This window comes from Leucopleurus acutus (genome assembly GCF_964270905.1).
Source record: "Leucopleurus acutus genome assembly, chromosome: 10".
Lineage (NCBI taxonomy): Eukaryota > Metazoa > Chordata > Mammalia > Artiodactyla > Delphinidae > Leucopleurus > Leucopleurus acutus.
This window is the reverse complement of record NC_139153.1, coordinates 60,140,881-60,212,969: the sequence shown is the minus strand read 5'-3', so window position 1 is coordinate 60,212,969 and position 72,089 is coordinate 60,140,881. Positions and strand designations below refer to the sequence as shown.

General features: G+C 35.6%; 1 pseudogene across 1 annotated transcript; it reads left to right on the top strand.

The window, feature by feature from the left end:
• The first annotated feature begins 27,184 nt into the window (after positions 1-27,184).
• On the top strand, positions 27,185-28,629 carry LOC309967032 (6-phosphogluconate dehydrogenase, decarboxylating-like; annotated as a pseudogene). Its single transcript has one exon. The product of its transcript is annotated as a 6-phosphogluconate dehydrogenase, decarboxylating-like (transcript).
• Positions 28,630-72,089: the final 43,460 nt, after the last annotated feature.

Here is a 72,089-nt window from a genome sequence, read left to right as displayed (position 1 = left end):
GCAACAACTTAGCACCTGAGTTGTACATCTGTTCCCATGTAGATGTATCAGAAGTAGCATTTCATTCTGAATTGGTACAATTGCTTGGGGGTAAAATAGCAAAATAAGTAATGTTCAGATATAATTTAGAGAACTTGCTGTGTCATAAGGTAATAGAAATGAAAGACATCTGGTTTTCTATATGTTGTTTGATAAGACATAGCATAGGTTAAAGGAGTAGAGATAATTTAATACAGCTTCTCGTTTTAGATGTTATTTTAGGAGTTTCAGGATTTTTGAGTACAAATATTCTAGTCACACATTGCACTGTAGATAATTGATTCCTGTGCATAAATATACTTTCCCCTGAAATTTCATAAAATATTTATGAAAATTAAAAATAATTGTTTATCATGGTACATTTATACTTGCTTCTTCTTCCTATTTTTGTATGAAGAGAGACTATCTTTTAACATTCAAGAAATAAACCATGTAATTCCTTTTTGTACCATGAAAAAAAAAAAGCAACTTGCTATCTGTACAAAAACAACAGATCCGTAGTTCACAATAGATTCTAGTATAAGTAGAAAACCATTGTGTGATAATATCCAGCTTTACTTTTAGTTGTAGCAATGCAAATTCACACAGTGAGGTACCACTTTCATATGCCCTAACAAATGAGCAAAGTTTTAAGTGTTGATACTCAGTGTTAGAGATGATGTGGTAAAGTGAGCACTTGTATGTTCTGTAAGATTGTAACCTCTTTTTGCAACCTTACTGGATATCATTTTATTAATAAATATTAATTTTAAAGATATTAAATAGATATTAACTTTAAAGAGTCTATGCCATTTAATACACAGTTTATCCTCTTTTAAAATATATATATATATATTTAAATATATTTTTACTTTAGTGAAGAATTGTGAACAACTTGAATATCTCTCCTCATCTGGAGTTACTTTGCTTCATGCATCTGAAACCCATGGTAGCTAGCTGAAGGAATGGGGGAAAGTGATTTGTACAGGCATTCCCAAATAGTTCATGGAATTCAAGAGCAGGAAGTACAACTAGCTTGGTTTTCTGTTAACCCAGACAGAAAACTAAGAAAAAGTCATCTGTATCCAAGACAGTTGTGTTCTTCACATCAATCTCTGGTGCTCCTCTTGTCTTTCCTGGGTTTGAGGGGTGGTAAAGAAAATATTTTTTGTGTTTCTGCAGTTAGGAATTTTTCTGAGCAAATTTTACTGAAACCTGGGACCTGGCTAAAAGAATAAGCTGTGGGAGGTGAGTTAAAACAGTGATAACTCCAGAGAAATTTACATAACTCCAGAGGTATGTATTTCTTTTTTTTTATATTGAAGTATAGTTGACTTACAATGTTGTGTTAATTTCTGCTGTACAGCAAAGTGACTCAGTTGTACATATATATACATTTTAAAATATTCTTTTCCATTATGGTTTACACAGGATAGTGAATATAGTTCTCTGTGCTTTACAGTAGGACCTTGTTGTTTATCCATTTTATATGTTATAGTTTGCATCTGCTAACCCCAACCCCCCTGTCCAACCCTCTCCCACACTCCCTTTCTCTTGGCAACCACAAGTCTGTTTTCTGTGTCTGTGAATCTGTTTCTACTTCATAGATAGGTTCATTTGTGTCATATTTTAGATTCCACATATAAGTGATATGGATGCGACTAGAGATTATCATACTAAGAGAAGTAAGTCAGAATGAGAAACACAAATACCCTATGATATCACTTATTTGTGGAGGTATGTATTTTGATTTCAAGGAGTCAGGTGAGATCGGGGATGTGGAGACATCCCGGATTGTAAAGTTGGACATTGGTTTTTATCTTTCCTGGGTAAATTTATTTGCCTTTCAGAAGGTTGGAGTGGGAACCCAGCATCATTCCCAGGGAACAAAGGCTTTTTTCTCTTTATCTGGAAGGGAGAGGACACTTAGATTCATTAGGTTTTGGCTTTCTTTCCTATACTACAGACCCTACATTTGTGTAGGATAACATCTAGCTTTCACGGCCTTCCCATAAGTGAGTGAGACACAGGGTACTCATAAGATTATCTGTTGTAAAGTAAATAATAATTAAACTGTTCCACGCCAGAACTCTGTGTGTGCATTCAGGATAATATTAATAAATATGGAAACAAAAAACTTAACAGCTTTTTTGATCCATTCTCCAGCTTCTTCTGCAACTTTGCTCAGCAGCACATAAAACTCAACCATGGCTGCTCCCCAGACCCCAAAAAGGCCTAGAACCTATGCTAAGTGTTCAGTTTTCTTGGTCTCTCAACTACAAATTCCTCAGAGACAGATTCCAATGAGAATCTGCCTTACTGCATAAGGAATAAGGGCACAGACTTTTGAGTGGAAAAGAAGGGAAATGACTGGCTCTTTTAGGACACCCTCCAACAGTAGGAAAAGTGATTAAGGTATACCTAATACTGTGTATTATTATGAAGCTACCAAAACTGTGTTTCAAAGAATGTCTAATGAATCTGGAATATGTTCATGATGTGTGTTTATAATTTCGAGGAATACGCTCTTGAGTCTATATTTTTCTTTTCTTGTAATGTGTCTGCTTTTGGTATTAAGGTAATACTAGCCTCAGAAAATGAGTAGGGAAGTGTCCCCTCCACTTCTATTTTTCTGGAAAAGAATGTGCAGAAGTGAAACTATTACTTCCTTAAATATTTGGTGGAATTCACCAGTGAAACCATCTGGGCCTGGAGTTTTACTTGATAAAAGATTTTTAATGAAATATTTAGTATTTTTAATAGAATAAGACAATTCAGATAAACAACAAGATTTTGATGTATAATACAGGGAGCTATATTCAATGTCTTGTGATAAACCATAATGGAAAAGAATATAAAAAAAGTGTCTATATGTGTATAACTGAGTCTCTTTGCTGTACAGCAGAGATTGGCACAGCATTGTAAATCAACTATACTTCAATTAAAAAAAAAGAATAGGATTATTTATGTTATCTATTTCTTCTTGAATGAGTTTTGGTAGTTTTGTCTTTCAAGAAATTGGTACTTAATGAAAGTTTTTAATAGAAAGCAACTTTAAGTATCATTCTTACAAACTTTTAACTTTTACTTTGAAGGTTTATTTTAATCCTAAATTTAATAAAACATGTTAGTAAAATTTTCTTCTGTAAACTCTTTGTGCCTAGACTTCCACAATTCAATATCAGCTGGTATTTTATTATCTCGCAACTGTGACAATGGGATTTTTAAGCTGAGAAATCGTTCTTGCAGTCCCCTCTTCCTTAGTTTATAAAGGTATTGTCTATTATTTCAGTTCCATTCAACCAGGTGGGCCTCCAACATCCTCCCCATGGGAAGGAAAGAAAAGTAAATGACACTCCATGTTGCTTCTATGAGAGTGAAAAACCAACAACCAACTACCATGCCTAAAATTTCTCCTAATTTTGACACAATTTTTTCACTTTACTTTTGGATCACAAATCTTTCTTAGTCTTGCCTTTCAGTCTAGAAGCTTGTTTAAATTAACTGTATGCAATGCTTACTTGATTAGTTAACCAACAGGCTCTAGGGACCGAGTTTGCCTTAGAAACATTTAGCAAATGACATTTATAACCTAGTTAAGCTTTAGTTTGGTAAGAACAATACCCCACCATGCAAACAAGAACACTTTGGTTAGAAAATTTGAACTTCAAAATCAAGGTTTAAAATTATTTCTTCACACTTACTAAGAATTTAACTTTAATCTAAGTCAACTGAATAACTGCAATTTTAAGGAAATTTATGGATTCCCAACCAAATTTCTCCCAGATAATTGACTTCTTTTATTCTATAAGCCATGTTTATCAAAGTATAATTTACATACTGTAAAATTCACCCTTTTAAGTATATAATTCCATGAGTTCTGACAAAGATAATTGGCTTCTCAAATTGCCCTTTCATCTTCCTGTTGCCCCTCCTATTACCATTCTCCTATTACCCTTCCTTAACCCACGTAACTCTAGAGAATATTTGAAATAAATGGATAGATGCTCTTACAAATTTAATAGTATTACAGCTAATATGAAAAAAAATGTTTTCTCGTAGATAAATACAGATGCCAACTGCTTCCTTAAACATGATTATTAGTTCTGAATATGTGTGAAAGAGTCTTTTCTTTTGGATTTGCTGGAAACCACAGCATTTCTTATCAATGTTTACATGATAATCCCTTGTCCTGTTGTATTCAATGTGATTTAGTGACCTGTGAGCTGCCTCAGATGCATGCAGTCTTTATAAACTCTGAATCCCACAGTTCATCTGTCAGTGGGCAATGGGGAGAATAATTTTTTTTCTATTTTCTAATGATAGTGATAGTTTCCTCTTTTATTCTATGACCTTTTCCTTTTCTTTTCAAAGACTTTTAGAATTTCTCCCTGATAATTCTCTGAGGGTCTCTCTCGAATAGTTCTCTAAACTACTCTGTCCCTCAGTAAATTTCTGTTTTATAGTCAAGGTACATATATGACCCCAAAGTGAGGAGAATATCAAAATAAAAAAATATATACTGACATTTGCATTTAAAGGGGGAATTATAAACGTGCCATATTGTGAATACATTGTGCATGCATTGTTCCTCCTATTAAGCTTATCTTAAGCTAAACTTATGGAATTGCTGGATCAAAGGTACTAAAGTTTTTAATACATAACCTCATAATTGTTCTCCTGAAAGACTTCACTGTTAAATTCACATCAGTATATGAGAAAAATATTTCTCAACTTTCTTGTATTTCTTTGCTTTATGTTTGAAATTTCTATGCTTAATACAGCACTGATTTGCAGTAGCTACAGGATAAATATTTGTTAAACCGAGTTGAGCTACAAGTATCTTTGCCAAGGATATGTAATTTAAGGTAGAGATGCTTGTATTAACAAATTAAAAGAATAAACAACTTCAAAATGAAATGGATATTATTTTCCAACTGGTTACTATGCTACCCTATACTATAATGAAACATTTCTTAAGATGAAAATTTAGAATCCCATATTGTGCTGACACAGAGAATATAATTTTGAATAACATGATATCTAAAAAATATCAAAATGATGATTCTCATTTGAGAATAAGAGTCTGGCATCGTTTTATGAAAATAATTGCTCAGACTCTGCCAGTCCACTTTTCTATTTATTATCACAGGTGTCACTTCTCAGTAATTTCTCTTACATTTACTTTGGGGCATTTCTCTAACAACTGATACTATTGTATCATTCAATGTATTCCTATTTCTCATAAACACACAGTCAACAAAAAGCTGTACCCTAACAAAAAAAGAAGATGCCTAACAAAAATCTTAAGGGGACTAGTGAGCATCCTGAGAATTATAAGATTTTATGAGCAGTAAGTAACTAAGGACAAATATATTTGGTTGCATTTGGCAAGTTACCCATCTTGGGTCTGGGCAGCAGGAAGTAGCCTCTTCAGCCTGCTTAACCTTACCTGCTAATTATACCAAGTCAGTGGCTCAACCCTTATTTATAATGATATTTCTGTTAAGAAAGACTCAGATGAAAATCCAAATCCTTAGAGATAGCTAAATTGTTTCTGATAAAATGAGACAGTTTTGTCCAATGAGGAAAATCATTATAGATTTTAAAATTCAACTACAATTTTGACTTTAGTTGCATAATTGCCTGCAGTATGTAAAATGAAAAGTTGATTCAAATATCCTAAAAATTGGGACCCCAAGTGCTTTTGTTTAAATTACTGAGTTTAGTGACAGTTTACTGGATACTTGCTTCAGGGCTTAAGTTGTATACGTATTGAGTATTATAAAGTATAACAACTTTATGTAAAAAATGGTTTAATATGGAAAGAATTGAAAAGGGGCTCTTGGGGAAAAGTTCAGTGTTCCAAACAAAGTGTGTGTGAAGTAACTAAGGTGAAACAGATTTTAAGCTTTTAAAGTCCATTTGCTTTTGTAGATTTAGCCAAAAAGAAGAATAAAGATTTGAGGTAAAAAGCAATAAGACCCTATTTTTATGCTCAAATAATCTTAGGTATGTTCTCTGTTCCACTTGATAACAGAAATCATCTTTGCTTTTGCTTATGCCAGACATCTAACAGGAATTTCCCTTTGGAGTCCCTTAATCTCGCTTTTGTGCATTTTTTTCAGTATATTACTTGTTTGGAACAGTTATCTTTCTTTTTTGTAACCAGGTAACTTCCCTTAGGTGTTTTTATAAGCATAGCTATTCTGTGAGCCTATTGCAGTGACAACCCATCAGGAAAAGGAGTGATGTTAAGTCAACAGTGAATGGTTAAAAAAAAAAAAATCAAGAAACCAGAACCCCTGAGACATAACCTCCTTATCTGAACTATAACTATTAAATTCATTTTATATTTTATTCAGATTCAACCTCCCAAGGCAGGAAGAGTCACACTTGGAGAATGCTTTTCAAAATAAATTGGAAATATGCAAAAAATTGGCTTGTGTGTTTGTTGCTATTCTTAACAATATAAAAAAATTATAAATCATTTCAGTTTTGTTACTAAGAAACATTGGCTGTACATAGAAAATTTGTTTTCATTATTTATATTAACTTAAAAATATAAATTATACAAACACATGAATGGAAAATAAAATAGCATGAAAGAGCTTGTTATGAAAAACAGCAGTTCCTAACTGTATCCATTTCTACCCATCCCACCCAGGCCTGATCCCAGGGGCAAAGCCTCTCAGTGGTTTCCTCTGTTGCAGTTGACTTCTGCCACTCTTTCTTTTCTTACCAACTGTGGACTTTATTGCCAACTTCCACTTTCCAACCCCCCAAATTTTTGCATACTTTGCCTACTATTGCTGTTTTATTTCCTCAGTTGTTTACCTATGCAATCAGTAATATATGTAATATAGATACCATACTTAACCTTGATCTCTTTCCATTAACTAGAGTCAGTATCTCTTGACTCCTCAGTTTGTCAGAGAAGAAAATTAGTGCCCCTGCCTGTTCTTTTCCCTCTCTTTTCCTCCTTCTGTAACCAAGCAGGGCCTTATGGGGCCTTCCTGGGAAAGACTGCCCCCCTCATGTCCTCTGCCTACCTCTTGTTTGTAGAAAAGCTGTAGTCTCCCAGGCCTCCCCTGACTCACAAAAGCCTGGCTCAAGAATTAATGGTTGAAAAGAAGGTGAACATGTAGTAATAAGAAATAGCCAGGAGAACTGATGACAAATTAAAAAGTAAATCACCATATAGCAGAGTCACAGAATCCTTAGCTCCTCTCTGAAGGATATGTCCACATTCCTGAGTTATTATATAAACACTAAAACCCTCACCAGATAGAAGAAGTTAACTGCATAATGACCATGAGCACATAGCCCCCAGATCAGCTGGAGCCTAATATGTATAAGTGCAGGCAGAGATTGGATGGTAGGTCAACAGTGTAGTAAGTGGTGATAATGACCATCCACAGTATTCTCAAGAGTTTTTCACATAAAATAAAATTTGAGTAGCCTCATCCACTGGAGAGCAGACAGCAGAATCAAGAAGAACTACAGTCTTGCAGCCTGTGGAACAAAAACCACATTCACAGAAAGATAGATAAGATCAAAAGGCAGAGGGCTCTGTACCAGAAAGAAGGAAAAAGATAAAACCCCAGAAAAACAACTAAATGAAATGGAAATAGGCAATATTCCAGAAAAAGAAATAAGAATAATGATAGTGAAGATGATCCAGGGCCTCAGAAAAAGAATGGAGGCAAACATCGAGAAGATGCAAGAAATGTTTAACAAAGATCTAGAAGAATTAAACAGCAAACAAACAGAGATGAACAATACAATAACTGAAATTAAAAATACACTAGAAGGAATCAATAGCAGAATTACTGAGGCAGAAAAACGGATAAGTAAAGATAAAATAGTGGAAATAACTACTGCAGAGCAGAATAAAGAAAAAAGAATGAAAAGAATTGAGGACAGTCTCAGAGACCTCTGGGACAACATTAAACTCACCAACATTCGAATTATAGGGGTCCCAGAAGAAGAAGAGAAAAACAAAGGGACTGAGAAAATATTTGAAGAGAATATAGTTGAAAACTTCCCTAATATCAGAAAGGAAATAGTTAATCAAGTCCAGGAAGCACAGAGAGTCCCATACAGGATAAATCCAAGGACAAACACACCAAGACACATATTAATCAAACTATCAAAAATTAAATACAAAGAAAATATATTAAAAGCAGCAAGGGAAAAACAACAAATAACACACAAGGGAATCCCCATAAGGTTAACAGCTGATCTTTCATCAGAAACTCTGCAGGCCAAAAAGAAGTGGCAAGACATATTTAAAGTGATGAAAGGGAAAAACCTATAATGAAGACTACTCTACCCAGCAAGGATCTCATTCACATTTGATAGAGATATTAAAACCTTTACAGACAAGCAAAAGCTAAGAGAATTCAGCACCACCAAACCAGCTTTACAACAAATGCTAAAGGAACTTCTCTAGGGAAGAAACAGAAGAGAAGGAAAAGACCTACAAAAACAACCAAAAATAGTTAAGAAAATGATAATAGGAACATACATATCGATAATTATCTTGAATGTAATAGGTATAAATGCTCCTGCCAAAAGACATAGACTGGCTGAATGGATATAAAAACCAGACCCGTATACATGCTGTCTACAAGAGACCCACTTCAGACCTAGGGACATATACACACTGAAAGTGAGGGGATGGAGAAAGATATTCCATGCAAAAGGAAATCAGAAGAAAGTTGGAGTAGCAATTCTCATATCAGACCAAATAGACTTTAAAGTAAAGACAATTCCAAGAGACAAACAAGGACCCTACATACTGATCAAGGAATCAATCCAGGAAGATATAACAATTGTAAATATTTATGCACCCAAAGTAGGAGCACTTCAATACATAAGGCAAATACTAACAGCAATAAAATCGACAGTAACACAATCATAGTAGGCGATTTTAACGCCCCACTTTCACCAATGGACAGATCATCCAAAATGAAAACAAATAAGGACACACAAGATTTAAATTATACATTAAACAAGTTGGACTGAATTGATATTTATAGGACATTCCATCGAAAAACAACAGAACACATATTCTTCTCAAGTTCTCATGGAACAGTCTTCAGGATAGATCATATCATGGGTTGCAAATCAAGCCTTGGTAAATTAAAAAAAATTGAAATTGTATCAAGTATCTTTTCTGACCACAATGCAATGAGACTAGATATCAATTACTGGAAAAAAATCTGTAAAAAATACAAACACATGGAAGCCAAAAAATACACTACTTAATAACCAAGAGATCACTGAAGAAATGAAAGAGGAAATCAAACATTACCTATAAACAAATGACAAAGAAAACACGATGACCTAAAACCTATGGGATGTGGCAAAGGAAGTTCTAAGAGGGAATTTCATAGCAATACAATCTTACCTTAAGAAACAAGAAACATCTCAAGAAAACAACCTAACCTTACACCTAAAGCAATTAGAGGAAGAAGAACAAAAAAAATCCCCAAAGTTAGTAGAAGGAAAAAAATCATAAAGATGAAATCATAAATAAATGAAAAAAATGAAAGAAATGAGAGCAAAGATCAATAAAACTAAAAGCTGGTTTTTTGAGAAGATAAGTAAAATTGATAAACCATTACCAGACTCATCAAGAAAAAAAGGGAGAAGACTCAAATCCATAGAATTACAGATGAAAAAGGAGAAGTAACAATTGACACTGCAGAAATACAAAGGATCATGAGAGTTAACTACAAGCAACTGTATGCCAATAAAATGGAAAACCTGGAAGAAATGGACACATTCTTAGAAATGCACAACCTTCCGAGACTGAACCAGGAAGAAATAGAAACTATGAAGAGACCAATCACAAGCACTGAAATTGAAACTGTGATTAAATATCTTCCAACAAAGGCCCAGGACCATATGGCTTCACAGGCTAATTCTATCAAACATTTAGAGAAGAGCTAACACCTATCCTTCTCAAACTCTTCCAAAATATAGCAGAGGGAGGAATACTCCCAAACTCATTCTACGAGGCCACCATCACCCTGATGCCAAAACCAGACCAAGATGTCACAAAGAAAGAAAACTACAGGCCAATATCACTGATGAACATAGATGCAAACATCCTCAACAAAAAACTAGCAAACAGAATCCAACAGCACATTAAAAGGATCATACACCATGATCAAGTGGGGTTTATCTCAGGAATGCAAGGATTCTTCAGTATATGCAAATCAATAAACGTGGTACACCATATTAACAAATTGAAGGATAAACACCATATGATCATCTCAATTGATGCAGAGAAACCTTTCAACAAAATTCAACACCTATTTATGATAAAAACCCTCCAGAAAGTAAGCATAGAGGGAAATTTCCTCAACATAATAAAGGCCTTATATGACAAACCAACAGCCAACATCACCCTCAATGGTGAAAAACTGAAACTATTTCCACTAAGATCAGGAACAAGACAAGGTTGCCCACTCTCACCCTTATTATTCAACATAGTCTTGGAAGTTTTAGCCACAGCAATCAGAGAAGAAAAAGAAATAAAAGGAATCCAAATAGGAAATGAAGAAGTAAGCCTGTCCCTGTTTGCAGATGACATGATATTATACATAGGGAATCCTAAGGATAGTACCAGAAAACTACTAGAGCTAATCAATGAATTTGGTAAAGTAGTGGGATATAAAATTAATGCACAGAAATCTCTAGCATTCCTGAACACTAATAATGGAAAATCTGAAAGTGAAATTAAGTAAATACCCCCATTTACGATTGCAACAAAAAGAATAAAATATCTAGGATTAAACCTACCTAAGGAGACAAAAGACCTGTATGCAGAAAAGTATAAGACACTGATGAAAGAAATTAAAGATGATACAAATAGATAGAGAGATATACCATGTACTTGGATTGGAAGGATCAATATTGTGAAAATGACTCTACTACTCAAAGCAATCTACAGATTCAATGCAATCCTTACCAAACTATGACTGATATTTTTCACAGAACTAGAACAAAAAATTTCACACTCTGTATGGAAACACAAAAGACCCTGAATAGCCAAAGCAATCTTGAAAAAGAAAAACAGAGCAGTAGGAATCAGGCTCCCTGACTTCAGACTATACTACAAAGCTACAGTAATCAAGACAGTATGGTACTGGCACAAAAACAGAAATATATATCAATGGAACAGGATAGAAAGCCCAGAGATAAACCCACGCACATACTGTCACCTTATGTTTGATAAAAGAGACAAGAATATACAATGGAAAAAAGACAGTCTCTTCAATAAGTGGTGCTGGGAAAACTGGACAGGTACATGAAAAGTATGAAATTAGAACACTCCCTAACACCATACAGAAAAATAAACTCCAAATGGATTAAAGACCTAAATGTAAGGCCAGACACTATCAAACTCTTAGAGGAAAATATAGGCAGAACACTCTATGGCATAAATCACAGCTAGATCCTTTTTGACCCACTTCTTAGAGAAATGGAAATAAAAACAAAAATAAGCAAATGGAACTTAATGAAACTTAAAAGCTTTTGCACAGCAAGGGAAACCATAAACAAGACAAAAAGACAGCCCTCAGAATGGGAGAAAATATTTGCAAATGAAGCAACTGACAAAGGATTAATCTCCAAAATTTACAAGCAGCTCATACAGCTCAATATCAAAAAAACAAACAACCCAATCCAAAAATGGGCAGAAGACCTAAATAGACATTTCTCCAAAGAAGATATACAGATTGCCAACAAACACATGAAAGAATTCTCAACATCATTAATCATTAAAGAAATGAAAATCAAAACTACAATGAGATATCATCTCACACCGATCAGAATGGCTATCATTAAACAATACAAACAATAAATGCTGCAGAGAGTGTGGAGAAAAGGGAACCCTCTTGCACTGTTGGTGGGAGTATAAATTGATACAGCCACTATGGAGAAGAGCATGGAGGTTCCTTACAAAATTACCATACGACCCAGGAATCCCACTACTGGGCATATACCCTGAGAAAACCATAATTCAAAAAGAGTCATTTACCAAAATATTCATTGTATCTCTATTTACAGTAGCCAGGACATGGGAGCAACCTAAGTGTCCACCAACAGATGAATGGATAAAGATGTGGTACATATATACAATGGAATATTACTCAGCCATAAAAAGAAACAAAATTGAGTTATTTGTAGTGAGGTGGATGGACCTAGAATCTGTCATACAGAGTGAAGTCAGAAAGAGAAAAACAAATACCATATGCTAACACATATATATGGAATCTAAGAAAAAAAATGGTCATGAAGAACCTAGGGGCAAGACGGGCATAAAGACACAGACCTACCAGAGAATGAACTTGAGGATATGGGGAGGGGTAAGGGTAAGCTGTGATAAAGTGAGGGAGTAGCATGGACATATATACACTTCCAAACATAAAATACATAGCTAGTGCGAAACAGCTGCATAGCACAGGGAGATCAGCTCGGTGCTTTGTGACCACCTAGAGCAGTGGGGTAGGGAGTGTGGGAGAGAGGGAGATGCAAGAGGGAAGTGATATAGGAACATAGGTATATGTATAACTGATTCACTTTGTTATAAAGCAGAAACTAACACACCACTGTAAAGCAATTATACTCCAATAAAGATGTTAAAAATAAATAAATAAACGGCAGAGTTAATATTTTAAAAAAAAAGGATGACTAATGAGAATAAATAAATAAATAAATAAATGAAATTTGAGAGATATTAGTAATTAAGCCTCAAGCTTGTGCTTGTAAACTTTACAGGAGTCATATAATATGTACTCGGTGTTTAAAATATCTTCTGCATTTTACTTTATCATATATGTCTAGTCAGAATCAGACTACTTTATTTAAGAGCAAATTACTGGTAGCAGTATATGGCTCTGAAAATTAGTGCAGTAGTGTTTTACTTTTTAGGCCCCTGTAGTTGGAAAAGAATAGTTCATTTGCATTATGAATTTGTTTAATTGATTTTACCATAAAGAATAGAAATAACTGATTACATCTTTTAATACCATTAGCAGTAAATCACTTTAGAAAAGAATATTCAGGATTCATGAGCTATTTTATCTCTGCTGTAATACTTTATTTTCTCATCTCTTGTGTTAGGTTATGGATGAAGCCACCACCCCGAGCTCCTTCCCCCAGTTTCCTCCCACAGGAGCCCCCTCTCCTGGAGTCTCTTGCCCTTCTTTCTCTGAAAACTCAAACTTTATTTACTTTATCCTGAAACAATATCTTCTTTTTCATATTCTCAAAATACTTTATCTGTACCTCTCTTGCAGCACCTACCACTTTACATCATGTAAATATTCTTGGTGGTAAAGGTCACACTCTACACTTAGGTCCAGATGCCCTGGACTTGGCCAGTCTGAGGGCCTCCTCTGAGGCTCAGGGAAGTTCTTACCAGCCTGTGAAGCAAATCTAAAGCTTGAATTGTTAATACAAGTAAATCAGGGGCTTCTTTATCATTCTTGTGCCTTGGGGGATGAATAAAGGGCAAGAAAATGTCAAATTTTTTTCACATGACAAGTACTAATATTAAAAAAAAAAAAAAAAAACTAAAACAAAAATAACATCCTGGTTCCAGACAGCAAAGATGGATCCCAAAATGATCTCTTTCTAGCATTAAAAAATGATCTTACCAGGAAAGTTACATGTTGATCTAATAAAAATTAGTGACTCACTTCAAATGAGAAAGTAAACAAGCCAGGCGTCCACTTTGGCATCACCATCTTGGTAGCAAGGGCACCAATACTGCAGGAGGAACAGCTGGCCCTGAGGACAGGATGACCGATGTGTCAACACCCTTTGTTCCTACCTTTTAAACAAGCACCTGGAAACGGCGATCCAAGAGGAAACATTCTCTGGGTCCAGGGAGTCATAAAGCACACATACCATCACCTCAAATGAGAGACACATGGGGTTCTTACTCACCTGAGACTGCAGGTTCGGGGAAGAAAAACTAGCATTGCCACTTTCCTGATGTTTATTGCTCTCAGTTAAAAGAAGCTTTCTTTATTCTCTGCTGAGAGCATGATGCACCAAGAGGGCTTGTTAAGAGTAGCTTTAATCCTCGTGAATTAGTTTTGGAAAACCAGAATAACATATTTACCCCATTCCTTAAATCCTCTAAATCAAGAGAGCAATCGAACAAGTAGGAGAATAAAGGGCAGGGGGTGATCAGATGGGGAAAGAGCTGAAGAAATTGGTTGTTTAATCTGGAAAAGAGAGAATTGAGAGGGTGTCCTCCTGATAACTTTTCAAATAGGACAGCTATATTTTTGTGTGTCCACAGAGCAAGCAGACCTAAGACTGATGAAAATCCTATACTGGGAGGTATACTTTAGCCTAAAGGAAGGGGAAAAATATCTGTCACCAACAAACCAACAAACAAACACAAACTTTGACCATAAGAGAAAATAATTGCTTTCTCATGAAGTAATTAGTTCTGGGTCATTGGATGTGTTCAAGCAGAGATTGAATGACCACTTTTAGGGAATAGTACAGAAAAGAGTCCAACATCTGATAATGGTTGGGTTAAATGGCCTGTAAGATTCCTCTGAAATCTAACATTTTATGTTCCAAGAATGTACCCAATTTTATGCCTTGGATGTAAGGTTCAGGAAGCCATATTATTTCTAAGCAATTTTCTGTGTCCCATTTAATAAAAAATAAAGAAATAAACTGGTTTCTAGATGAGAAAGAAATAGAACTGGGGCTTTATTATTTTTCTGGGCAATAATGCATCTTTTGTCCTATGCATTCTAAGAAAATAATACTCTAAAATCTAACACTTTCTCTGTTTAATATTTCCTTTTGTGAAAGCTAGTTTCATTTCTCACCTTGTAAGGAAAGACTCATCTCCAAGTTTCATAATTTTATGATTCCCTTTACCTCAGAGAGCAAGGCACAGTTTAATTCAGACTGACCTGGGGTACTTATTTAAAAGTTAGATTCCTGGTCCCACTTTAGCAAATGAACCAGAATCTTTGGGATGGTGTCTTTGAATCCTAATGTTTAATGCATACCTTCTGATGACTCCTATGCATATTAAAGTTCAAGAATGTGTGCAATGGATCTTCACAACTGGGGTTTCAGTATGTCAGCACAGTTTATTCTCATGTTATCAAATCTCCAAAAACCCACTCTTTCTTGTGGAAGGAAGAAATAGTTAACTTTAAAAATATTTTTCTTGATGTAGTTTTTTCATTTGCTGGCTTTTGTTTAACAACTTGACAATAAGAAAAATCACAATATATTTGTTTTTGAATATGAGCATATACTTTTAATCTCATAGCAGAGCTGTGTCAGGGGATTTTGAAAGAAGAAGGAAACATTTTTTATCTTTTATTTGTTCCTGTAAAAATAGTTGGTGATGGGTTAGCTTATTATTTACAGCAGTATGCCACTGCATCCAAAGGTATAAGTCAGGTACCTATGCAGCCAATAATAGTGTGTTTCACTCCATGGTTTAAACATTCACAACCTTGTTTGAGAGAATAACTGTGTTTTCCAGGACTTTTTTTTGTTGCCAGTGACAGAAATGACACGCAAACTAGCTTAAGAAAACAAAAAACTTATGTAATGGGAGAAGATAAGAATGGATTTTAGGCATGTCTGGAGTTGAGAATCAAATGATGTCAGCAGAAGTTTGTCCTGAGCCATTCTTTAGCTCTGATTTTTTCTGGATTAACTTCATTCTGGTAAAGTGTTCCCATGTGGTGGCAAAGACAGCCATCATCAGCTCTAGTCTTACATTGATCACTCTTAGTGGTGGTCCCAGAGAAAAGAAAGTGCATCTTTCCAAATTCTCCTTGCAATGACCTTCCTTGGCCCACAAAAGTCACATGTCCATTCTTGACTTAGTCCTAGTGGTCAGTGGGATGAAGTGCTTGAGTTCTCTGATTGTCCATTCCTAGACCACACATCCATCTTTGGAACCAAAGTCTGTATCACCTCATGGGTCTCTGAGGATATGTGGGTCTGGGCATTGTTCTCCCAAAGGAGGAGATTTGAGCAAAAGAAAGTAGCTGATGTCCTCCAATGGGATGACTTATTAAGTCCTTCTTTCAACAGACAGTTATTTTTAAAATTTTTTTGCGGTATGCGGGCCTCTCACTGTTGTGGCCTCTCCCGTTGCGGAGCACAGGCTCTGGACGCGCAGGCTCAGCGGCCATGGCTCACAGGCCCAGCCGCTCCGCAGCATGTGGGATCTTCCCGGACCAGGGAACGAACCCGTGTCCCCTGCATCGGCAGGTGGACTCTCAACCACTGCGCCACCAGGGGAGCCCCAGACATTTATTGATCATAAAATATTAGAGAGTTAGAGAAGAACCCACACTGACTTCCACTCAGATTCAGTCCAGTGGGTGGAACTGGTCTTTAGCAATTGCTATGTATAATGGTAAGGGCTATAGTGGAGGTAGGGATGAAATTCTGAGGGAACAAAGAGGAGCATGTAAGTGGGACTCAGTAATTTAAAAAGAAAACACCAGAGGTGACAGTGAGCTGGATCTGGAGAACGGGTGGGGGCTGTAAGGTGGACACAATGGGAAGGGGAGCCCAGGAAAAGGGACCGGCAGGTATAAAGACACATACTCTAAAAAGGAAAATAAGTAAGAGTATCATCTCCTTAGATGACACCTAGATAATCAAAATAAGCTTTACAAGCAAGCAGGTTGAAAAAAATCATGACTTGGTAAAATTTGAGTTTCTTGTCCATTTTGGCTGAAAGCCAGTGCAACTTACTGTAGATAACTCAATCTCTATTAAATGGAACTGCATTTCCACCTGTAAGAAAACTCTATTGTGGAAATAATGATTAATTTTTAGATCAGGTTGTTAAGATAAAATGTTAGAAAACTCTTAAAGGCATTTGCAATGAAGTTTAACAATTTTCCTTCTTACTGAAGGAAAAAATAACATGGCAGCAATTCAGGAAAGGCACACTTAAAATTCAGTGAAATGTAGAAGCAACAGAAGTTAAAAGTGAAGCAGTTTTCTGTAGATTTCAGTTATTTTTAAAGATAATAAAGACAGCTATTAATTCCATAGGCCATTGGTGATGATTCAAATGTGGAATATTATAAATATGATATCAGTTCAACATGTAAAGATAAAAATGACTTTAAATATTTTGAGGTGGGGTGGAGGGCAGAGGAGCAAAAGAAAAGAATGAGTGGGGAGGTGGCATGATCATAAAATAATGTTTGGATTCAGCTTTTCACCGTGACTCTGTAGGCATTAGTTTCAATAATATGGTCTGCTTTAGAGAGACCAAATAATCATGTAGTGATGGTGCAGATGAGGATAATAAGAGCATTGTTTTAAATCCTGTATCTCTATTGCCTTTCATCCTCAAAATGACCCTTTAATTGTAGGCTCAGTATCATCCCCACTTCAACAATGAGGTTGAGTAACACAGCCATTGTTAGACCCAGGACCCTGACACACAGAGAGTGATAGTGGAGTCCAACTTTGGATAATAATGGCTAGTAGCCATTATTTAACATCTACTCTAAGCCCAGACTTACACGTGCTTTATCTATTTTGCTTTATCTATTTTATCTATTTTTTCACAGATGTCCTGTGAATAGGTGTTATTTTAAACCTATTTCACAGATGAAAAATGACTTGAGATGTTGAGAAAATTGTCCAAGGAAAGTTAATAAATGCCCAAATCTGGACTTAAAAGTCAGCTTCTATGTTGATCTCTTTCCTGTATGGTCATAATGAACAATGGGAATCCAGTTCCTCATTATCTTTCATGAATACACAGTAAATGCTTATTTAATGACAATATGCTACTCTGCTGAGACTTTAATAGTAAAGAATTACTAAAGAACTTAAATATGGTAGTCACAAAAGTAGTTGATTTTAAACCTATATCTGAGCTATGTATAGGAGTCTAGGATTTAAATTTATTTATGAAAAATTACATGTCTCATATACTGATTCTTAATACCTCTTTGAATTTTTATTATTTGACAAATACCTCTTTGAATTTTGTTACTGATTTTAGATATAAAACTATTAGATGTCTGTTTAAGTAGACTTGGTAACATTCAAGAGTTTAAAATTTTTAGCACAGGCTTACATTTTAATATGGCTGGTTGAACATATAATGATATCTACTACTGAGTTCAAAAATTCATCGTACTAGGAATAAAAATGTAGAAATAGGACATGGAGGGAGGTTCAATGGTGTGTGAAAGATTTTATGAAAATACAGGATGTAGAGAGTGAGTGAAGGAATAGGGCCTGGTTCAGAAAGGGAGAGGAAACCACAACTTAGAAAACATCCAAAGAGGGGCACAAATCAGAAAGGCTTCACCTTACAAACCCTGTGGGTTAGGAGAGGGGTCCAAGTGAGTGTAGCCTTGAAAACAAGGGTGTGGAGGTAAATGGAAAGATTGTAGCTGGATAATGTTCACTTCCCACACATCTTTACCTCCAGCACAGAACTCAAAGCAAAAATGCATGAAATAGAACATAATAAATAAACTCCCTCTTGTGAGAGCACCAGAATCACAACTAACTGCTGAAAGAAGGAAGACAGGAAGACACTGGATCTCACCATAAAAGATACCCCACATCCAAAGACAAAGGAGAAGCCACAATGAGATGGTAGGAGAGGCTCAATCACAATAAAATCAAATTCCATAACATCTGAGTGGGTGACTCACAAACTGGAGAACAATTATACCACAGAAGTCCACCCACTGGAGTGAAGGTTCTGAGTCCCAAGTCAGACTTCCCAACCCGGGGTTCCAGCAACAGGAGGAGGAATTCCTAGAGAATCAAACGTTGAAGGCTAGTGGGATTTGACTGCAGGACTTTGACAGGACTGAGAGAAACAGAGACTCCATTCTTGGAGGGCACACACAAAGTAGTGTGTGCATCAGGACCCAGGGGAAGGAGCAGTGACCCCATAGGAGACTGACCCAGACCTACCTACTAGGGTTGGAGGGCCTCCTGCAGAGGCTGGAGGTGGCTCTGGCTCACCACGGAGACAAGGACACTGACAGCAGAAATTCTGGGAAGTATTCCTTGGCGTGAGCCCTCCCAGAGTCCACCATTAGCCCCACCAAAGAGCATGTAGCCTCCAGTGCTGGGCCGCCTCAGGCAAAACAGCCAACAGGGAGTGCACTCATCCCCACCATCAGCAGACAAGTGGATTGAAGTTTTACTGAGCACTGCCCACCAGAGCAACACTCAGCTCTACCCACCACCAGTCCCTCCCATCAGGAAGCTTGCACAAGCCTCTTAGATAGCTTCATTCACCAGAGGGCAGACAACAGAAGGAAGAAGAACTACAATTCCACAGCCTGTGGAATGAAAACCACATTCACAGAAAGATAGTCAAAATGAAAAGGCAGAGGCCTATGTACTAGATGAAGGAACAAGAAAAACAACTAAATGAAGTGGAGATAGGCAACCTTCCAGTAAAAGAATTCAGAATAATGATAGTGAAGATGATCTAGGACCTTGGAAAAAGAATGGAGGCAAAGATCGAAGAGATGCAGGAAATGTTTAACAAAGACCTAGAAGAAATGAAGACAGCCTAAGAGACCTCTGGCACAACACTAAATGCACCAACATTCACATTATAGGGGTCACAGAAGGAGAAGAGAGAGAGAAAAGACTGAGCATATATTTGAAGAGATTATAGTCAAAAACTACCCAAACATGGGAAAGGAAATAGCCACCCAGGTCCAGGAAGTGCAGAGAATCCCAGGCAGGTTAAATCCAAGGATAAACACGCCAAGACACATAATAATAAAATTGACAAAAATTAAAGCTAAAGAAAAATTATTAAAAGCAGCAAGGGAAAAATGACAAATAACATACAGGGCAACTCCCATAAGGTTAACAGCTGATTTTTCAGCAGAAACTCTACAAGCCAGAAAGGAGTGACACGATATATTTAAAGTGATGAAAGGGAAGAACTTACAACCAAGGTTACTCTACTTGGCAAGGATCTCATTCAATTTTGACACAGAAATCAAAAACTTTACAGACAAGCAAAAGCTAAGAGAATTCAGCACCACCAAACAAACTCTACAACAAGTGCTAAAGAAAGTTCTCTAAGTGGAAAACACAAGAGAAGAAAAGGACCTACAAAAACAAACACAAAAGAATTAAGAAAATTGTATTAGGAACATACATATCGATAATTACCTTAAATGTGAATGGATTAAATGCTCCAACCAAAAGACACAGGCTCACTGAATGGATACAAAAAAAAAAGACCCATATATATGCTGTCTACAAGACACCCACTTCACACCTAGGGACACACACAGACTGAAAGTGAGGGGGTGGAAAAATATATTCCATGCGAATGGAAATCAAAAGAAACCTGGAGTAGCAATACTCATATCAGATAAAATAGACTTTAAAATAAAGAAAGTTACAAGAGACAAGGAAGGACACTACATAATAATCAAGGGATCAATCCAAGAAGAAGACATAACAATTATAAATATACATGCACCCAACATAGGAGCACCTCAATACATAAGGCAAATGCGAACAGCTATAAAAGAGGAAATTAACAGTAACACAAAAATAGTGGGGGACTTTAACATCTTACTTACACCAATGGAGAGATCCTCCAGACAGAAAATTAATAAGGAAGCACAAGCTTTAAATGACACAATAGACCAGATAGATTTAATTGATATTTATAAGACATTCCATCTGAAAACAGCAGATTATACTTTCTTCTCAAGTGCACATGAAATATTCTCCAGGATAGATCATATCTTGGCTCACAAATCAAGCCTCTATAAAACTAATAAAATTGAAATCATATCAAGCATCTTTTCTGACCACAACGCCATGAGATTAGAAACTAATTACAGGGGGAAAAAAAACCCTTAAAAAACACAAACACATGGAGGCTAAACAATATGTTACTAAATAGCCAAGAGATCACTGAAGAAATCAAAGAGGTAATCAAAAATTACATAGAGACAAATGACAATGAAAACATTCTGATCCAAAACTTATGGAATGCAGCAAAAGCAGTTCTAAAAGGGAAGATTATAGCAATACAATCCTACCTCAAGAAACAAGAAAAATCTCAAATAAACAATCTAACCTTATACCTAAAGGAAAGAAAACCGGATAAAACCCAAAGTTAGTAAAAGGAGAGAAATCATAAAGATCAGAGCAGAAATAAATGAAATAGAAACAAAGAAAACAATAGCAAAGATCAATAAAACTAAAAGCTGGTTCTTTGAGAAGATAAATAAAACTGATAAACCTTTAGCCAGACTCATAAAGAAAAAAAGGGAGAGGACTCAAATCAATAAAATTAGCAATGAAAAAGGAGAAGTTACAACAGACACCACAGAAATACAAAGCATCATAAGAGACAACTACAAGCAACTCTATGCCAATAAAATGGACAACCCAGAAGAAATGGACAAATTCTTAGAGAAGTATAACCTTCAAACACTGAACCAGGAAGAAATAGAAAATATGAACAGACCAATCACGAGTAATGAAATTGAAACTGTGATTAAATATCTTCCAACAAACAAAAGTGCAGGACCAGATGGCTTCACAAGTGAATTCTATAAAACATGTAGAGAAGAACTAACACCCACCCTTCTCAAACTCTTCCAAAAAATTGCAGAGGAAGGAATACTGCCAAACTCATTCTACAAGGCCACCATCACCCTGACACCAAAACCAGACAAAGATACTATAAAAAAAAGAAAATTACAGACCAATACCACTGATGAATATAGATGCAAAAATCCTCAACAAAATACTAGCAAACAGAGTCCAACAACACATTAAAAGGATCATACACCATGATCAACTGGAATTTATCCCAGAGATGTAAGGATTCTTCAATATATGCAAATCAACCAATGTGATACACCATATTAACAAACTGAAGAATAAAAACCATATGATCATCTCAATAGATGCAGAAAAATCTTTTGACAAAATTCAACACCCATTTATGATAAAAACTCCCCAGAAAATGGGCACAGAGGGAACCTACCTCAACATAATAAAGAACGTATATGACAAGCCCACAGCAAACATCATTCTCAATGGTGAAAAACTGAAAGCATTTCCTCTATGATCAAGAACAAGAAAAAGATGTCTACTCTTGCCACTATTATTCAACATAGATGTGGAAGTCCTAGCCATGGCAATCAGAGAAGAAAAAGAAATACAAGGAATCCAAATTAGAAAGGAAGTAAAACTGTCATTGTTTGCAGATGACATGATGCTATACACTGAGAATCCTAAAGATGCCACCAGAAAACTACTAGAGCTAATCAATGAACCTGGTAAAGTAGCAAGATACAAAATTAATGCACAGAAATCTCTTGCATTCCTATACACTAAAAATGAAAGATAAGAAAGTGAAATTAAGGAAACAATCCCATTCACCATTGCAACCAAAATAATAAAGTACCTAGGAATAAACCTACCTAAGGAGGTGAAAGACCTGTACTCAGAAAACTATAAGGCACTGATGAAAGTAATCAAAGATGACACAAACAGATGGAGAGATATACTATGTTCTTGGATTGGAAGAATCAATATTGTGAAAATGACTATACTACCCAAAGCAATCCACAGATTCAGTGGAAACCCTATCTGATTACCAATGGCATTTTTTACAGAACTAGAATAAAAAATCTTAAAATGTGTATGGAGACACAACGAATAGCAAAAGCAATCTTGAGGGAGAAAAACGCATCTGGAGGAATCAGGCTTCCTGACTTCAAACTATACTACGAAGCTATAGTAATCAAGACAATATGATACAGGCACAAAAACAGAAATATAGATGAATAGAACAGAATAGAAAGTCCAGAGATAAACCCATGCACCTATGGTCAACTAATCTATGACAAAGGAGGCAAGGATATGCAATGGAGAAAAGGCAGTCTGTTCAATAAGTGGTGCTGGGAAAACTGGACAGCTGCATGTAAAAGAATGAGATTAGAACACTCCCTAACACCATACACAAAAATAAACTCAAAATGGATTAAAGACCTAAATGTAAGACTGGACACTATAAAACTCTTAGAGGAAATATAGGAAGAACACTCTTTGACATAAATCACAGGAAGATCTTTTTTGACCTACCTCCTACAGTAATGGAAGTAAAAATAAAAATAAGCAAATGGAACCTAATGAAACTTAAAAACTTTTGCACAGCAAAGGAAACTGTAAACAAGATGAAAAATTAACCCTCAGGATGGGAGATAATATTTGTAATTGAATCAACGGACAAAGGACTAATCTCCAAAATATATAAACTGCTCATGCAGCTCAATATTAAAAAAACAAACAACCCAATCCAAAAAGCCAGAAGACCTAAATAGACATCAATCCAAAGAAAACATACAGATTACCAAAAGGCACAGAAAAGCTGCTCAACATCACTAATTATTAGAGAAATGCAAATTAAAACTACAATGAGGTATCACCTCACACATGTTAGAATGGGCATCATCAGCAAATCTACAAACAACAAATGCTGGAGAGGGTGTGGATAAAAGGGAACCCTCTTGCACTGTTGGCGGGAATGTAAATTGATACAGCCGCTATGGAGAACAGTATGGAGCTTCTTTAAAAAGCTAAAATGACCCAGCAATTCTACTCCTGGGCATATACCCACAGAAAACTGTGATTCAAAAAGATACATGCACCCCAGTGTTCATGGCAGGACTATTTACAATAGCCAAGTCATGGAAGAAACCTAAATGCCCATCAACAACGAATGGATAAAGAAGATGTGGTACATACATACAATGGAATATTACTCAGCCATAAAAAGAAACGAAATTGGGTCATTTGTAGAGACGTGGATGGACCTAGAGACTGTCATACAGAGTTAAGTATCACATATTAACACATATATGTGGAATCTAGAAAAATAGTAGAGATGAACCAGTTTGCCAGGCAGAAATACCGACACAGATATAGAGAACAAACGTATGGACACCAAGGGTGGAAAGTGGTGGTGGGGTGGTTGTGGGATGAATTGGGAGATTGGGATTGACATATATACAATAATATGTATAAAATAGGTAACTAATAAGAACCTGCTGTATAAAAAATAAAATTCAAAAAAGAAAAAAAGAATATAAATAAATAACAATACACACAGAAAGTAGAACAGTGTCTGGGGATTTGTGGGAATGGGAAGTTAGTGTTTAATGGGCACAGAGTTTCAATTTGGGAAAATGAAATTGTTCTGGAGATGGTTGGTGGTGATAGTTGCACAACAATATGAATGTACTTAATGCCACTGAACTGTACACTTAAAAATGGGTAAAGTGGTAAATTTTATGTTATGTTTACTTACCACAATAAAAACAAGAATGGAGACTTCATATCTACAGGAATGTAAAGGACTGTCTGGTAAAACCAGGTGTTTTATGTGGCAACTAGACTTCTAGAGTGAAGCCTTCAACATCTCAGCCTTTCACAGCAGCTGACTTGCCACTGATTCAACAGAAGATGAAACCTGCAAGTTGGTAAACTTTTGTCCATCAGTACAAAGGCTTCTGCTAGATTTTCTACTGTCTTAACCTTAAATTCAAACAGGCATTAAAGGATGACCAGAAAAAAAAAAAAAAAAAAAAAAAAAGGATGACCAGACAAATGAGGAATGTCAAAAAGAAAGAGCAATGTTAATAATTAGCAACAATGGCCAAAGAGCGAATGATTAATCCAGAAAACAGAAGAGAATTTTAAAATTCTCTCTATACCTGGTATCTTTAGAGATCTTTTAGAGAGATATTACATTTATTAAATAAGAGCAATATGCTGTAAAATAGGAACATATAAAAATGTAACCAATGGAAAAACTCAGTTGAAGAGTACAGAAAGAAATTAAGCAAATCTAGGAAAAGAATAAAAAGGACCAGAAACAAGAAAGGAAAATATGAGAATAAAGATTAAACACATATGGATAAATTCAAGATTTGCTACCTAAAAATGGAAGTCCCTGAAAGAGAAAGAAGAGGGTAATAAACCATCAGAGAAATGATAAAGGAGGCAACACTGAACCAAAGCATGAGTCTCTAGGTTGGAAGGGCCTACAAGGTGCCCAGCAATGGGAAGAAAAGATGTTTGCCTGGACATGTTATTGTGAAAATTCAGAATGCTGAAGTTTCCAGAAAGAAAAGAACAAAGTTAAAAAAACAGGTCACCTTTCAACTCAACAATAAAAGGAAAAATAACTCAATTTACAAAATGGACAAAGGATTTTAATGAACAAGAAAGTAAACAAATGACCAATAAGCACATGAAAAGATGCTCAATAATCATTAGCCATCAGGGAAATCCAAACCAAAACAGCAATGGGATACCACCTAACAGCCACTAGGATGGCTATGATCAAAGAGACAGATGTTAAAAAATGTTGGTGAGAATGTGGATGGATCGAAACCCTCATACATTGCTGTTGGGGTGGAGAGTGGTGTACTGCCTTGGAAAACAGTCCGATAGCTTCTCTGAAGGTTAAACGTTGTTACCATATATATGACCCAACAATTCCACTCCTAGGTATCTAGCCAAGAGAAATGAAAAGAAATATTCACACAAAAAGCTGTAAATAAAGTTCATAGTTGTATTATTAATAGCCCCAAAGTGGAAACACCCCAACTCATGAAGGGATAAATAAAATGTAGTGCTGGAAACACCCCAACCCATGAAAGGATAAATAAAATGTAGTGTATCCATACAATGAAATATTATCTGGTCATAAAAAGGAATGAAGTACTGACACGTGTTTCAACAGGGATGAGCCTTGGAGATATTTTCCTAAATGAAAAGTCAGTCACAAAAGAACACATATTTAAGATTCCCTTTACATGAAACGATGAGTTTAGGCAAATCTATAGAGACAGAGAGGAGATTAGTGGTTGCCTAGGGAAGTGGAGGTTGGGGGAAAAGGGGGAGTGACTTTAATGGGTACAGATTTCTTCTGGGGGGAAGAAAATATTATAAAATTTTGGTGGGGATGGTTGCATAGCTCTGTGATTATACTAAAAGCCATTGAATTGTACATTTTAAATGGGTGACTTGTATGATATGTGTGAATTATATCCCAACAAATCTATTTTTTTTTAAAAAGTCACACTGTTATCAGGCTTCTGAGTAGCCCTGGATTCTAGAAGTTTATATATAATGTGGAAATAAACAAAGACCACACAGATGAGAAAAAGAAAATGCTATTTATTCACGTTTCTATAGCAAGGGAGTCAGCCACCATCACTTGGTTTTGCTAGAAACTCAAAGGCAGGCAGAGGATTGGGAAAGCTTTTTACTGAAAAAAAGGGAAGGTTTCAGGTGTGCTCTAATTGGAGACTGGTGTGTTGGAAATCTGTAGGTGGGCTTGCTAGAGGCAGGGCATCCCATGTGATTGGTTAGGTGTGTATTTGGCTTTCTCTGGTTGGCACTAAATTGAAAGTGGGAACAAGACTTAGAGAAGCTGTCAGTTGTTAATCAAATTCTGGCCATTTTGGGTCAATTTTTTTTAAGGGTTTATTGTTTGATCTTCCTGGATTTTTTGTTAGAGACAGTGATCTGACCTACAAGTCTGACTTGTAGATAGTAGGCTGGTTTCCTGGCTCTTTAGATAATGGCTTCATTTCCTAAACTGGTTGCCACAGATTTGGGGTCAGAGTTTTATTTTATTTATTTATTTATTTTATTGAAGTGTAGTTGATTTACAATGTTGTGTTAATTTCTGCTGTAAAGCGAAGTGACTCATTTATACACATATATGCATTCTTTTCTGTTGTGGTTTATCACAAGATATTCAGTATAGTCCCCTGTGCTATACGGTAAGACCTTATTGTTTATCCATTCTATATATAATAGTTTGCATCTGATAATCCCAAACTCTGAATCACCCTCCCCCTCCCCCTATCTCCCCACTGGCAACCACAAGTCTGTTCTCTATGTCAGAGTTTTATTTTTATATATGGTCTGGGCATTGTCCACTTGTATATTCAGTCTCTCAATAAAAATGCTTCCAAAATTATGAAGGAATGAAAACAATATATTAAAAATATACCTAAGGAGAGTCATCTGTGCCTTGCCTCTCCTTGTTCCAGCCCGCTCTGCTGCCACTGCAATGGCCCAAGCTGATATTGCCCTGATTGGACTGGCTGTCATGGGCAGAACTTAATTTTGAATATGAATGACCATGGCCTTGTGGTCTGTGCTTTTAATAGGATAGTCTCCAAAGTTGATGATTTCTTGGCCAATGAGGCGAAAGGCACTAAGGTGGTTGGTGCTCACTCCTTGAAGGAGGTGGTCTCCAAGCTGAAGAAGCCTTGGTGAATCATCTTGCTTGTGAAGACTGTCCTGGCTGTTGATTTTATTGGAAAACTGGTACCCTTGTTGGACACAGGTGACATCATCATCAATGGAGGAAATTCTAAATACAAGGATACCACAAGACAGTGTTGAGACCCCAAGGCCAAGAGAATCTTGTTTGTGGGGAGTGAAGTTAGTGGTGGAGAGGAAGGGGCATGGTATGGCCCATCATTTATGCAGGGAGGGAATAAGGAGGCTTGGCCCCACATCAAGGCAATCTTCCAAGGCATCGCTGTGAAAGTGGGGACTGGAGGACCCTGGTGTGACTGGGTGGGAGATGAGTGGGCAGGACACATTGTGAAGATGGTGCACAACAGGGTAGAGTATGGAGACATGCAGCTGATTTGCAAGGCCTACCACCTGATGAAAAACATCTTGGGTGTGGAGCACGAGGAGATGGCAAAGGCTTTTGAGGAATGGAATAGGAGAGGGCTAGAGTCATTCCTGATTGAAATCACAGCCAATATTTTAAAGTTCCAAGACCGATGGAAAATACCTGCTGTTAAAGATCAGGGACAGTGCGGGGGCAGAAGGGCACTGGGAAGTTGACCACCATCTCGACCCCGGAGTACGGTGTCTCTGTCACCCTCATCAGAGAAGCGGTCTTTGTTCGATGCTTATCGTCTCTGAAGGATGAGAGGATCCAAGCCAGCAGAAAGCTGAAGGGACCTCAAAAGATCCAGTTTGAAGGAGATAAGGAATCATTCCCGGGGGCATTCGAAAGGCCCTCTATGCTTCCAAGATCATCACTTATACTCAGGGCTTTATGTTGCTAGGACAGGTAGCCACTGAATTTGGCTGGATGCTCAACTATGGTGGCATTGCCCTGATGTGGAGGGAGTGCTGCATCAGCAGGAGTGTATTCCTAGGAAAGATATAAGATGCATTTGATCGAAACCCAGGGCTTCTGAATCTACTACTAGATGACTTCTTTAAGTCGGCTGTGGAAACTGCCAGGACTCCCGATGGCAGGCAATCAGTACTGGTGTCCAGACAGGCATTCCCATGCTCTGCTTCACCACTGCTCTTTCCTTCTATGATGGATACAGACACAAAATGCTGCCAGCCAACCTAATCCAGGCTTAGCGATATTACTTTTGGGCCCACACCTATGAACTCTTGGCCATGCCAGGACTCTTTCTCCACACTAACTGGATAAGCCACAGTGCTAGTGTGTCCTTGTCTTCATACAATGCCTGATCAGATTCTGTTAGGCGCCATGACTCCGCAAACAGGGACATTCCATTTGCCACACAACAGTGCTTCCATGGCCCTTTGACCTACTTTCTGCTCAGATCTCTCTCTCTCTTTTTTTAACTTACTAGTAGTTTTATTTATTTATTTATTTATTTATAACAACCTTATTGGAGTATAATTGCTTTACAATGTTGTGTTAGTTTCTGCTGTATAACAAAGTGAATCGGCTATTGCATACATATATCCTCATACCCTCCCTCTTGTATCTCCCTCCCACCCTCCCTATCCCACCCCTCTAGGTGAACACAAAGCACAGAGCTGATCTCCCTGTGCTATGCAGCTACTTCCCACTAGTTATCTATTTTACATTTGGTAGTGTATGTATGTCCATTTCTCTCTCACACTTCATCCCACCTTACACTTCCCTCTCCCTGTGTCCTCAAGTCCATTCTCTATGTCTGCGTCTTTATTCCTGTCCTGTCCCTAGGTTCATCAGAATCCTTTTTTTTTTTTTAGATTCCATATATATGTGTTAGCATACTGTATTTATTTTTCTCTTTCTGTATGACAGACTCTAGGTCCATCCACCTCACTACAAATAACTCAATTTCGTTTCTTTTTATGGCTGAGTAATATTCCATGATATATATGTGCCACATCTTCTATATTCATTCATCTGTCAATGGACACTTAGGTTGCTTCTGTGTCCTGGCTATTGTAAATAGAGCTGCAATGAACATTGTGGTACATGACTCTTTCTAAATTATGGTTTTCTCAGGGTACATGCCCAGTAGTGGGATTGCTGGGTCATATGGTAATTCTATTTTTAGTGTTTTAAGGAACCTCCATACTGTTCTCCATAGTAGCTGTATCAATTTACATTCCCACCAGATCTCTTTAAAAAGTGTCGTAAGAGACTCCTCTGAAGAGTCAACCCAAGTCTATTTGTAAAGTAGTTCTGTGAGAACCATCACGCCCTCTGCCCTCACCTTTTGGGACAGAGCAGGAATTGAGCGTATGCACCACAGTGTGAGCCAGCTCTGTGAGGTGGTGTTTCTCACATGTCCCCTGTGGATTTGGGAAGCAGAGTAAGTTTGCTCTGATAGAGGCAGCGGCACTTATCACATAGGAGGGAAAGGTTTTTGTGGAATTTGATCAAACTGGAAACTTTGTATTATGTAGGTGAATTTCCTTTTCCTTTTACTTAATAAAGGTAAAAAGAAAAAAAATCCCCTAGGAATAAATAAAATCTGAGAGCTGAATACAAAATACATGTTCATAAACTTTACTTCCTAAGTGCCTTTCCTTAGAAAATTAATTGAAGACATTTTCCAAAAAATTAGCATAAAAAGGGAAAGACATGACATTCAGAAAGAGATGATGCAATCCAGAAGAGCAGGGACCTGAAGTTCCAGGAAGAGCACTGTTTAGTACTTCTAGAGAGCAGCCCTCCAGGATGGAGGCAAGAACCCAAGATGCCTGCAGGGAGTTCTACGAGGGGAGGGAAGAGAGGGAGTTTAGAAGAGAGTTGTAGTAAAGTATAACGGTACTGAGGATATGAAAAGGGTGCAAGGGGAAAGAGAGGCAATTTACAAAGCATTAGACATGCCAGGAAAAACAATAATATATTATAGTGTTTGCAGTTTTTATGATTTTGAATTATTGTTCAAGCAGAGCCTGTAATTACAAAGGCATAATAGTACAAGGACTACTGTTTTTCAGCGAAGACAAATGTAAAACAATTAGATGTACTTATAAAACAGAACATAAATATTGTCATCCTTGATAAAGTAGAAATACAGACGACAGTGGGGAGGTGAAAAGTGGGCAAAAGGCCAGGGAATGGCAGCTCATGTCATCAGGGTAAGATAGGAAGCTAGGTGATGTGTTTATAGTTGATAGAACAGGAAGTAAATGTGTCAGTTTATTACTGAGAGAAATAATGGTGTTCACATGCATTCACACACCAGCATACAAACTTGAACCTGAATTCTTCCTTAACAATACTTTGTAGACATCTCTCAGTGTAATACATTATCATTTGTAACTGAATCATACTTTTATTGCTAGATTTTTGGGTTGTTTCTAATTATTCACTATTGTCAAAAGTGCTACAAATATGTCCTAATTTATTTGTGTTTTTGCAATTTACCTATTATTTACCTTATAACAATTTCCTAAAAAATGCAATTCTACATCTAATGTTATCTATATGTGAAAATTTGAATCTATGTACAGATTGGTTTCCAGAAATGTTTATCAACTCATATTCTCAATTTAATGTATATTTCTTGCCCACCATAGTCACCATTTTAACCCATATCAATCTCCTATTGGTGAGGGAGATTAGCGTTGCTTTCCTGGAAAGAAGAGTGCACCACAATAATCTTCTCAGATTTAGTCTGCATTTTCAAATTCCACCATCTCAGTGGGAGCTGGCCTTAATCCATATAGTAACCCGAATGATACCTAAAAAGCATTTCAATGCAATTGCCAACTGGAAGCTATCACAACCCTTCAAGAATAGCTTTTAAATAGTTTCAAAATACTTTATTGCTAAATATAAAAAAGAACTATGACTTTTCATAATAGAATTATACTAGATAGACTCACCCAAAATAGTAGAGAGTAAATTCATTTAAACAGTTCAAATATCTGTGTTAGAAGAAAAAGTGGTGGATGGTGGAAGTGAAATTGTACTTTATGCTTACCAGGTGGCACTTTAAGTAGTATTTTCCACAGTCCTATTTCACACAGCACAGTCCCAGTTTATTCCTGTTGTTTTAGCTTAATTAATCATCCCCCTTCACTCTCAAAAGTGTCTTGGAATGGGTAATAATTATATGATCACCCTGTTTGCATAATTTCTACTAAATCTGGGATTACTTGATCAAAATCATTTAATTCTTTCTTCCACCTTCCTCTAGTACCTGCTATGTTACAAAGCTTGGATGAAAAATAGTTTAAAATTATGTATATGAATATATATGTGTATATATATAATAAGATATAAAATGTCAATTTCAGACTATACACAAGTGTGTATGCCCTTAAAATAAGATAAAGTGTACAGAGCCACAAGGCAGATGACTGCATGCTATTTTTATAGACTGTCTCACTTCACATATCCTAGTATGTATATATTTTGTACCTTGCCTACTCTACTGCCATGGATCTTAGAGCAACTGTAAAGACCAATAAAATTTCTTGCTCCCTAAACCAAGAAAAACCTGCATAATATAAAACTTGCAATAACATTTGAGAAAGGATTTTTCACTAAGGACAATTGAAATTTAAATTATGCGACTATTCTGTTTATTATTATTACAAATTTGACCTAATGATAATGTCTCATCACTGAGAGAACACTGTGATAAAGACCAGTAAGTAGTTTATAATTTTTTTGCTTTGCAAAATAAATTCCTTGGTTTTGGTGATAGAATTCTTAGGACTATGTGTCAAGGTTTATTTTTCCATTTTACTTATTATGTATTTTTCACACATAGAAATGTAAAATGTAATATTTAAATGGTTCATATTCCCACCAACCAGGTAACTTAATACTATTAATATTTAAATATAACCAGCCCCCCTGCCACACACACATGAAATTTCATTTTTATACACACATGAAATTTCATTTTTATACATGTATTTGTTATCTATTATTTTATAACAAATTACTCTATGACAGGTTAACAGATTAAAGCACAGACATTTATCATTTCCCAGTTTCTGTGGGTCAGGAACTCAAGAGTGGCTTAGCTGGGTGGCTCTGGCTCAGGGTCCTCCCCTCCCAACGCTGCAGTCAGGCTGTCAGCCAGAGCGACATCATCTGGGCTTGACTGGAGCTGCAGGATCCATTTCCAGGATGGCTCACTCGCACAGCTGTTGGCAGGCCTCTGGTCTTTTCCATGAGACCTCTTTGTAGGCCTGCTTGTGTATCTTCAGGACTTGTAAATAGGCCTTCCCCAGAGCAAGTGATCTAAGAGATACAAGAAGAAAGCTGCAAAGTCCTTTTGTTACACACCATCACTTCTGTCATATTCTGTTCATTAGCAGCAACTCACTAAACCCAGACCTCACTCCAGGGAGGGGAATTAATCTCAACTCTTGAAGTGAGGAGTAGCGAAGAATTTGTGGACATGTTTTAAAACCACCACACATGGTAAAAATGCAGGAAGCTAGTGTAAAGTGAGGACACTTGAAATGAAAACACTGCTGAGAGAAATTAAAGAAGACCTGAACAAACGGAAAGATATACCATATTCAGAGATTGGAGACTTAGTACTCTTATGATCTTAATTCACTCCAAGATGATTTGCATATTCAATATCACAATAAAAACCCAGCAGGTGGATGATTAATTAAGCTAAAACAACAGTAATAAACTGGGACTGTGCTGTGTGAAATAAGACATATATCACCCAACTTGTAGAAATTGACAAGATGACTCCTAAATAAATATGAAAATGTGAAGGACCCAGAACAGCAAGGTGATCATGAAGAAAAATGAAAAATGCACACGAACACATTTCAAGATTTACTATGAACTTAGAGTAATTAAGACAAGGTATTTTTGGCATAGGATAGATAAATAATTCAATGAAATAGAATAGAAAGCCTGGAAAGAGACAGATAATGTCATTTGATTTTTAGCAGAAGTGCCAAGCAATTTAAAGGGCAAATTCCTAAACTGGAAACAATCAATGTTAATCAGTATGAAAATGAATTAATAAACTGTGGTATATTCATACTCTGGGCTATAATTACTCAGCAATAAAGAGAACAAAATACTGATACATGCAAAAACATGAATACATTTTTAATATGTTTTGCTGAGTGAAAGAAACCAGGTGCAAATGAATACATAATATGTTTTCATTTATATGAGGTTAACAGGTGCAACTCATCTATGGGAATAAAAATCAGAATAATAATTATGACTGGGGGATAGTGTAGACAGGGAAAGGGCAGGCTATAATTGCTTATTAATTGCAGGGTTTTTTGTTTTGTTAATTTTTTCAAATTTCTCACATAGATGATCGTGCCATCTGTAAACAGTCAGTTTATTTTTTAATTCCCAATCTATATACCTTTTATTTCCTTTTCTTGTCTTATTTCATTAAGTAGTATTTCCAGTAGTATGATGTTGATAAGGAGTGGTGAGAAGAGACAGCCTTGCATTCTTCCTTATCTTAGTGGGAAAGCTTTGATTTGCTTAAGTATAATGTTAGCTATTGGTTTTTTGCAGATATTTTTTTTATCAAGGTGAGGAAGTTCCCTTTTATAATTTTTATCTTGAATGGGTATTGGATTTTGTTAAATGCTTTTTTATATATCTATTGATATGATCCTGTGCTTCTCCTTTTTAGCTATTTAGTAATAGATTCCATTAATTGATTTTCAAATGTTGAACCAGTCTTACAAACCTGAGATAAATCCTTCTTGGCTGTAGTGTATAATTCTTTTTATAGATTGTTGGATATGATTTGCTAATATTTTGTTGAAGTTTTTTGTATCTGTGTTCATGAGAAACATTGGTCTGTAATTTCTGGTTATTACAGAGTACTCTGGTACATTTCAAACTAGTTCCCTTTCCCCTTGCCCTGCTGGAAGTGCAAGTGGATTTTTCTCAGATATTTACTATGGGAACCAGGTTATGCTCCTGTATGTAATACAATACTGTGGGGACCTCCTCATGACTGGATTCCCCCTGGAGTTTTTAACTCTCAGACTTATCTACACTGAGCCTCCAGCAATCTGTCAATTACCATCATGTTTTCCTCTCCTGGCCCTGGTTCCCTTGGTTTCTGCTCTTAAGCCTCTGCTACAGTATTCACCTGACTTCCTGTACTCACCTGTCTCTCTCTCCAATCTTGGGTGGCAGTTTGCCCTGTGTCCTCCCCTCTATTATGGAGCCAAGAAGAGTTGTTGATTTTTCAGTCTGTTCAGCTTTTTACTTGTTAGGGCAGAGTGACAACTTTCAAGTTTCCTACATGTGGAACTGGAAACCAGAAATCAATAAATATACTTTTTTACAGTGGAGTTTTGTTTTGTAATATGAAAAAGTTGTTTTTAAATTTAGTATAAAGTAAGAACACTCTCCACTCATGACAGATTGAATTGACATATCATTTAAACTGAGCAAATGATGATCTTTGAAAAGACACTTTTAATTATACCACAAGTTCTTCAAAGCACTTTGTATATTCCCCAAATATAATATACAAAATAAAAATTTGTCTTGCTATTAGAGGTTTCAGAAGAATTATTCTTTTTGATAGTTCATAATATTAACTGATATCAAAGAAATGTAAAATAATTTTAAATGGTTAGGCTGGCTTAGAGGTAAAAGATAACTTGAGCCATATGTTAACATCAAAAGAAAAGATTTAATAGAAACATTGAAAATTATAATTTTAAATTAAAAAAGACCTTAAAAATAGACTACTAAATTTGTTGAGAGACAACTGACTCAACATTTTTATTGAAGTCAGTGTTAGTGACATATAGTTTTCTGCATCATCATGTATCATTCACTGTCATCATCTCAAAAATGATACAAATATGCTGTCATTTTGGAGCAGTCAAGTTAATCCTAGATTGACACGTGTTACTCAGACTGGGTAGTCATGTTATGGTTTTATTTAACACAATTCTGTAATGAACTTGCCTATCCAAAGATAACTCTTCTAATCTCCTACACTAGGATTCTGAATATTAAAGTTACTGCTTTCATCTAAGCCAAAAAATCAAATGAACAACTGTAAATGAGCATTATCTATGATCATTACAGTAAAAGCTACAAGTTTTTGTGTGCCTCTTATGTGTGAGGCACTTTACAGACATTATCTCACTTAATTGTCTTTATCATCACCCTGCCAGTATGGGGGTCCCTATATTGTAGGTAAGGGAATAAACTCAGATTGCTTAAGTAACTTGTGTGAAATCAAACAGTTAAGAGGCAGACAAGTTAGGAGTCAAAGTAATGTCCTTCTACTACAGTGAACACTGTGAATAGATTCTGCAAGTAAAAAATAAGAGTTTTTGCATTCAATAAACTGTATCTAGAGAAAGAGGGAAAAAGTGAATTGTTATGTAACAAGGTTAGAAATAATTTAAAGACTAAATACATATTTGAAAAATTCAGATAATACTTCAAAGAGTAAATTTTCCTTTTGAGGAAAATGGTCAGGGAAAATTCATGATAGCAGGTTTGGAAATGTGTATTTGAAGGATGGAGAGGACTTGGGTACCCAGAGATGAAAGAATATGTGGCAGCAAGAGGTCAAAGACCCAGGGATAAAAGGAGGTGAGAGGGAGATATTTGAGTAGTGAAGGGGACATTTTTTTCTAAGGATGCCTTTGAATACATGCTTATACAAGTATTACATGTGTTAACATTATCACCTTTTAATATTTCATGATGAAGTTGTTTGGGAATGACACATTGGGAAGATACTGACAAAAATAGAAAGAACATTTTTCTATGCTTAGAAAGGGAGGTAAATTCAGGTGGAGAATATAATATTGGGCATAGATAATTAGAAAGCATCAGAGAGAGCAGATATTTTGTGGGGAAAATACAAATAAATGGAAATGACAAAAAACATAATGGGTTGCTAAAAACAAATTTTAAGTTATCGACATTTTTTTCTGCTTTGACTATTTGTGGAGTGACTCAAAAATACATAATATGCCATGAAAAACTAGAGTAAATGAAAGAATCAAGGGAAAATGTTAAGCTAACTTTTATTGAGCATTTCCTATGTGCCAGGCTTTCTGGCAAATATTTTATATTATTTTATTTGTTGCTCAACATGTCTGTGAGTTAGAGCTCTTATTATTCCCATTTTATAAATAAAGAATTTGAGGTTAAAAAAGAGTAAGTCACTTTCTCAAGACCTCAGAGCTGGTTAGGGGCAGATCTTGGGCTTTAACTCCAAAGTTTGGGCTCCTCGCCACCTAATGATACTACTGCAGATGAATGATATTCTCATGGAAGCTGAGACAATAGACAAATTTAGGCTTTGTGCATGAGAGCACACTAAGGTAATATAATTCATCCAATTTTATGGCACACTTTACGACTAGGTTCTAGTTTCACCCTAAGTTAATTTCTAAAACTTTATCATAACTTATTTCATGACTGGAATCTCCAGTATCTTCTCTATAAGGCTAATACCACCACTTGTCTGAAGTAAGTTTGTATTTCATGCTAAAGTCCTTCTGATTTAAATTTATTATTGCTATCAATATCCTTAGTGGCTGGAATTAGTTTGGCCTTACCAAGAAATAAACAAACAACCAAACCAAACAACAAACACTTCCCTCCAAAACAAAACCTATCCACTAAAGGAATAGATGATAAAACAGCATTTACTATATCTTGAAAACTGTCAATAAACCTGTACCTATGAGCTTCTTAATAGATATTGTAAAATATCTTCTGAAATTTTCTATTTAGAAAATATCTGGAAACCAAAGCTCTAATTATCATCAGTCACCATAATGTTTAAACTCAGTAGGTTTTACTTTGAGGAAAAAAATTGCAGTTTGGCAATAGGAATACATAAAACCACATCATAAGCCCCCAGGCTTTATTCTCTGAAACTTTTACTAAAAATTCTAATTGCTTAGAATTTTGTTTTAACTTTACCTTAGGAAAAACAAAACAAAATAACAATATGAGAATATGAAAACTCTGGGTTATCATAAATGCATAGGTTTCATTTCTTTTTGAGGATTAAAATCTTCATTTGAACATAAAAATGACAGTGTGTTTTGCAGATAGCTGTCTAAAACAAAGTTAACAAATTTGAGCTTTTATTTAACTCTATATTATACTGTAAAGCATATCAGATTATAAGAAGTTCGTGTTGTGAAAATACATTTTTAAAGCCTGTGATTTTTCTTCACCAAATGATACGTAAATATCTTATGTAGTCAAACTATTTCTTTGCACACAACACGATATGAAGCCTGAAATTTCAATGAATATTGAAATTCAAAGAATATTCAAAGAATAGGCCAGAGAGTTAATTAATTAAAAATAAAAATTCCCTGTTCTATCCCCAGTGTTCTAATTCATTACCTTTGGAATGGGACTCAGAAACTATATGTTTACTAAATATTTCAGTATGTTGAATGCAGTAACTCTGGAGATCATACTTGGTGATATACTGATAACATTTTTTTGCCAAAATTTTTAGACTTTTACTAATGGGGGAAAGACCAACCTGGAAATTTGTTATTTAAATTTAAATATTTGTGTTTAGTATTGCAACCTGCTTTGCTTTCAAAATCCCAGCTCTGATTTCTGACCCTGATAATCATGAAATGTAGCTTGAAAACAACTCGAAACCTGATTAAAACATAAAATATCAGTTTGAACACCTTGGATTACTACCCAGGTAATAAGGACAGGAGGAGTTCAGATCTTAAAAGAAGAACAATAAGATGAGACATATTTGGCATTGCTTTGCTCTCTCAGTCCTGACTGAGAGGCTGAGCATCTAAGCAGAAGTTTCAGCAATTCTGTAGATCACGATGGGAGTGTGGGCACTGGAGTTCCAAGTCCTAGAAGGAAGGAGGGCTTTTGTGACTGTGGTACGTGCATCTATGTATCTATATATTTCTCCCCACCCTCTCTTGATTAATGACATCACTTCTGGAGCCAGAACAAACTGGATTTAAGTCGTGAGTGTTTTGGGGTCAGTTACCTAATATTCTTTATCAGAACCATTTTTTCATTTGTTCATTCACTTGATAAATATATAATGTGTGTCAACTATATCCCAAGACTTTGGTGTCTATTCTATTTTATTTTTGAGATTTTTTTCATGCTATGTCTTTGATTCTTTTTCTTTTTCTCTTTCTTATTCTTCTTTTTTTTGGCCGCACCATGCAGCATGCGAGATCTTAGATCCCCAACTAGGGATTGAACCCGTGCCCCCTGCAGTGGAAAACGGAGTCCTAACTGCTGAACCGCCAGGGAAGTCCCTGATGTCTAGTTTAAAGGATAATACCTACTCCATTAGGTCATTGTGAGGATTATAATTTGGTGATTTTCAGCATCTATCACAATGACTGGTGTATAATAGTGCTCAATAAATATATGCTGAAGAAAGGAACTGATTAAAGCAGAAGTATCAGACTTCTAATGGGAATCTCTTTTTGCTTCATATGTTTTCACTTACTTCCTAAAAAAATCTAAATGTCATATGTTACTATTGTCTAATTTAATTGTCACAATATGATTATAAAAAGTTTGTCATAATTAATAATTTTATTTCACACATGTAAACAAAAAGTAACTCAAAGGGAGATGACAGGTTCATTATATTTTCTCTAAATCTTATTCAAACTTATATTCTGTTTTTTGTTTGTTTTAAGCTAGATTCTTCTTTTTTATTGTGATATAATCGATATATAATATTGAATTAGTTTTAGGTGTACAGTCTAACGATCTGGTATATGTATGCACTGAAAAATCATTACCACCATAAGTTTAGTTAACATCTATCAACCACACAGAGTTACAAAGTTTTTTTTTCTTGTGATGAGAATGTTTAAGATTTACTCTCTTACCAACTTTCAAATATACAGCATAGTTTTTTTCACTATAGTCACCATTACACCCCCAGGACTTAGTTATCTTATAGCTGGAAATTTGTACCTTTTGACCATGTTCATCCTATTTTGCCCACCTCCTAACCACTGCCTCTGGCCACCACCAATCTGTTCTCTGTATCTATGAGTTTTTGTTGTTGTTTTTTAGATTCCACATACACATCAGATCATACAGCATATGTCTTTCTCTGTTTGACTTATTTCAGTAAGCATAATGTCCTCAAGGTCCATCCATGTTGTTGCAGATGACAGAATTTCCTTCTTTTTAAGGCTGAATAATATTCCAATCTATGTATATACCATATTTTCTTTATTCATTCATCCATCAATGGACACTTAGGTTGCTTCCCTATCTTAACTATTGTAAATTATGCTGCAATGAACATGGGGGGGTGCAGATGTCTTTTCAAGGTAGTGATTTCCTTTCTTTTGAATAAATACTCAGGGTGGAATTCTTGCATCATAGATTAGATTCTCAACATTGTTCTTATGAAAACTTTTCTAACCTCGGTAAAGTTCTTCCAAATTCAGGATAAAGTTCATCTTAAACCAAGGTTAGGCTCTCCAGCCTTTAGAGCCAGTGGTGTTCAGCTTGCTATCCACCAATGATATGTCTGATTATTTGACTATTGGATTCTGTGTAACATTAGCTCTTTTCAGATACAAAACAAAATACTAATGTTTGCTAGGTATGTGTGAATATTTCACATATGATTTACAATAGATTATAAAATATGCATTCTAAAAATGAATAAAATTGTCATCTGAAAACACTTTATAAGAAAACCATATGAATTTTAAAATATCCTTTCTATGATAAAGCTGATCCTATAGGTATAAGGTAAAAATAAATTAAGAATGAGAGGACAAGCATCAAGACTGGGTTTTTTTCTTTTTTTAATTTCTTCTACTCATCTTAGAAATCTTCCTTAATTGGTATCTCTTGCCAACACCTTCCAGTAACAGAACATTGTATCTGCACTTCTATACATCTTTAACTCACAACTGAGAATCGCCTTCATTTTCCTGGCAGGAGTAGTTTTTCCTCTTTACCTTTCAACATAGCTTTCAATAATAAACCTGCTTAATTTTGGTATTCCTTATCTTTTGACTTAGGTTGTATTAGTATCATTTCAGTCTACTTGCACAAAATTTTAGTTACTTTGCATTTTATCATTCTTATAGTTATTCATTTATTTATTCTTTCAATATTTATTGTGTAGAAACTATTGATATCAAAGTTGCCAAGTCTGATATTTGCTGTCAAGAATCTCGGTCTGTTGGGAGTGGGGGTACTGGTGGAGATGGATGCTAGGATTGACATACGAAGAGAAAGTGCTGAATCTTTACAAATTAGCTTAAGTCATAAGTGACTTCTCTGTATCTACAGATTTGTTTTAAAATCAATTGAAGAAATTTAAAAACTGATGATATAAAGATTACAAATGCAACTTACTGGAAGTTTCCTATACTGGTCTACATTTGAAAACCCATTAAAGGAAAGCAAAACCAAACAACTTGCCTGGATGTTTGGTGCTATTCTTGACTTAAATAACTAGTAAACCCTCTCTTCCATATCCTATCATATGGCCTAGGATCCAGCACCTGCCAGATGCTTGTGAAGGTATCCGGAAATTGAGATACTTAATAAACTTATTCACTATTCAGTAACATTTTTTTTTTTTGCCTGGATTTGTTCAATCATCTTTGGCTTCTTCTAGCACAATTCTAGTTCCCTATAATTATTTTTCTAAATAAAGGTGGGACACTCACAAAAAATGATAGGAAATATTATTTGAGATATAATTTCAGTTTAGAAATTGATAAATTCTACCCACTAACTTAGAGAATTCTTATTTTTTTTAAATGAAATTTCAAAACACATTGTTATATTAGTATCATCTTTAATTGCTGGAAATCACACAAGGCAGGCTGCCTCCATTATGTGTTTAGACTAAGTGCCCCCTAAACTACAAGGAATGGCCTACAGAGCAGCCCACCTTCATTGAAGTCTTGGCTTCTCAGAGCTGGAAACATAGCCTGGAATTCAGGGTAGGGTGGAATTCACCCTCTGAGAACTTAACACGCAGCCCTAAAATGCCTTTGGTAAAGCCATGTATCTTGTACTTTAGGTCTTTAAACAATTTTAGTGTCTCTAATTTAATTATTGTGTAATAGTTATTCTTTTGAGCACCTACCATGCTAGTTACTGTATTGGGTGCTTTACATATTTTTACATAAAAGCCTCAAAAAATCCCTGTAGTTTTTCCCATTTTAGACTGTAGGAAAACTGAGGCTTAGATTAAATAGCTGCTCAAGGTCAATCCATTTCTTACCAATCTGGTGTCAGACCAGAGCCTGTCTTTGCTCTTGGTCTTCTGTCACTGAGAGCACTTTGTCTGGTTTCCCAGCAGGTCAAAAGCAGAGACAAGGATTGGATGGTTGTCTGATGCTAACACAGGAGGAAAGAGGGTAGATGGGGGTCTGGAGGGTTGAGAAGTGCTGTATCCACTCTCTCTGAGAGTCTGGCTCTCCCATGGAGGCCCTGTGAGGTTGCAGCAGGAAGCAGGAACCATTTCTTAGACCCAAATGAGATCTGTTTGTGACTCAGGGGCAATGCCTGTGTCCAAGATGATGACCAAGGCCAGCGATGTGGGGCGTTTGGAACTCTCAGACTAGCATGCGTCCTGCGATTGGGCAACCCTTCCACCATTTTTGCCTAGGTTTTTTTTTAAAAATTATTATTATTATAACCATCACAAAAGTACAAAATTTAAAAATTTAACAGATCATTTGTAGAACTCTGAAACCTGTGGACCCAAAGTTGGTATATCCTGATTCAGAAGGGGTAATTATCTGATAACTAACCATAGAAACTTTAACAGATATTTGAGTAACAGCCGGTCCAGATGGGCTTTCATTGGGAAGCTCTTTCAGAGGAGGAGAAACAAAAAGTCTCTTTTCCCAATTTGCAACTAGTCTGGGGCTGGTGCTGATTCTAGGAGACATTTGTTTTTAGCTAATGGGTTGTTTTCTTTTCAGCTTACCTAGACAAAATTTGAGCTTATCACATTAATGCCAAAAATACTTGCAGGTTTTTCAGAAATTACATCTGTGTTCAGCACTATATTTGAGAGAAAGTTACAATAGGGACCCTGCAAATAACTAGTACAATGCCCATAATGTCAGGATAATGTTCTTCTTTTGTAACAGGGTGAATTGACAAAAAGGATTGACACTAGCCCATCTCTGCTCTCAGGAGAGCTGTTAGGAAGGCTATGGAATGAAATTGGGGACAATAAAAGGACCCTCTCATGTCATTTGTAAAATTCTTTATAGCAGCCCTTGAAATTAAATGCATTCTTTATAGCTGTGCTTATATTGTAGTTTTATTCAAGTACTTATTTGAGATCTTTGGGGAAAAGTGTTCTTACAGGCATAGAAAAAGTTGTAAAAGTGAGGTGAAAATAGAAATAAATAAATGCTAGTGCTTAAACAGGATTCCCTAGGTTTAGAGGGCTCCAATGGAGACCATATAAACAAATAATTAATAATTTGTCAGATAATAACTCGTTCTTTTATTTATGTGTGGAGTCAAAATGTCTTTTCATCTCAGAAACAAAACAAACATGGATGTGCTCAAAATCAGACTATTGAAGGAAACCACCTGAATGTAAAATAGGTTTCAGTGCTTTTCCATGCTGATCATAACACTTTCACCACTTACTGGAAAATTATTACATAGCATAAATCATAACAAACACATTGGGTAATTTTTATTACTCTAATCCCAAATGTCCATGTAATGGAATAAAAGCTCTAAATTTTTCTCTGGACTTCACTTAGCTCTGTTAGGTAAACACCTCTGGCTTCTCAGGGAGATTCTTCCCACAGCTTTCATTATTGATTTGTTTCCTAAGCTTTGGGCAAGACCTACATTGAACATAATCAACCTACCAACCAACCCACCACAGAAACCAACCAACCAACATGTACACACAATTTGGTTCTAAACTGTTTTGCCATGAAGAGCAGAAAATATGTTCTTTTAAATGTCTGAAGGAGGTATATGTCATCTTTTAAAACTGTTTTCCTTGATTAAGAAAGAATACAAAAGAAAGAATAATTCTAAAAAATTAGTTTTCAATGAAGGAATGACTATTAGCTTAAAATGGTAATTACCAGGAAGGATCACGCTTTTTGGTACTGATCATGCAGCCATAAGGAATCATGCCATCTCTAGTTTAGGGTTGTACTTTGCAATAGTCATTAATGCTATTCACAGATATTTGTGATTCTCCTTCTTGAGGTCTGTAGAATGGAAATTTCCTGCTTTTCAAAGTTAATTTTGGCCAAGTGACTTGCCTTGCCAGTGAAATGTAAGAAGTGATCCAGGTTGTTTCTGGAAAGAAGGGTTCAGAGCAGAAGTGTGACTTGCCTCAGCCTTTCTCTATGATATGGTGATTCCAGACAATAACTGCTGTGTTAGCTTGGTTCCCAGAATGAGGACGACCCAGGGCAGAGCTGTAGCCAGACCAGGAAGGACCAGGAGCATCCATGATAAATATGACTTGTTGTTTAAAGGTACTGAGATTAGGGTGTTTGTATTACTGAGTCTTCACTAATGGTGTCCCATGTCATCCACTCTCTATGGCAAGAGTCAGCAGAGACATATAATGGCTCACACCCATCTACATGCTCAGAGTCTAAAAGGGAATATATGTGGGGAAAAGGCAGGAGAGACAGGGAAAGAGAGAGGTTAGTTATGGAAGGGAAGAAACATTTAGAGAAGGGAAGAGGAAGACCTGAACATATTTTGATTATTTTTCATTCAAATAATTGTTATCTGGGCCATTCATTTTTCTCACTTAAAGAGTATATTATGAAGAAAAAAATTTGGGAAGGAAAGCATAAAAGCTTATTTTAAGTAAATTCCCATATAAATTCATTTCAGTACACATGTAGGATGATTGGAGAGTAAAAGAGCCTATAAAATTCATGTTCCAGCGTGAAAAGATTGATTGTGGTCTTAATGTCTCTGTGGAACACTCAGAGATCACTGATGGTGATTGTTAGCAAATGTAGTTGATGTACATGAAGGTGAAGATACCACTTCTGCTTGCCTGATGACAACAAATACAACATATGTTGAAATGTGGGAAGTTCAGATCTTCAAACATTTTTTTCTGAACATCATCAGTCAGTTGCATGGATTCATTATTTATTTTTCTTTAAGACACCACTAAGAAGAAAGAAAATTCCAATTCTAAATAAGTCAATTTGTTTGCTACTAAAATTACCCATTCAATACCAACAGAAGAGATTGTATACATTAACTATGCTGCAAACAAATAAAAATAATAAAAACAAAAAGACAGGTGCACTCAGACTCTTCCATTAGATTCTGAAGCTAATTCAAGAATCAGTGTTTGCCACATGCTTTATTCATGAACCATGATGTATTGTCCCCATCACCCAACAAAAGAAAACAACAAAAACAACAATAAGAAAACAACGGTTAACTTTCAGAATGCTTAATAATTATTAGGACTTAGAAAAAGTGCTTTAATATGAAAAGTTATTTAATCCTCTCCATCACACTGTTAGGTAGGTACTACTAATCCTGTTTTACAGAGGAAGACAATGGGCCAGAGAGAGGCTAAGTGACTTGCCTGTAGTCTCATGGTTAATGGGTGGTTAAATCAAGAATCAAACCCAGATTAACAGGGTTATAGGGTCTGAAGCCTTCTACTCTGCTTTCTTGGAAAGAGGGCAGCAAATTGGCAGAATCTAGGCATAAAGTCAGAATCTGATTTCCAGTAATGGAGATTGGCTCTTATTCTGTATTTAAAATTTTTAAATACTATTACAATGACAAAACTATATTTTTAAAAGGAATCCATCTTTTCTCTTACTCTCTATGGTTAAACTATGTTTACTTTTTCTTTGTTATTCCAGATTTTTTCAAAAGCATACAGAATTTTTATATAGTTGTAGGTGTATAGAATATATAATTTTATATTCTATTTATTTTATTTTTCCACTAAATAATTCTATATACCAATGCAGTTTTTAATAATTTTACATTTTAATGGATGTCTAATATTCCACAGAGTTGATGTACTAGAATTTATTAAATTATTTCCTGCTACTGGCCATTTAAGTTGTTCTTGAGTACTTCATCTTATAAATAATGCTGTAATGGATTTTCATGAACTATTTCCTTAGAAAAGTATATTATCATGATCTACTTATAATTCATGAATTTTATTGCCAAATTATGTTCTAGTTTATTCTGTCATCAGCGTATAAGTGCAATACTGTTACCATAATTTTAATAGCATTTGGAATTATTATTTTAGGTTTTGGTTAGTTTAGAAGGTATGAAATGGTATATGTTATTTAATTGGTTTCTTTGATGTAGTGGGGTCATAAATTGATACCCTAGCCTCTGATATGCTAAAAAATATGTAGCATTTTCATTTCCTATTGTAATTGATGTTTTTTATGTGCCAGTTCATACAGTATTGTTTCTGTTTAAATAACTAGTCTATTCAAAAGTAAATTCTTTATTTGAAGTGACTGAGCTCATTAAAACTGCTCAGTTTCTCTAGGGAACTGCTTCCTGTTTTACAGCTGCACCCCCCCACCACCACTTTGCATATTGGAGATCTAAGGGGGCTATTTTGTCCCAGTTGTGGAAGGGCAGGGGGGCCTTGCATCCTTGCCTGTCATCTAGACACTCATAGAAGCTCAGCAATTTCTGTGGGCCAGTGCTGATTCGGTTCTGCCCTTTGTACAAGTGATCACTGAGGTGTGAGTGATGCCACTGATGCCTTCTGGCTTTTGGGATGATTCCTGGCACTCCTCCAGGAGCTCATTCCCTGAATAGCAAACCCCATGCACAGCAGCCCCTCTGTCCTGACATGAGGCTCTGCTTCTCCTGCAACAACCTCTCCCCTTCTCCCCTCACCTCTCGCTTGTGCATGGGGCAGCTTGTGGGTCCCCTGCACACACAGCACAGAAACCAGAGGGCTGCCACCTCCCTTGGGTCATTCACCTGGACATCTGCCCCAGTGTGGCACTGTACCCCCTCCCACGTTGACATTAATCCTGTGAAAGGATTCCCTCCTAGAGGATGTAAACTGCCTGCACATGACAGGGGGAGAAGGTGAGCAGTACCTATTGGGTTGGCCAAAAAGTGACTTCAGTTTTTAAGTAAAAATAAAAGGCACATTTTTTATTTTCACCATTTTATTGAACAACATATTCACCATTTTGCCATTTTTCAGGCAACTTCATAATTCCTTTCATAATTCCATCTTCCCAAAACTTCTTATCTTTTTTGAGCAAAGAACTGGTCCAGGTGACTTTTACAGTCTTCCAGGGAATTGAAATTTTTTCCATTAAGAGAATTTTGTAAAGACCTAAATAAATGGAAATCCGAAGGTGCAATGTCTGGTGAATATGGCAGATGAATCAGAACTTCCCTGCCAAGCTGTAACAGTTTTTGCCTGATCATTAAATAAACATGCGGTCTTGTGTTATCCTGATAGAAGATTATGCGTTTTCTGTTGACTAATTCTGGATGCTTTTCGTTGAGTTCTGCTTTCAGTTGGTCTAATTGGGATTGGAATTAATCCTCTGGTTTCCTGGAAAGAGCTCACAATAGAGAACTCCCTTCCAATCCCACCATATACCCAACATCTCCTTCTTTGGATGAAGACCAGCCTTTGGTGTGGTTGGTGGTGGTTCATTTTGCTTGCCTCATGATCTCTTCCATTCCACATTATTGTGCAGTATCCACTTTTCATTGCCCATCACAATTTGTTTTAAAAACGGAACACTTTCATTACATTTCGATAGAGAATCGCAAGCGGAAATACGGTCAAGAAGGTTTTTTTCTGCTTAACTTATGTGGAACCCAAACATCAAAGTGATTAACATAACCAACCTGGTGCATATGATTTTCAATTCTTGATTTGGATATTTTGCGTATGTCGGCTATCTCCTGTGTGGTATAACCTTGACTATTCTCAATTAATGTCTCAATCCGATCACTATCAACTTCAACTGGTCTACCCCACCATGGAGCACCATCCAGGGAGAAATCTCCAGAATGAAACTTCGCAAACCACTTTTGACACGTTTGATCAGTCGCAGCACCTTCTCTATACACTGCATAAATCTTTTTTTTTGCATTTCAATTGCGTTTTTACCTTTCTTGGAATAATAAAGCATAATATGCAGAAAATGTTGCTTTTTCCTTCCATCTTCAATATTAAAATGGCTATACATTTACCAATTTTAATTTTTTTAAAATGCACGGTGATATGACAGCTGTCACAGTACAATCTAACAAAATTGTTTTGAATGAAGTTAAAGACAACTAAGTGCTACTAGAGCCACCTTACGGAAAAAAACAGACAAGCTTTTTGCCCAACCCAATACAATCTTCCCAGTGGTCCTCGTCTCCGTAAACATGGTTTAATATATTTTACTGGACATTCCCCTCTGGAGCTCCACTAGGAGACAGTGAAACAAAGATTGTACTGTATTCACTCCCCCTTATTCCTGTCTTTCATTTTTCTGAAATCTGCCGAGCAGGAATGGATAGATTTTACTTTTCACTTCCTATATCATGTTATATCCCATTTTTTCTAATGTGTTATCTATCTTTCTTCCTTCTATGAGACTCAGTGGCCATGGGGCAGGGGAGGGAAGTTAGTAGCTTACTAAACAAGAAACAAACATTTAGAGTCATTTTTAAACTTGCAATCTGAAGTGTAATATACAAACAGTAATATGCATACTCTATGACTTTTCACAGAGTGAAAATACCTGTAACCATCATCTGGGTCAAGAGGTAGAATATGAACAGCAGCCAGACACTTCCCTCCTGTTCTCTCCCAAATATCACTCATCATCCCTCTGTGCTAGTGGCCAGGTGTGGTTTTCTTTTCTTTTTTCCTTTACTTTTTATTTTTATTTATTTATTTATTTATTTTGCGGTATGCAGGTCTCTCACTGTTGTGGCCTCTCCTGTTGTGGAGCACAGGCTCCGGACGCGCAGGCTCAGCAGCCATGGCTCACAGGCCTAGCCGCTCCACGGCAATGGGGATCTTCCCGGACAGGGGCACAAACCCATGCCCCCTGCATCGGCAGGTGGACTCTCAACCACTGTGCCACCAGGGAAGCCCTCTTCCTTTATTTTATGTTGTTGTTTGTTTTTCCCTGCCTGAAGTATGAAAAGTTTCTTGAAACTTTGTCTTGATGTCTTTCACCAGTTTTGAAAAATTCTTGGCTAATACCCTTTATTGCTTCTTCCTCATCATTTCTACTTCTTGGACTCCAAAAACTTTCTGAATTTGTTATCTATCTTTTACATATTTTCTATCTTAAAGCTATACTAATCCTAGTTTCTGCCATGTCTAACCTGCTTTTAAATCTATCTGTTGAATTCTTATTTTCAGCAATACTATTTTTAACTTCTATCATTTTTATTTGATTTTCTATGTAGATTCCAATTATGTGGTACAGTTCTTCATTTTTCACCTATGTTCAAATATATTAATCATAGTTATTTAAATTCCATGTCTAACGCCAAGATTTCAGTCCTCTTGGGTCTGTAACTATTCTTTTTTTTTTTTTTTTTTCTGCTTTTGTTTCAAGTTATTTGGTTCTGTACCTTAGCATGTCTGGTAATTTTTGATTTAGTTCTAGATATTAGGCATGTAAATGTTAATGTTTCCTCCCTTTGGCCAGAGTTAGTATATATCAGTCAGACCTACCTTATTGATCATTCTGTAGCCTTCTCAATAGTTAATGACTGTCAGTATTTATTTTATTTATTTATTATTATTATTATTTTTTTTTTTTTGCGGTACACAGGCCTCTCACTGGTGTGACCTCTCTTGTTGAGGAGCACAGGCTCTGGATGCTCAGGCTCAGCAGCCATGGCTCACGGGCACAGCCGCTCTGTGGCATGTGGGATCTTCCCGGACTAGGGCATGAACCTGTGTCCCCTGCATCGGCAGGTGGACTCTCAACCAATGTGCCACCAGGGAAGCCCAGTAATATATTTTTTAACATCTTTATTGGAGTATAATTGCTTTACAATTTTGTGTTAGTTTCTGCTGTATAGCAAAGTGAATCAACTATATGTATACATATATCACCATATCCCCTACCTCTTGTGCCTCCCTCCCACCCTCCCTATCCCACCCCTCTAGGTGGTCACAAAGCACAGAGCTGATCTCCCTGTGCTATGTAGCTGCTTCCCACTAGCTATCTATTTTACATATGGTAGTGTATATATGTCAAGGCCACTCTCTCACTTCATTCCAGTTTACCCTTCCCCTTCCCCATGTCCTCAAGTCCATTCTCTACATCTGCATCTTTACTCCTATCCTGCCCCTAGGTTCTTCAGAACCTTTTTTTTTTTTTTGCTTAGATTCCATATATATGTGATAGCATACGGTATTTGTTTTTCTCTTTCTGACTTACTTCACTCTGTATGACAGACTCTAGGTCCATCCACCTCACTACAAATAACTCAATTTCATTTCTTTTTAAGGCTGACTAATATTCTATTGTAAATATGTGCCACATTTTCTTTATCCATTCATCTGTCGGTGGACACTTAGGTTGCTTCCATGTCCTGGATACTGTAAATAGTGCTGCAATGAAGATTGTGGTACATGACTCTTTTTGAATTATGGTTTTCTCAGGGTATATGCCCAGTTGTGGGATTGCTGGGTCCTATGGTAGTTCTATTTTTAGTTTTTTAAGGAGCCTCCAAATTGTTCTCCATAGTGGCTGTATCAATTTACATTCCCTCCAACAGTGCAAGAGGGTTCCCTTTTATCCACACCCTCTCCAGCATTTATTGTTTGTAGATTTTTTGATGATGGCCATTCTGACCAGTGTGAGGTGATACCTCATTGTAGCTTTGATTTGCATTTCTCTAATGATTAGTGATGTTGAGCGTCCTTTCATGCATTTGTTGGCAATCTGTATATCTTTGGAGAAATGTCTATTTAGGTCTTCTGCCCATTTTTGGATTGGGTTTTTTGTTTTTTTGATATTGAACTGCATGAGCTGTTTGTATGTTTTGGAGATTAATCCTTTGTCAGTTGCTTCATCAGCAAATATTTTCTCCCATTCTGAAAGTTGTCTTTTCATCTTGTTTATGGTTTCCTTTGTTGTGCAAAAGCTCTGAAGTTGCATTAGGTTCCATTTGTTTAGTTTTGTTTTTATTTCCATTTCTCTAGGAGGTGGGTCAAAAAGGATCTTGCTGTAATTTATGTCATAGAGTGTTCTCCCTGTTTTCCTCTAAGAGTTTTATAGTGTCTGGCCTTACATTTAGGTCTTTAATCCATTTTGAGTTTATTTTTGTGTATGGTGTTAGGGAGTGTTCTAATTTCATTCAGTATTTTACAGGCATTTAAAAATAAGGCATGTTTTTTATTTTCAGTGACCAAATTCATACACATAAATTAGATTGATCTTATTATTTATTCAAGTTTTCAATGGACACTTATTTTTCTCTAATTCAATATGTAATAAAGTAAAAGAAGTGAAATAAAATCTTGTTGCTGCTGCTCTTTTTATCTCCTATAATTTCTGACATAACATTTTTGCTCTTATTTGATATTCAGTTATGACATTCATAACTGTACTATGTTTATTATTAGTTGTAGCTTTTGGTATCATGAAATTTACTTTTTGCCAAATTTAATACTTTTGGGTTGAAATTCATGTGGTTTTATATTATGGCTGCAACATTAATATTTGCTTGTTTGTTTACAGTTGCCTATTATTTTATTTTATTTTTATTTATTTTTTTTGCAGTACATGGGCCTCTCGCTGCTGTGGCCTCTCCCGTTGCACAGCACAGGCTCTGGACGCGCAGGCTTAGCAGCCATGGCTCACGGGCCTAGCTGCTCCATGGCATGTGGGATCCTCCCAGACTGGGGCACGAACCCGTGTCCCCTGCATCAGCAGGCAGACTCTCAACCACTGCACCACCAGGGAAGCCCTATTCTTTTATTTTTAACTTTAAAGAATCACTTTGTGAGTGTCTCTTATAAACATCCTAGCATTGCTATTTAGCTTATGATCTAATCTGCATATGTTTTTTAATAGGTGAGTTAAATTCATTTACATTTAATGTTATGACAGGTATGTGAGGTTTTAATTCTGCCATATGTGATATTTTCTCTTTTTAGGTTTTTTTCTTAAAGGTCTCTTACTTTATTGTCTCTTTTCACTTATTGTTTGTTTTTGTGTTTCTTATCACAGTTAGGAAGTTCATTTTCTTCCATTATTCTAGTAAACTGTAAATTTTCTTGGTGTTTACATTTTTGGTCTTAAATATGTTACTACCTTTATTATTTATTTTAAATAATATTTTTGTTGCCTCTTAGCTTTTAAAATGTATTAAACAACAATCTTATTCTATTTTGCAACTTTTCTCCTTCTGCTTTCAAAGTTTTAAAAGCCTTATTTCTACATAAAAATTTTATTAAATATTTTTATCCCTTTTTCTCTATTATTTATCTTAGTTAGTTAAATATTAAATGCTCATTTTTCATCTTTTTGCTGAATTCCTCTAGCCATATTTTAGTCAGCTAAAGTTGGCATCTAGCAGTTTCTTCAAGAAAAGCTGTTACCAAAGTTATTACTAACTTAGTAAGCTAAAAAGTTATTACTAACTTTTGAAATAATAGTAAGCTACTACTTCAAGAACAGTATTACCAAAGTTCTTGCATGTTCAAAACTGTTTATCTGTAGTGTTTATAACAAAGATAGAGCTTTGCTGGATGTAAATTTCTAGGTTCAAACTTTTTAATTTGAATTGTTTTTAAATATTATTCAATTACCTTCTTATACTGAATGGTACTACAGAGAAAGAAGTTGCCCTCTATTTTCCCTTTGTACATAGAGTGATTTTATAATATATCTTCAAGAACAAGTCTCTTTTGATAGGGAATAGAGTAATAACTGCACAGACATTGGGTAAACAGGTGCAACCCAGGACTCTCTTCATCAAGTCGGTATGCACGGACACTTTAAACTTATTAGAGTGCTTTCAGTTATGAATAGGTGATTTTGTTTTTCTTAGAGAATCCAAATTATGAGAATGTTGGTTCTCTTTTGATTGTACATAGTTCAATTATTTTATCTCCAGTAATTTAAAAATTTAAAGTTTTTTCACTTTATTTATTTCTCACTATCCCTTATTGTATTTCCCAGTGTTTAGTCTCTTTTTACTTCTTCCAACTTTGTCTTTACTCTGTGTGTGTGTGTATTGGTCTACTTTCTTTGCATGTGTGAATTCAGCCAACACATTTTAATCTACTTGTTATTTTGTCATTTTTTTGCTAAATTCTTTTTCTAGAAACAAGAAGAATTTTTTTTATTAAAGAAGAGTCTTTTATTGATCAAAATAGAATACACATTAAAATAAACACCTTTGTATTTAATGAATACTACACCAAACATTGGAGATATAAACTCACAAAAGCATAATCATATATACAGTAGTGATATATCTAGCCATACATAGAAATCTATTTCCAACTGACAAGAATATCCCCTATTTTCAAGTTTCCAGGTATAATTTACTGAAGTTTACTACATATTAGATGATGAGGAATAGTTTAATAAGAACAAAATATAAAATAATCCAGATCCCTTTTGCTGACCATAATACAATAAACCAAAAATTAATAGCTAGAGTATAAACAAATAGTCTTGGAAATTAAAAAAAAGAAAACTCTATCTAAATGACTCTTGGGTATAATAAAAATTTAAATTGCAATTACAAATTAGAGAATAACAGTAATTAGTACATTCTTTATCATAATTCATTAGATGTAACAAAAGTTACTCAGATAAAAATTCATAGTCCTAAAAGCTTGTTTTCTTAAATGAGATAGAATGAAAATAAAACAACAAAACTTTTAGCATAAGAGGCTAGAAAATGAAAAACAAAACTTATCTAAGGAGAGAAAATAAAAGAAACAAATATACTTAAAATCAGAATCAATATATTGGAATAATAAAATAGACTTGGTGTAAATGCTGGGTTGATTCTTTGGAGAGCAAAGTAAGTTATGAAATCAATAATTAGTCCAATTTTTTAAAAAGGAGAGTTAATTTCCAGGCTTTGGAAATTGTTCTAGAGAATCTCAAAAAGCAAAACTTTTCATTTAAAAAATGATTAAGTTTTGCCTAATCATGGCCAATAATGAGGCCTACTATGAATTCCCTTTTAAGAACAGGATCATTCCCCAGGCACTTTTTTTTTTTTTTTTTTTTGCGGTACGTGGGCCTCTCACTATTGTGGCCTCTCCCATGGCAGAGCACAGGCTCCGGATGCGCAGGCTCAGCGGTCATGGCTCACGGGCCCAGCCACTCCGCGGCATGTGGGATCCTCCCAGACCGGGGCACAAACCTGTGTCCCCTGCATGGGCAGGTGGACTCTCAACCACTGCGCCACCAGGGAAGCCCCCCCAGGTACTTCTTATACCTTCTTATTCTTCTCTATTTGTTTTCATGATACTTCTCACCTTGTAACATATTATACAATGTATTTATCATGTTTATTGTTTATTTTCTCTTCTCCAGCAGCAATTAAAATGTAAGGTCAGACGAGTAGGGATTTTTGTCTTATTATTCACTAGAACAGTCTATGGCATATAATGGGTGCTAAATAAATATTTTCTGAACAAACAAATACAAATTATTCAGCCTTCACAGAAAGAACAGCAAAATAAAATACACAGAAAAGCATAAAAAAACTATTTTATTGTTTATGCCACCACAATTTACAAAAAGAAAACAGAGACAAGGAATTAGAGTGATGCTCTGACATCACAGAGTCACACAGATGGGACAAGACTACATTGTATATATGCCTTTTCTCTTTCCAAAACTAAGAAATTGATCTTTAATTTTCATCTCAGTTACACATCAGATTATAAATGTGTCCACATAGAAATAAAAATTCCAAAATACAGGACAATTTTCTAGCAACATTTCATAGCTGGTTAGTAGTAGAACTGCTGACCCCACCTCACAGGCATCACCAGTGTGTCCCCTACACTTCTCTACTTAGAGCCATAAACCAGAAGAACAACTAGTTAACTCTGGTGCATTAACAGTTGGTTTATATTCTGGTTCATCCACTAGAGTATTTTACTTTTTGATTATAAAATCTTCTAAATGTATCAAGTGACAATTTTGGCAGAGGGAGCTAAATTTTCATTAGTCAACTCTTGCATGGCCAGAGTTTTCTAGCAGTTTTCTCAAAAAGACTTATGCAAACATTTTCTAATCTCTGCTGTTCAAAACTTTTTATAGCTATAAACAGTTCTATTTAAAGGATAGGTTGGCCCTCACTTTGTTTCCTTGAATGTCTTATGTGTTGCTTCACTTTCTTCTGACACTGATTGTTCCTGTGAAGAAATGTGATGCGAAACTGATTTTCTTCTTTTTCAAATGAATTAATCTGTTTGCATATTTGACCAACATATTTTAAAAATTAACTTCAAAATTCAATGTGTTTGCAGAATATGTTAGTGTTAAACCTTTCAGATTAATAGACAAGGAGACATTTCAATATGTAGAATTGAACCTTCTTTTATTTCAGGAAACTTCTCTGGAACTATATTTTTAATTTCTATCTTATTGCTTTTATTTTGTTCTCAGAAGTCTCCACTTCTGCTACATTGGATTGCCTCTGCCTATCATTTATATTTTTGTTGTGGCCCAATCCTCTCACTCCCTCTCTGCCTTCATTTACATTGCATTTTGTTCTTTCTCCTTTCTTTCCATATGTCTCTTTCTGGGCTCTCTATGGGATCTATTCTCCATTGAGTTCCTCACATTTTTTATTTTTTTTAATTTTTATGGGGGTATTTTTTACAATGGTGTGTTAGTTTCTGATTTATAACAAAGTGAATCAGCTATACATATACATATATCCCCGTATCTCCTCCTTCTTGCATCTCCTTCCCATCCTCCCTATCCCACCCTTGTAGGTGGTCACAAAGCACCGAGTTGAGCTCCCTGTGCTATGTAGCTGCGTCCCACTAGCTATCCATTTTACATTTGGTAGTATATATATGTCTATGCCACTCTCTCACTTCATCCCAGCTTACCCTTCCCCCTTCCCGTGTCCTCAAGTCCATTCTCTATGTCTGCATCTTTATTCCTGTCCTGCCCCTAGGTTCTTCAGAAACTTTATGTTGTTTTTTTTTTTTTAGATTCCATATATATGTGTTAGCATATGGTATATATTTTTTCTCTTTCTGACTTACTTCACTCTGTATGACAGACTCTAGAGTTCCTCATAGTTTTTGTCTTCCTTTCTGAAATGATTTTGCTGTCTGTTTATGTTTTCCTGAATTGCACCAGCTCTTGCTTCATGACCTCTTTTTTTTTTTTTTTTTTTTTTTTTGCGGTATGTGGGCCTCTCACTGTTGTGGCCTCTCCCATTGCAGAGCACAGGCTCTGGACGCGCAGGCTCAGTGGTCTTGGCTTATGGGCCTAGCTGCTCCATGGCATGTAGGATCTTCCCGGACCAGGGCACCAACCCGTGTCCCCTGCATGGGCAGGCGGACTCTCAACCACTGCGCCACCAGGGAAGCCCAGTCAGGAGCTTTTAAAGGCAAAGAAGGAAGGTTTGCATTACAAAGAATTTTAATTGGAGCCCGAGGCAGAAGCTAGCCTTGGCTGAAGGCTATTGATCGCTAAGACCATCACTAGAGGGAGGGAAAAGGCAGCGAGGCTAACAAGTTGCAGGTTTCCTAGCAGAGTCCTTGGAATATTTGTTTTTCGATCCAGTTCAAAAGTTCATGGTTCCACCTGATGAAGACATAGGTAAGGTCCACCTCCTTAATCGCCTCCCACTCCACTTGAAACCCTCTGGCACAAGTGACTCCATTTTATTTCACTTTTCACACTTACTAAGAGAAAACACCCATACCGGGTGGGGTTCCCAGATGGTCTCTCTCCATAAGCCCTCTGTCTTCTTACTTTCAGTATGTGATGACTGCCTTGGTTAGAATGTTGATCTGTGGTCTAAGTACAGAAGATGTGGATACTTGTGAACAAGTTCCTGCTTTGGGCAGCTTCCCTCTCGAGGGCTGTGGACTTCTGGGGTACCTAAGCCTTCATGGTATGTAACAGTCTCACAGGGCTGAGAGCCAGTGTGTTTTTCTAAGATGCTTCATAACTCTTTTCTTAGGTGTTGATTTTAAAGATTAAGTCTCAGAGTAATCTTATTTCTTTTATTTTTAAGTTCTTAGGGGAATGTCCCCTTAATACTATAACAGAGATTAAATTGGACAAACTTATTTTAAACAGAATTGATTGATCTAGCAAGAAAGTTCAGATATGAAATCTAGTCAGAGTAATTAGGAGGATGAAAAACAAAGACTACAAAATAACATTTACTCAAAATCTAAGATATTTAATAATGGAAGAATTTTATAGTCATCTTTAACATTATGGTTACTATTTAGATGAGTTTTCATATAAATTTAGGTTTACATATTAGAGCACAAAATGCAGATTACCATTTATAAAATAAGAAAATGTGCTATTTTATTCATTAAAAGAAATGAATGAGTCTCTATTATGAAGTAAAATATACTTCCTATTCTTTATTAAGCTATTTAAATTTTAGAGAAACCAGGATTTGCATAAACATAGAATTGTTATATGTTCTATATTTCATAAATATTAAATTTCAAATTGAAACACAAATGCTGCATGTAATAGTAAATTCTTTTTTTTTTTTTTTTGTGGTACACGGACTCTCAACCACTGTGCCACCAGGGAAGCCCATAGTAAATTCTTTATAAATGTGTCAATTATACTTTTAAAGGAGATGAAAATCAGTACCTTGTATTCATTGCCATTTGAATTTTCTCAAATCACATGTTAATATCCTTCCTTCAGATCTAATTTCTATCCAGTGTATCTTATAGAACATATGTCATGTTGGACATGAAAATCTTTTATTTGTGTTTAAAGTTAAATGAGCCCAGATGTTTGTAATTTTGACATTTGCCACCATTGTAAAATAAGTCTAGTGATTTATTTCAGTATTGTATATCTCCAAGGGTAAGTGGAAATAATAAGTGAATTCTGAGTCAGACTTAACTGGCTTTGTATTTCACAGCACTGTCTTTCATGTATTTTACACATAAATGCTTTGTGTTTCTCTATTATGCAAGCATAAAAGTCAGTATAAGTAAAGACTCAGTGTGAATCTAAATCTGCTTTGTTTCCACATTATTGAGGATATGGTGACATTGAAATAAATGATTTTTTAAAAATAGAAACAATTAAGATATTCTTCCTCTTTTAGGAAAAGAAAAAAAACTTCTTTCATTGATTTATCGAATACTTATGATTTCTTTTTGTTTTTGTTGTTAAGAAAATGTAAAAATGAACAAGCTGTGTAACTTAAAATACTTTTTAGTGTTGGTAACAGTTTACAAATTCTCTGCTACATAACGCACTAAGTGTACTACTTGCTTAAAGATGCTTGTCGCTGTTCTCCACCATATCTGTAAGACAAAGTCCCTAAGGTCAGAAGTGGGGAAAACCTTGAGCCACATACTTTGTAACTTGCATTTTGCAGATGAGAAAAATGAGGTTCAGAAAGCCTTCAGCTCCTTTATCACAGCCCCTCATGTTATAGGTGCATGAGCCAGGAAAGCTCACAGGCCTGCTAACCAAGTGTTCTTTCCCTTACCCCAAAACTGTCATACTGTTGAATTCCAAATACTATTTTTGATAAGAGTTTCTATAAGGGTCTATTTTCTATCCTAAGGCTGTTTCTATATCTAAGGGAGGGCAATCTCTTAGATTTGGTTGCAGCAAAAGATACCAACTATTCAAAAACCCACCTGAGAAGATATAGACAGGAAAGTAAATCTATGCTTTGACTCCAGCCTCTTTCAGGAATAGGTGGAAAGTTTGAAATGCAAAAAAGTGTCCTAGACACATTTTCAAAGTGAAAAGGTATTTGGGGGTTACCTACTCCTTTCTTTAAAATTTTTTTGTGGCTGGGGTTTTAGTTAGATTATTTGCAAAATTATTTAATTTCCTTGGCTGATCTTTAATATGAAGGGATTCTAAAATCTCACCCACAAGATTTCAATATATTTACACAAATAGCTCAACGCTTTCTCTCGAAAGGGATAAAAGTTTTAATCCCCAAAACAACAAAAGCATTTGATTTGATTCTTCACTTAGTTAAAGCTCTCTTATTGTAAGCTATGTATTTACAATACAGATTCTTCAATTTATTGAAGCTTTATCATATGAAATGTAGCTTCTATTTTTGGTTGTCCTCTGTGTGTTGAAGTCTACTTTATAGGACATTAAAGTAGCCACTGTCACCTTTCTATATTTCCTGTTTGCATGGGACATCTATTTTTCCTTCCCTTACTTTTAACCAACTTGTTTTTAAAGTAGGTTTTGTCGATAGCGTAGGGTTAGTTTTCATTTGTTTATTCTAAATCCATGTTGATAATCTATGGCTGGCTTTTATTCTGAGCCCTTAGTTAGTGAGCACTTAATTATTATACAGTTGTATTTAGGTCCACAATTTTACCTTTTTTGTTTTTGTTGCTGTTATTTTGCTCTTTTTCATTTTTTCTGCCTTGTTTAGAATTATTAAACATGAATTCAAATAAAGTCTTAATTTATTGATTGTTTTTCACCTATCTCACTTTGCATTTTTTTTAGTGGTGGTTCTAGGAATTACAATATGTATCCTTCAAATCTTGCAATATATATAGAGTTACTATTGTACCACTTGACACTGAATGTAGAAATCTTGATACTGTCTAGGTCTATTTACCCCACCTCCCATTGCATACATAATAGTTGTCATATTAGAGCTACATGAGTGCTATCTGTCACAAGACAATATTATATTTTAAACTGTAATATATGTTTAATTAAATTAAGAGGGAAAACAGTCTTTTAAATTTATCCATATGTATATCATTTTCAATGTTCTTCAGATTTTCTTGAAGATTTGAGTTTCAATCTGGTATCACACTCTTTTAGTCTACTTAGCCTTTATTGTAGTGCAGGTCTACTGGTGAAAAATTCATAGTTTTTTTTTTTAATCTGAAAAATTCCTATTTTTCTTTATTCTTGAAGGTTGGTTATGTAGGGTACAGAATTCTGTTTAAAGATGTCTTCTGGTCTCAATTTTTACAAACTAGAATATATTCTAAAGCACAGTTTCTGGGAGATCCAGGTTAAATAATGGCTAACATTCTAAGGTAGACAATTTCAACTGCAGTTTCCTATTTTTAACAGAAATTTTGGAATGAAAGACATTCTTCAGACAAAGAAGTAGAAAATAATGCTTTCATATGTCCTTAATTTAAACAGTAATTTAAAAAGTCAATTTCAGACACACTCCTTTAGCAAATAATATTCACCCATTTTTAATGATAAATCTTAATCTTTTTTTTTTTGCCTTAACTTATACATGTAGAGTAACTTCATCTTTTTGTAAATGATGAAATAAAATTAGTCAAAGTGTTATCTAGTCAGTTGAATGCCTTTCTCAACTGGAAATGCTTTCTCCTTCCTCGTTTCTTTTCTACCATTTTTGTTCTTCTCCTTTGGTGCTGGAAATTTTTACTTAACATTAAATTATTTCTTCATTTGCTTTATTTCTCTATCTCTAGCCTTTTTGACTCACTTGAATGCAAGAGTCACATCTTGCATTCACATCATCTGTGAATATACATATCCACTTAAACACTTAAAATTTCCATGAATGTAGAGTATTCAGTAAATATTTTTGATGTATAAGAGATTGCTTAAAACTTCTTTTGTGATTTTTTTTTTCTTATGAGGAAAAACAAGTTGCTAGCCTGTTTGTACTGAGGAATTACTGAAAGATATTATGATCCTTTCTTGGTAAAAGAGGAAGGTAATATTCATGTTGAAGGTGTTTAAATTTAGCTATTTTGTATGTTTGGGCATCAATGTATATTTATGAGAAAGTGAATTAGAGCTTATTTTGTGCAATTTAGTGAGACTTGGTCATGAAGATATTCTAACTTTAATTTTAATGCATTATTCATTTCTATCTGAAACAAAATCAAGTAGGAGCTGATAAACTCTTGTTAATAGAAGTAGGCCTTAGAAGGAAATAAGCTACTGAAAAATAACCTAACATATCTGATGTAAAATTGATAAGACTGGATTATGAGTGAGGGTTAGGTATGTGTTTGATTGAAAGATGAACAAGGGCAGAAGTGGAGGACACTATGAAGGCTTGAGGCTGAGGGGAAATTCTTACCTGCATGTTTTCCTGAGAACAAAGGCATCATCTTTGGATTTCTTTTTGTTGTTGTTGTTGTTGCAGCTATTTATTTATTTATTTGTAAGCAGAGGGTGAGATTGGTCCAATTTGGTGTGCCCCCTTTAATTGAAAGGAGTTTGGATTCAAGAACTCTCCTTACATTCTTTCACTCTTCTTTTTTCTTTAATTTTTATTTTATATTGGAGTATAGTTGATTTAAAATGTTGTGTTAGTTTCAGGTGTATGACAAAGTGATTCAGTTTTACATACACATATATCCATTCTTCTTCAGATTCTTTTCCCATATAGGTTATTACTGAATATTGAGTAGAGTTCCCTGTGCTATACAGTAGGTCCTTGTTGCTTGTCTGTTTTATACATAGTAATGTGTATATGTTACTCCCAAATTCTGAATTTATTCCCCCCATCTTTCCCCTTTGGTAACCATAAGTTTGTTTTCAAAGTCTATGAGTCTGTTTCTGTTTTGTAAATAAGTTCATTTGTATCACTTTTTTTTATTCCACATATAAGTGATATTATATGATATTTGTCCTTCTCTGTCTTAGTTCACTTAGTATGATAATCTCTAGGTCCATCCACGTTGCTGCAAATGGCATTATTTCATTCTTTTTTATGGCTGAGTAACATTCCATTATATGTATGTACCACATCTTTATCCATTCATCTGTTGATGAATATTTAGGTTGCTTCCATGTCTTGGCTATTGTAAATAGTGCTGCAATGAATATTGGGGTGCATGTATCTTTTTGAATTATGATTTTCTCCAGATATAACTAAAAACAGAGTTACCATATGATCCAGCAATCCCACTCTTAGGCATATATCCAGAGAAAACCATAATTCTTAGGCTTTCTTAGCAAGAAACTTGGAGGGGACCTAGAAGTCAGCTAGCAGATCCAAAAGGAGCTATTGATACCACAACAGGCATCCATCCTCAGTGGGTAATTACCCACTGTGACAGTATACTGCTCTATGATAGAGGCAGTGAGGATGTGGTACCATTTGTACTTTTTGTAAGTAACCAGTCTTAAGTTCTCAGACTAGTCAGGTCACTGGAAGAATAAAATAGGTTGTTTTTGTTTTATCTGATTAATGTGGAAGTCATCTGAGGTATTAAAATGAATGGATGAACCAATAAACATAAATTTTCAACAGTAAAAATTTGCTACAATGTACTTAAAGATATGCTTAAGAAGATGTATCATTTAGGATGCTTTTGGCTACACGTAAAATAAATCTGGAATATAACACTGTTTCTCATCTCACAGAGCAGGAGGTCTGGAGGTAGGACCTTCTGGCCTCACACCATCAGAGCTCTGCTTCCATCTCTTTGCCACTCAGCATTTCTTTCTTTTTGGTCTTGGCTTTGGCTTTTCTCTTGTTCAGATGATGATTGTCATCACCTACTGGGCAACATTATCCTACTCACCTATGGTGAGAAAAATAAACTCTCTTTTATTATGGAATTTAGTAAGCCCTCTTCTTCAGTCTGATTGATCTATATATCCTGTCCTAGGACAGTAACAATCTCCAGGAGAATGCAAAGTACCTTTGGCCTAACTCTGACTTTCTGAAACAAACAAACAAACAAACAAACAAAAACAACCATTGTCAAAGGTTAATATGATTGGCTTAGAATACTCAGAGCACAGACTAATTTTTTTTTAAAGGAGGAAAAAAGGAATGGATGCTGTTTAGACCACCTCAGCATTTACGGAAATATGTTATTGGTAATATAATAAGCATAGAATAGAGATGTGAAAGACAAAAAACAAAATAAATAAATCATTTTGTTCTATTTTTATCCATTGAAATACCACCTTATTTCATATTACTGACTGCATTTACCCATCAAAACTGAGAAAGTTAAGATCATGAATTCTGGATATTTCTTCAAATTGTGAGAAAATCTGAAGGTTACAATTGGTATTCTTTTTCTGAGTCTTAGAGGAAAATTGCAAAGTCTTAGCTTATGTTAAAATTATTTGAAGGTTTTCTTCAATGTTTAGTTTGAGATGATAAAAATTACATTTAAAAGTTTCTATATATTAATTTAAAATTAGTTAAAAATAATAATGCCAATATTTTCATTAATTCATATATTCAGGTATCTGCTCTTCAACAATGCCAGTAAGAAAAAATGATAAAAAATTTAAAAGGTTCAGTTATTCTAGTAAACAAAAAAATATGTTCAAAGAATAAATGACTTTTTAAAAATGCCACAGGAATTAATCACCATTCTTTTTAAAATATGTGAGAAAGCACCTTGAAAACACATCAGGTAATCTTAATGTCTTCAATAGAGCCTAAAAGTTTGACGAGCCTATTCTGAAAGTTTTCCTATTGTTATTCTTTTAAAACTCATAATGCCTATCTCCAGATTTACACAATTTGCAATAAGAAAAGCTTTAATAAGTCACATATATAACTTACCTAAGAAGGTTGAAATATTTCAAGTGATTTTTTTAATGGGGCTGTTGTAAGTGGCTTACTTTGAGGACTCAAATCATAATAGAGCTTCCTCTGGGATGGAAAAATATCTACTGGAATTTTTTATAATTAGCAGAGGGTCTTAAACTTTAACTGTCTATTTATGACTAAAATATGATAAAATACTTAATCTAAATTGGCTCCTTTGTCTAAATTTTTTGTGTACTGTGAAAGGTCAAAATTTTGAAACATTATGTATAAATCTGGCATAATAGGTTTAACCAGTCTTAGTGCTCTTTCAGAAGTTGTTACTGACTCTCCTAAATGTTTCTGCAGTCTAGGCCCTTGTCCCCCCACCCCTCTGCCCCTTGGCTGTGGGGCATTTCTCCTACTGTGCACAAATCCCCCTGGAAAAGTATAGGTAAAAAGAAATCTTCTTTAAAGTAAAAGTGACCTGATTTGATGCTTAATTCTTTCACAGACTAGGAATTTTGCTTTCTCTCTAAATTCCAAACCACAGTCTAATGGTAATAACTTATAGTCATTAGAAAGCCGGAGGCAGAAACTGCATCATGAAGTGAATAGGTGCCTCATTTTATAATCTACATTCATCTGATTTCTGCTTAGAAAGTTCATATGCACCAAGTCTGTAGAAATGATTCTACAACAATGTCAACTTCTTAATCTCCTCTAAAACTCCCGTAACTCTTACTACTCAAAGTGAAATTAGTTGAATAGAAATAGATAACGAATAATAGGCAACCTGAAAAGATATGTCTTTTTAGGATCACATACATAAGGCTTTTAGAAAGTATGCTAATAAAGTTTACCCATAAACATGTCAGAAAAATTATTTAACTTAAATATCAAGGAATTTTAAAACTGAACTGAAGTAGTTAAAATTAAAGCAAGGGCTGTTGTTTCTTTTATAGGGACTTATATTATTAGGGAATTAAAGTTGGAAACATTATTTTATACTGGGAGCTCCATAGAAAATATCTGATAAACATGAAACATGTGGAAGATGGATAACAAATGAGGCCAGTGAAATTTACATTAATGTCAGTAAAGTACATTGTCCTCATTGGTACTACTCAGCTTATAGTAGTAAAAATAAGTCCTATCAATCAACTATTAGTAGATATATGCAGGGCCTTTAAACCAATTACCTCAGTTTTTAACCAAATTGAGGTAGGATGTAGATGGGCCCCCCAGGGTAAGCAATTGGAGATTCATTCCCTGTGGATATATTCCAAGATGAGAATAGCAGGACAATGGAGAGAGTACCTGGGCCCTGCCCAGATAAAAGATAAGCGACCACATATTTCTCATTTTTGAAGTCAAAGAGACCTTACCAACTAGAAAGTTCCTTGGAGGTCAAAAGGGGAGTGATGTCAAATCCACTCATAGACCTCTTCCGTGGGATCCATCTTGGCTGAGAGACACTCATGCACACATGGGAGGATCCTGCGATAAACCAAATACAGACTCAGAACCAGGCAAATCAAAATGAATGGCCAAAGGAAACCCAGAAGAAATATCCCATATAAGTGATTTATTCTACCACAAGGGTGCGACTCTCCCTCTGAGTTTGCCTGTGTGTCTATCCACATGTACTGTACTCTTTTCCTCCTAATGAACACTTTACTTGTTTCACTACTTTCTGTCTTTGTGGGAATTATTTTCTGCAAAGCCGAAGGACCAGGGCCTTGTCACTGACCACTGGTTTAATGGCTAGGATTTGGTGCTCTCACTGCCGCAACCCAACCTCAATCCCTGGCCGAGAACCGAAACCCTGCTTCAAGCCACTGCAGGCCGAGGACATCCAAGATCAAAATGACTGATTCTCCCATATTATATAGACATAGCATTTATTGAATAGGTATAATTAAATTAAATATAATTCTGATAATTAGAGATAAAATGGTAAACATTTTAATTCTTTGGGGGAAAACATACTCTGTTAAATAGCCATTAACTACTATTATATTAGTCTTCTTTGTTATTTCAAGGAAGAATTTATCAAATATCCTATAAAGCTTTATCTTTTTGGTTTATAAATTAGTAAGACAAAGAATTAGATTTTTTTAAGTAAATGAGAAAGTTGAAACCTCAGTCAAACCCAACAGCAAACAAACAAAAATTCTTGTAGAATAATTAATTTGTAAGTCTCTCTCATGAAACTTATTAGAAAAGAATTTGGCATAGTCAATAGACTTTTTTCCATGTTACAATTTTAATTGCGAATGACTATATATGTATATTTATTACATAATTTTAATATATTAAATAGTATATTAATATACAGTTTTCAAAATATATTAAATATATACTTAATGTAGATTTTAAAATTGTTCTTCAAAGTGAACCGCTATAATTTTTTTTAAGTTTCAGAGGTTTGCTACTAGATTATGAAATAAAACAACCAGTGATAATCCAACTGTAATTTGCACAAGAAGTGGCATAAAACCCAAATATTTTTTGAAAGCATTAATTTGGAAAATAAGAGTCTGTTTCTGAATCTGTAACTGCTATTTCCTATGATATAAAAACAGATATGAATATTTGGAATTTGTGCTTTCAAAACATATTTGTATTCAATATTTTTTCCTTGAAATTATATTTAGAATTACATTAGAAAATAACTATATGTTTCTTAAATAAAGTTTTTCCCACCTCTTTTTTCAAAGCAAGTGCAATGCTAACTCTGTTTCACTGTATTAGGTATGTAGTAGTTAATGTACGTTGGTGAATAAGACATTCATAGCTTCTGGGAGTATTGATGACTTTATATTAAAAAGAAAAAAATGTCATGACTGTATCAGCAGACATTCAAAAAAAAAATGCTGTGTGTTTTCAGTTGACCTTTGGGGTTTTTCAGCACCAGACGTGGGCAGCATTTGTAAAGCCTTTGTTAAGGGAAGGACAGTAGCTGAGTGGGTGAATCAATAATGCAGGGTGAATCTATACACAGTTGTAGAGCTAAAAGGACCCACACAATCCATTCTTTCGTTATCAGCTAGAATCTATACTGGGTTAAAGTATGGCTAAACAAGGAAGCACCAATCTCTACAATTATTAAGACATTTTTACAAGTGTTTTGTCTACTTCCACACCAATGCAAAACCATTGACATAGCTCTCAACAACCCTGGAGTATATAAGATATCAGAGAGAACAACTTCATTCTAAGAGGATATAAAGGAATTGCCTTTTAACCAAATTGAATTGAGTGATTCCCATATTTGCCAGGATTGCCAATCTGCTAGTTTCTTTAAACTTACTGAGAAATTCTATCAGAATGGAAAATCTGATTTAATTTGAAAGTTGTGTTTGGGGTTTTATTGGTAAAATCACACAATATAAATAATTTTGAAGCTAAAAAGTATATTTAAAAACATTCTGTGGATGGTATCCTTACATGTAAAATGAACATAAAGTATTACATTATTGGCAAACGTAGACTTTTGTAACTCCCTGAAAATCTTGCTGTGTTTTAGTTCTACTGATTGCATCACCACAAAAGCGAAGAAAAGCTACATTACAAGGTTTAGTTATTCATTCAATAAACATTTAAGGATCATACCTACAGAGTGCCTGCCATGTGCCTGTGGGCATTGTGTCCTGAGTTTAGAATCTACTGGGAAGTCACTCAAACACAGCTAAGTCTAAAACTGTGACCATACTTTTAGGGGTAACGCTTGGAATTACTGAAAGGAAATTTTCTTCCATAAAAACTTTGTAGTGGCTCCAAGATTTACTTTACTGGTAGAGCTAGTGGCTTTCATTTCCTCAATGAAGTGAAGCGCTGTGACCACACCACAGGGACTCTGTCCCCTGTGACTTCAGGGAAGACAGTGGGCACCTTGTCCAGGGCCCAGGCAGCACCGCAACCCAGTTCAGCTTCCCTTTGATCTTCTCCACATCTGCTCCTTCCTTACTCAAGGAAGGCTTTGATCATCTTCACACATGCAAAGCAGTTGAATTTATGCTAATATGCGATCTTCTTCTAAACTTTCTCATTAAGTTTTGTAAATTGTTTTTCTTGTCCTTCACATTTGGCCACAGATTCTAAAGCTAAGTCCTTTTGAAACTCAAAAACCATAACAAAAACATTTTTTTCCAACTTTAGAAATATTGCAAAGATAAAATGATTTGGCTTCAGACTCTTATGTGTGCTCTAGTCAAAGAAATGTATCCAGCCTTTCAGTATTCTAGGGTGTGATTATGGCTCTTTTCAGGGTCAAAAAACGAGGAAGAGCTTTTCTGCCAGTAAGAAAATGGAAGATGGAAAAGAGGGACTTTCAAGTTAAAATCTTTAAGTATTATCCCACTACACAACAACCATATTTCTCCAAATTTTGACCCTAATAAGTGTAGCTTGCCATGAGGAGGCCCTTCATACTTTGTGAGCTCATTACTATGTGGTTTATGGAGGAGAAATTTAAAAAGGAGAGCAAGTGAGAAGTCATTCAATGGTTGATGGGAAGGGGAATACTTTTGGAAGTGTGTTAGTTGCAATCTTCCATTGCTCCTCATTACCTCTTTAAAAATTTTGCTTTGGTTGTTTCTAACACTTGGAAATGCATGGGCACCATGGTGTTGAAGTAAGCATTGGGGGAATATTCAGGTGTGGACATAAGTCAAAGAAAATAGTAATAAAATACATTAAAGTGAATGGTTTATATTAGAAAATAGATATTTGCTAGAATATGGGCTCTGGATGCCAATGCACTGCTCCTCTAGTTTAGACATTTTACTTCAGATAGAGCCTAGGAGGCTGATGCCCAGACTAACTGAGTGACCAGGCAGAAGACACAGGTGATGTGCATCCATATTCAGCGTCAAGTTAGGGTGCCGCCTTCCTTTGTCAGGGAAACATCTAGCCTAGAGGAGTAAATAATAAACTGCTCATATTCGTGTCCTTTCCTCTGATCTGTTGTAGGGCTCCCTATCGATCAATGTGCCCAGAATCCAGAGGGCAGGGAAGCCTTTTTTCTGGGTGATGATCCAGTCCATCCAGGTCAGAGACAGAGAACAGGCGGGTAAGTGTAGAGGACAAACTTGGAGGGGAAATGGAGATCTCTCCAGTGTGCTATGTTCTTTTCTTTTTCTTCTGAGATCTTTTTTTTTTTTTGTGGTACGTGGGCCTCTCACTGTTGTGGCCTCTCCCGTTGCAGAGCACAGGCTCCCGACGTGCAGGCTCAGCGGCCACAGCTCACAGGCCCAGCCGCTCTGCGGTATGTGGGATCTTCCTTGACCGGGGCACGAACCCGCATCCCCTGCATCGGCAGGTGGACTCTCAACCACTGCGCCACCAGGGAAGCCCTCTTCTGAGATTTTGTCATGAGTTTAATTTGAAAACTTAAGTTTAAAAATACTTTATTGAATGTTATATTCTGGTCACTATTGTCTTTTACACTTATATTGATCTTGTAAGATACAGTGGGAAAAATATGTTTTGCTTTAGAAAACCAGGCCAACCTCTATTTTCCCCCACCACTCTTATCAAGACAAAAACATTACAATCTTGTGACATCAACCAAGTAGAGAATGGAGTCATAAGTTGGAGTTCAGCCCCTTCATGCTGATAAGAGTGGCCTTTATAACTAATTTAGTTTATTTTATGTTGCTTTTTAAAAGTAATCCTAAATGTGAGGAAATATTTTTCCATATTCTGGAACGTACCCATTGTGCTATCTACAAGTGCTTTTTTTTTCTACCATCACATCACACACACACACAAATCAAATGTTGAATACATAGGCAAAAGGAAATTGTTCCTGACCCATGTAGGTGACTTGTTTGCATCCTGAATGTAATGTTTTATTACCCATATCATTGTCCTACTTTGAAAATCTTTATGAGTGGTCGTAAAATTAGATTTCTCTCTTCCAATATTCAACTTGCAGCATATATGCTACTGACCTGCAGTGGAAGGTACTGTCCTGGTTCACTATACAAAATATATCTTATTTTTAGAGCTACTTCTTTTTATTAACTTGAAATTTACTTCACTTTAATTTTCCAAAGTTTTCATAATTTCATATCATAAAAAATTAGAGTTCAGAGCATAACCAGTTTTTATTGTATCCTTCAAAATAGTTTCCAGCCACATACATTTTCATGCTTAACTTCTCCAGACAACAAACATAATGTATGTGTGTATACGTACAGAAAAAAAAACAACAACAGAAAAACTCATTTATAAGTATTGTCTTAATATAGGAAACTAATTACATCACTTAGCATCTTTACCTTTTCTGTATAAGGAAAAGTTACCTTCAATGAACGTCTTAATATAAGATTTATGTAACAGAGATTATGTCCTAAAAAAATAGTGAGTCAGTTCCAAATTCTGCTGCGTTTAATTTTTTAAGTATAGTATTAGACTTGGTCCTTTAGAAATCAAAGCCCGAGGGAGGATTGAAGTGCTGACACTTTGGGAAGTTCAAGCCCAAGGCATTGAGGATGAAGGACAAAGGACACAACACAAAGAAAAGGATGAAACTGGCCACCACGGCACAAGCAGGAAAGTAACATAGGACCGTGTTTAGCAAGAGGCACATTCTCTGTACACGTGAAAATTTCCTTGGGAGGGTCAAGAGGAGAAATCACACCTGAGAGAAGAGGATGAGAGGAAAAGGAGGAGGGATGGGTCTGTGTGTTTCCCTTTCCTGCCCATTTCTCACTGATCAAGGAGCCTTCTACGCAAGAACATTTCCTGCCTTTCTAGGCTATGTCATCCCTTCACTTGGCAACCACTCAGGAGGCTACAGCCTATGCTCCACCAAGGGTGGCATCTTGTCTGAATAAGAAAAGGCAGGCAGGTGAGAGCTCAGTGATTCCGCACATCAGCCAGGTAGGTGAGCTTGGCAAAGGGAACCTTCCTTAGAAAGAAGGAGCCAAGGGAAAGAAGCTGAGAAGGCACATATTTTGTGCACTAGAAAAATAAATTAACTGATATGGCTTGAACTTGATAATGGCTTAAGAATGAGGAAATGTTCAAGACAATGAAATATCTAATATTTAATGGTAATCATATTATATTAGAATAACATCTGTGCTTGTTTCTTCCACTGAATTGTGAATATTTGTGCAGAAATTTCTTTCTCATTTAACGTTACAATCCCTGAATGTTAAGGATATATAATTAGTGGACATAAATATATGCATGTATGTACATATATTCATTACCAAGATATTTCAAATAGTAGAGTTCCAAAAATGTTGTGGATCATGTATAAATGTATAATCTCTAAAGGTGGTAATTTTGAGGGGAAATTATGCTGTTGCTTGGTTAAAATTTTAGGTATTATTTGGAGGGAAATCTTACTGGATAGCAATACACCCAGGAGATGGAAGAAGTTGGAAATTTAAAGCACTGAATAAAAGAGGCACCACAAATTATCTTATTTTACAAGGTCTTGGTTGAATATTATAAAAACTCTGATTTATTTTATTCATTAAAAAATTGATTCAATAGTCATGAAATACCTACTCTATTCTGTATCCCGTACAGGTACTAGAGATCTCAAAATGAGTAAGACAATATTCCTTGCAGAAACTTGGAGTCTAATGAAGGAAACAGGCATGCAAACAATTCATTATTCATTACAATAACTTGTAAGAGGTTCTTTAATAAGTAAATAACAAACAAGGAATCCACAAGCCAGCTTTTACAACTGCAAAATTGCTCTGAACTAGTTCCACCTAAAATCATAGCCATGACAAATAGAAAATCAAAATAATGCTGAACATTTACAACACCTCCAACATATATAATGAAAGAAACAGAATGAAAATACTAGAATGAAATCTGGCGTAGAGCATTGGCATTTCATAAATGTAAGTAGTACACACAGACTGCTATCATTTTCTATAGGATAAATAAAATATTTCTCCACAGCTGTAAAACACAAATGTCTGGATATACAAAAACCCATATAATTTGTATATTTTTTTAAAGTTTCATGTTAAATATCACATGGTCTGAAGTTTCTTGGAAGGTGTTTTACCCTATGTTTTGATTCTGGTGCCCAACAGCAAGGGCATGTACTTGAGCAAGGAGAAAAGACGAAACACTAAATTATAATTTTGATGACATAGGATTAAAAACTCAAAACAGAATATACTTACACTTCTTTATTGTTCCCCCCTCCTCCTAAAAAAAAAAAAGATGCAAGACAACTACAAAGATAAATCAAATCAAACTAAGTCATAAAGAGAAAGACAAATATCATCTGATATCACTTCATGTGGAATCTAAAAAAAATGATACAGATGAACTTATTTATAAAACAGAAACAGACTCACAGACATAGAAAACAAACTTATGGTTACCAAAGGGGAAGGGTCAGGGGAGGGATAAATTAGGAGTTTGGGATTAACATATACACAGTACTATATATAAAATAGATAATCAACAAGGACCTACTGTATAGCACAGGGAACTCTGCTCAATATTCTGTAATAACCTATATGGGAAAAGAATCTAAAAATGAATGGATATATGTATAACTAAATCACTTTGCTGTACACCTGAAACTAACACAACATTGTAAATCATCTATACTCTAATATAAAATAAAAATTAAATTAAAAAAACAGATAAAAACCCTAGTAGGGCTTCCCTGGTGGCGCAGTGGTTGAGAGTCCGCCTGCCAATGCAGGGGACACGGGTTCGTGCCCCAGTCTGTGAAGATCCCACATGCCGTGGAGCGGTTGGGCCCGTGAGCCATGGCCGCTGAGCCTGCGCGTCCGGAGCCTGTGCTCCGCAACGGGAGAGGCCACAGCAGTGAGAGGCCCGCGTACCGCAAAAAAAAAGAAAAAGAAAAAGAAAAAACCCTAGTAAATGAAAGGTAAAGGGAAAATAGGGTTGAGAACATGTTGTAGACAGCTTATTTAAGTTATTTGGGTTAGGATGTAGTATGCTTGCCAGGAGTGTGGCGCAAATGGGACATTAAACTTTTTGGCAGCTGTGTGGGGGGGGGGGGGGGGGAATGCAAGTCCTGAAATTT